At 44.6% G+C, this 71,765-nt stretch overlaps 1 protein-coding gene across 3 annotated transcripts; it reads right to left on the bottom strand.

Annotated features, from left to right (window-relative positions):
* Window positions 1-31,556: 31,556 nt before the first annotated feature.
* Window positions 31,557-58,062, bottom strand: ASRGL1 (asparaginase and isoaspartyl peptidase 1). 3 transcript variants are annotated; one of them, XM_051963851.1, is made up of 8 exons: window positions 56,534-56,641; window positions 53,706-53,819; window positions 51,603-51,797; window positions 41,737-41,879; window positions 40,952-41,109; window positions 36,163-36,281; window positions 34,702-34,812; window positions 31,557-33,527 (listed from the first exon to the last, which is right to left on the bottom strand). In XM_051963851.1, the coding sequence occupies exons 1-8, from the start codon at window positions 56,613-56,615 to the stop codon at window positions 33,295-33,297; spliced, it is 1,155 nt and encodes a 384-aa protein (XP_051819811.1). In that variant the 5' UTR covers window positions 56,616-56,641; the 3' UTR covers window positions 31,557-33,294. The 3 variants fall into 3 exon arrangements, with proteins under 3 accessions (XP_051819811.1, XP_051819812.1, XP_051819813.1); XM_051963852.1 differs by having other exon boundaries at window positions 51,603-51,791; XM_051963853.1 differs by lacking the exon at window positions 56,534-56,641 and adding an exon at window positions 57,867-58,062 and having other exon boundaries at window positions 33,054-33,527.
* Window positions 58,063-71,765: the final 13,703 nt, after the last annotated feature.

Genomic DNA, 71,765 nt, shown 5'->3' with positions numbered 1-71,765 from the left:
TAGCTGTACATATTCTCCCGGGGCCCAGACCTACTCTATGTAGCTGTACTTATTCTCCCGGGGCCCAGACCTACTCTATGTAGCTGTACATGTCCTCCCGGGGCCCAGACCTGCTCTATGTAGCTGTACATGTCCTCCCGGGGCCCAGACCTGCTCTAATGTAGCTGTACATGTCCTCCCGGGGCCCAGACCTACTCTATGTAGCTGTACATGTCCTCCCGGGGCCCAGACCTGCTCTATGTAGCTGTACATGTCCTCCCGGGGCCCAGACCTGCTCTATGTAGCTGTACATGTCCTCCTGGGGCCCAGGTCTACTCTATGTAGCTGTACATATTCTCCCGGGTTGTAGCCTGCTCTAATGTAGCTGTACATGTCCTCCCGGGGCCCAGACCTACTCTATGTAGCTGTACATGTCCTCCTGGGCTGTTGCCTGCTCTAATGTAGCTGTACATGTCCTCCCGGGGCCCAGGTCTACTCTATGTAGCTGTACATGTCCTCCCGGGGCCCAGGTCTACTCTATGTAGCTGTACATATTCTCCCGGGTTGTAGCCTGCTCTAATGTAGCTGTACATGTCCTCCCGGGGCCCAGGTCTACTCTATGTAGCTGTACATGTCCTCCCGGGGCCCAGGTCTACTCTATGTAGCTGTACTTATTCTCCCGGGTTGTAGCCTGCTCTAATGTAGCTGTACATGTCCTCCCGGGGCCCAGACCTACTTTATGTAGCTGTACATGTCCTCCCGGGGCCCAGACCTGCTCTATGTAGCTGTACATGTCCTCCGGGGCCCAGGTCTACTCTATGTAGCTGTACATATCCCCATGGGGCCCAGACCTGCTCTAATGTAGCTCTGTACATGTCCTCATGGGGCCCAGACCCACTCTATGTAGCTGTACATATTCTCCCGGGGCCCAGACCTGCTCTATGTAGCTGTACATGTCCTCCCGGGGCCCAGGTCTACTCTATGTAGCTGTACATATTCTCCCGGGTTGTAGCCTGCTCTAATGTAGCTGTACATATTCTCCGGGGCCCAGGTCTACTCTATGTAGCTGTACTTATTCTCCGGGTTGTAGCCTGCTCTATGTAGCTGTACATGTCCTCCCGGGGCCCAGACCTACTCTATGTAGCTGTACATATTCTCCGGGGCCCAGACCTGCTCTATGTAGCTGTACATGTCCTCCGGGGCCCAGGTCTACTCTATGTAGCTGTACATATTCTCCGGGTTGTAGCCTGCTCTAATGTAGCTGTACTTATTCTCCGGGGCCCAGGTCTACTCTATGTAGCTGTACTTATTCTCCGGGGCCAGGTCTACTCTATGTAGCTGTACATATCCTCCCGGGGCTCAGACCTACTCTATATAGCTGTACATATCCTCATGGGGCCCAGACCTACTCTATGTAGCTGTACATATTCTCCCAGGGCCCAGGTCTATTCTATGTAGCTGTACATATTCTCCCGGGTTGTAGCCTGCTCTAATGTAGCTGTACATATTCTCCGGGGCCCAGGTCTACTCTATGTAGCTGTACTTATTCTCCCGGGTTGTAGCCTGCTCTAATGTAGCTGTACATGTCCTCCCGGGGCCAGACCTACTCTATGTAGCTGTACATATTCTCCGGGGCCCAGACCTGCTCTATGTAGCTGTACATGTCCTCCCGGGGCCCAGGTCTACTCTATGTAGCTGTACATATTCTCCCGGGTTGTAGCCTGCTCTAATGTAGCTGTACTTATTCTCCCGGGGCCCAGGTCTACTCTATGTAGCTGTACATATCCTCATGGGGCCCAGACCTACTCTATGTAGCTGTACATATCCTCATGGGGCCCAGACCTACTCTATGTAGCTGTACATGTCCTCCCGGGGCCCAGACTTACTCTATGTAGCTGTACATGTCCTCTCGGGGGGCCCAGACCTGCTCTAATGTAGCTGTACATATTCTCCCGGGGCACAGGTCTACTCTATGTAGCTGTACATATCCTCCCGGGGCTCAGACCTACTCTATATAGCTGTACATGTCCTCCCGGGGCCCAGGTCTACTCTATGTAGCTGTACATATTCTCCCGGGTTGTAGCCTGCTCTAATGTAGCTGTACTTATTCTCCCGGGGCCCAGACCTGCTCTATGTAGCTGTACATATTCTCCGGGTTGTAGCCTGCTCTAATGTAGCTGTACTTATTTTCCCGGGGCCCAGACCTGCTCTATGTAGCTGTACATATTCTCCCGGGTTGTAGCCTGCTCTAATGTAGCTGTACTTATTCTCCCGGGGCCCAGACCTACTCTATGTAGCTGTACATGTCCTCCCGGGGCCCAGGTCTACTCTATGTAGCTGTACATATCCTCATGGGGCCCAGACCTACTCTATGTAGCTGTACATATCCTCATGGGGCCCAGGTCTACTCTATGTAGCTGTACTTATTCTCCCGGGGCCCAGGTCTACTCTATGTAGCTGTACTTATTCTCCCGGGGCCCAGACCTACTCTATATAGCTGTACATATCCTCATGGGGCCCAGACCTACTCTATGTAGCTGTACATATTCTCCCGGGTTGTAGCCTACTCTATGTAGCTGTACATGTCCTCCCGGGGCCCAGACTTGCTCTATGTAGCTGTACATGTCCTCCTGGGGCCCAGACCTACTCTATGTAGCTGTACATATTCTCCCGGGGCCCAGACCTACTCTATGTAGCTGTACATGTCCTCCCGGGGCCCAGACCTACTCTATGTAGTTGTACATGTCCTCCCGGGGCCCAGGTCTACTCTATGTAGCTGTACTTATTCTCCCGGGTTGTAGCCTGCTCTAATGTAGCTGTACATGTCCTCCCGGGGCCCAGACCTACTCTATGTAGCTGTACATATTCTCCCGGGGCCCAGACCTGCTCTATGTAGCTGTACATGTCCTCCCGGGGCCCAGACCTACTCTATGTAGCTGTACATATTCTCCCGGGGCCCAGACCTACTCTATGTAGCTGTACATGTCCTCCCGGGGCCCAGGTCTATTCTATGTAGCTGTACATATTCTCCCGGGTTGTAGCCTGCTCTAATGTAGCTGTACATATTCTCCCGGGGCCCAGGTCTACTCTATGTAGCTGTACATATTCTCCCGGGGCCCAGGTCTACTCTATGTAGCTGTACTTATTCTCCCGGGGCCCAGGTCTACTCTATGTAGCTGTACATATCCTCCCGGGGCCCAGACCTACTCTATATAGCTGTACATATCCTCATGGGGCCCAGACCTACTCTATGTAGCTGTACATATTCTCCCAGGGCCCAGGTCTATTCTATGTAGCTGTACATATTCTCCCGGGTTGTAGCCTGCTCTAATGTAGCTGTACATATTCTCCCGGGGCCCAGGTCTACTCTATGTAGCTGTACATGTCCTCCCGGGGCCCAGACCTGCTCTATGTAGCTGTACATATTCTCCCGGGTTGTAGCCTGCTCTAATGTAACTGTACTTATTCTCCCGGGGCCCAGGTCTACTCTATGTAGCTGTACATATTCTCCCGGGTTGTAGCCTGCTCTAATGTAACTGTACTTATTCTCCCGGGGCCCAGGTCTACTCTATATAGCTGTACATATCCTCCCGGGGCCCAGGTCTACTCTATGTAGCTGTACTTATTCTCCCGGGGCCCAGACCTACTCTATGTAGCTGTACATATCCTCATGGGGCCCAGACCTACTCTATGTAGCTGTATTTATTCTCCCGGGGCCCAGGTCTACTCTATGTAGCTGTACTTATTCTCCCGGGGCCCAGACCTACTCTATGTAGCTGTACATATCCTCATGGGGCCCAGACCTGCTCTATGTAGCTGTACATGTCCTCCTGGGGCCCAGGTCTACTCTATGTAGCTGTACATATTCTCCCGGGTTGTAGCCTGCTCTAATGTAGCTGTACATGTCCTCCCGGGGCCCAGACCTACTCTATGTAGCTGTACTTATTCTCCCGGGGCCCAGGTCTACTCTATGTAGCTGTACATATCCGCACAGGGCCCAGACCTACTCTATGTAGCTGTACATATTCTCCCGGGGCCCAGGTCTACTCTATATAGCTGTACATATCCTCCCGGGGCCCAGACCTACTCTATGTAGCTGTACATATTCTCCTGGGGCCCAGGTCTACTCTATGTAGCTGTACATATTCTCCCGGGGCCCAGACCTACTCTATGTAGCTGTACATGTCCTCCCGGGGCCCAGACCTACTCTATGTAGCTGTACATATTCTCCCGGGGCCCAGACCTGCTCTATGTAGCTGTACATGTCCTCCCGGGGCCCAGGTCTACTCTATGTAGCTGTACTTATTCTCCCGGGTTGTAGCCTGCTCTAATGTAGCTGTACATGTCCTCCTGGGGCCCAGACCTACTCTATGTAGCTGTACATATTCTCCCGGGGCCCAGACCTGCTCTATGTAGCTGTACATGTCCTCCCGGGGCCCAGACCTACTCTATGTAGCTGTACATATTCTCCCAGGGCCCAGACCTACTCTATGTAGCTGTACATGTCCTCCCGGGGCCCAGGTGTATTCTATGTAGCTGTACATATTCTCCCGGGTTGTAGCCTGCTCTAATGTAGCTGTACATATTCTCCCGGGGCCCAGGTCTACTCTATGTAGCTGTACTTATTCTCCCGGGGCCCAGGTCTACTCTATGTAGCTGTACTTATTCTCCCGGGTTGTAGCCTGCTCTAATGTAGCTGTACATGTCCTCCCGGGGCCCAGACCTACTCTATGTAGCTGTACATATTCTCCCGGGGCCCAGACCTGCTCTATGTAGCTGTACATGTCCTCCCGGGGCCCAGACCTACTCTATGTAGCTGTACATATTCTCCCAGGGCCCAGACCTACTCTATGTAGCTGTACATGTCCTCCCGGGGCCCAGGTCTATTCTATGTAGCTGTACATATTCTCCCGGGGCCCAGGTCTACTCTATGTAGCTGTACATATCCTCCCGGGGCCCAGACCTACTCTATGTAGCTGTACATATTCTCCCGGGGCCCAGACCTACTCTATGTAGCTGTACATATTCTCCCGGGGCCCAGACCTACTCTATGTAGCTGTACATATTCTCCCGGGGCCCAGACCTACTCTATGTAGCTGTACATATTCTCCCGGGGCCCAGGTCTACTCTATGTAGCTGTACATGTCCTCCCGGGGCCCAGGTCTACTCTATGTAGCTGTACATGTCCTCCCGGGGCCCAGACCTGCTCTATGTAGCTGTACATATTCTCCCGGGTTATAGCCTGCTCTAATGTAGCTGTACATATTCTCCTGGGGCCCAGGTCTACTCTATGTAGCTGTACATGTCCTCCCGGGGCCCAGACCTGCTCTATGTAGCTGTACATATTCTCCCGGGTTGTAGCCTGCTCTAATGTAGCTGTACTTATTCTCCCGGGGCCCAGGTCTACTCTATGTAGCTGTACTTATTCTCCTGGGGCCCAGGTCTACTCTATGTAGCTGTACTTATTCTCCTGGGGCCCAGACTTACTCTATGTAGCTGTACATGTCCTCCTGGGGCCCAGGTCTACTCTATGTAGCTGTACTTATTCTCCCGGGGCCCAGACTTACTCTATGTAGCTGTACATATTCTCCTGGGGCCCAGGTCTACTCTATGTAGCTGTACATGTCCTCCCGGGGCCCAGACCTGCTCTATGTAGCTGTACATATCCTCATGGGGCCCAGGTCTACTCTATGTAGCTGTACTTATTCTCCCGGGGCCCAGACTTACTCTATGTAGCTGTACATACCTCCTGGGGTCCAGGTCTACTCTATGTAGCTGTACATGTCCTCCCGGGGCCCAGACCTACTCTATATAGCTGTACATATCCTCATGGGGCCCAGACCTACTCTATGTAGCTGTACATATTCTCCCAGGGCCCAGGTCTATTCTATGTAGCTGTACATATTCTCCCGGGTTGTAGCCTGCTCTAATGTAGCTGTACATATTCTCCCGGGGCCCAGGTCTACTCTATGTAGCTGTACTTATTCTCCCGGGTTGTAGCCTGCTCTAATGTAGCTGTACATGTCCTCCCGGGGCCCAGACCTACTCTATGTAGCTGTACATATTCTCCCGGGGCCCAGACCTGCTCTATGTAGCTGTACATATCCTCATGGGACCCAGACCTACTCTATGTAGCTGTACATATTCTCCCGGGCCCAGGTCTACTCTATGTAGCTGTACATATTCTCCCGGGGCCCAGACCTACTCTATGTAGCTGTACATACCTCCCGGGGCCCAGACTTACTCTATGTAGCTGTACATACCTCCCGGGGCCCAGACCTACTCTATGTAGCTGTACATATTCTCCCGGGGCCCAGACCTACTCTATGTAGCTGTACATATCCTCATGGGGCCCAGACCTACTCTATGTAGCTGTACATATTCTTCCCGGGGCCCAGACCTACTCTATGTAGCTGTACTTATTCTCCCGGGGCCCAGACCTGCTCTATGTAGCTGTACATGTCCTCCCGGGGCCCAGGTCTACTCTACGTAGCTGTACATATCCTCCTGGGGCCCAGGTCTACTCTATGTAGCTGTACATGTCCTCCTGGGGCCCAGGTCTACTCTACGTAGCTGTACATTTCCTCCTGGGGCCCAGGTCTACTCTATGTAGCTGTACATGTCCTCCTGGGACCCAGGTCTACTCTATGTAGCTGTACATATTCTCCCGGGGCCCAGACCTGCTCTATGTAGCTGTACATGTCCTCCTGGGGCCCAGGTCTACTCTATGTAGCTGTACATATCCGCACAGGGCCCAGACCTACTCTATATAGCTGTACATATCCTCCCGGGGCCCAGACCTACTCTATGTAGCTGTACATATTCTCCCGGGGCCCAGACCTGCTCTATGTAGCTGTACATGTCCTCCTGGGGCCCAGGTCTACTCTATGTAGCTGTACATATTCTCCCAGGTTGTAGCCTGCTCTAATGTAGCTGTACATGTCCTCCTGGGGCCCAGGTCTACTCTACGTAGCTGTACATTTCCTCCTGGGGCCCAGGTCTACTCTATGTAGCTGTACATGTCCTCCTGGGGCCCAGGTCTACTCTATGTAGCTGTACATGTCCTCCTGGGACCCAGGTCTACTCTATGTAGCTGTACATATTCTCCCGGGTTGTAGCCTGCTCTAATGTAGCTGTACATGTCCTCCTGGGGCCCAGGTCTACTCTATGTAGCTGTACATGTCCTCCTGGGGCCCAGGTCTACTCTATGTAGCTGTACATATTCTCCCGGGGCCCAGACCTGCTCTATGTAGCTGTACATGTCCTCCTGGGGCCCAGGTCTACTCTATGTAGCTGTACATATCCGCACAGGGCCCAGACCTACTCTATATAGCTGTACATATCCTCCCGGGGCCCAGACCTACTCTATGTAGCTGTACATATTCTCCCGGGGCCCAGACCTGCTCTATGTAGCTGTACATGTCCTCCTGGGGCCCAGGTCTACTCTATGTAGCTGTACATATTCTCCCAGGTTGTAGCCTGCTCTAATGTAGCTGTACATGTCCTCCTGGGGCTCAGGTCTACTCTATGTAGCTGTACATATCCGCACAGGGCCCAGACCTACTCTATGTAGCTGTACATGTCCTCCCGGGGCCCAGACCTACTCTATGTAGCTGTACATATTCTCCTGGGGCCCAGGTCTACTCTATGTAGCTGTACATATTCTCCCGGGGCCCAGACCTACTCTATGTAGCTGTACTTATTCTCCCGGGGCCCAGACCTGCTCTATGTAGCTGTACATACCTCCCGGGGCCCAGACTTACTCTATGTAGCTGTACATGTCCTCCCGGGGCCCAGACCTGCTCTATGTAGCTGTACATATTCTCCCGGGGCCCAGACCTACTCTATATAGCTGTACATATCCCCATGGGGCCCAGACCTGCTCTAATGTACCTGTACATGTCCTCCCGGCGCCCAGACCTGCTCTAATAGAGCTGTACATATGCTCCCGGGTTGTAGCCTGTTCTAATGTAACTATACATGTCTTCCCAGGTTGTTGCCTGCTCTATGTAGCTGTACATGTTCTCCCGCGGCCCAGACCTGCTCTAATGAAGCTGTACATTTCCTCCCAGAGTGTTGCCTTCTCCAATGTTGCTGTATATGTCCTCACCGAGCCGGGCCTATAGCAGCCCATCTTCCCCTACCTCACGGGACTCTTCATGTGTTATAATGGTTACTCATAGGCAGCCGGTGGAGGTTGTTGACGAGGTTATTGTTCAGTTATTTCAGTCTTGTCTGATGCTCCAATGCCCCTTTTGAGGTTCTCTTGACAAATACCTTAGTACTTTGCCATTTCCTCTCCAGTTCTTTTGACAGTTGAGGAAATTGAGGGAGACTGGGGCCAAGTGACTTGCCCAGGTCTCCCGGTTAGGAAGTGTCTGAGATGGATTTGAACTCAGGTTTTCCTTTCTCAAGGTCCCCTGCCCGGCCTCGCAGCCCTTCAGAAAGGCTGTGTCAAGTGCTTTCCAGGGCAGGTCGGATCAGGATGCCACACCCAGCCTTGGAGATCTGGGAGAGGAAGGGACACAAAATTCAGAGTCATTTTGGTTTGCCAAAGGCCTTCTAAATGGGGTCAAGAACATTCCCTTGGCCCTCCGACCCCAAAGAGCCAGGTCAGAGGAACCTCACTTGGAGTCGAGAGGCCTTTTTGCCCAAGCTCCCCAGGTCCTCAGATGGTAAGAGAGCAAGATTCAAACCCAGAGCTCTTTCCACTGAACGGGTCTGAGGAGCACCTTGGAAGCCGTCTCTGCAGGTGTCCCCTTTCCATCATCACTCACTCCTGGCCATGTCTGGGAGGTTTCTTCCCAGTCCTTCTTGGCTCGGTGAGGGGTCTCCTGGGGGATCTAGCTCTCCAGGGTGGGGGAGGGAGGCGGTGGGGCAGAATCCCAGGAATGGGATAGGGTTTCCTCCAGTATTCATTCCTGAGCATCAGCGAGCTACCGCCCCAGCAGCCCCCACAGAGCCCAGAGCCGGGAGGCCGAGGCCCGGGGCTCAAGGCCGGCCTGTGTGCCAATGACTGAGTGGGTGGACACTGACCTGGAGCCACGTGGCTGTCGCCAGACCCCCGGAGTTATTCCATCTAGGTTTAAGAGGGAGGGCATTCTCTAATGGACTGGTGTTTACGTGAAGAGATCTCGGGCCCCTTTCACTCCGACAAGGCCAGAGAAATGAAGGCGCCAGCCCAAAGATCCACAACGGGGAAATCGCCAAGCTGGCGCTGGCAACAAAAAGACAAATGGCGCTGAAACTGATGTGGGAAAGATTCCTCTCTTTGATTCCCAAACCCCTCTAGTGAATGTAATTACCCTTTGACTCACAAATCCTGGTCCCTTTAAATTCCAGTAGAAGATCCGGACCTGTCCCAGACCCACCCGGATCTGAGCCAACTTTGGGGCTACACCCAAAAGCCCCTCGAGCTAAATCTCCCATTATAAAAGGGAGACCCCCTCTTTGCAGAGGTTCCAAACGTGCTAGCCATGTGAGGACCCTCTGTCCACTGGACCCTCTCTCCGGTGCCCTCCTTATCTCTACCTTCACCTTCTCCTTCCTTCCAAACCCAATAATCAACCTCTTTTATCAATCTAGCTCTCAGTCCAATAAATGCATTTATTGGGGACTCGTGCTGCTACCAGAGCTCATTTACCACTTCGGCCGAATCCAAGGGGGTTGCAGGGGAGCTCCGTTTGACTCCCTGTACCCCAAATCTGCCACTAGACCTCAACTAAACTCTAACTTCATTTAGGTACCTCAAATCAGGACCTCAACAAAACAGCCTAGTCCTTCCAGATCAATCCTCCCCATCCTAGAAGCCATGCCCTCGCACCCGAGGAAAAAGTTAAGTGAACCCGGCTCTGGCAGGCTTTGACGCTGCCGTTGAGCACAAATGCAACACTCCTCCCCTGTAGTCCCCCACTTCTCTTGGGAAAGGAAGTCCAGGAGCCTCGTTTCTGGGTCATTCCAGTCACATGACACGGGTCTCTCTGAGCCAAATCCAGAGCTCTGTCCCTGGGCAGGTACTTCACACTCTGGCTGAAGCCCATCTTCCACGCACTTGAGACCAGCCAAGATGGCCCCATCCACACCACTGTCTCCTTCCAGCTTCTGGGTCTCCACAGAGGCTGCTTCTCACAGCCAGAATGTTCTCCCTCCGGCCTCTTGGTGCCTCCAGCTTCCTCTAGGGCTCAGCTGCCAGCGCCAGCCCCTACCCCCCCACTCACTGGCGCCCTGTCCCCCCCGACCATACTGGGCCTATGTGAGGAGTCCCGTGTCCATGGCAGCTGCCCCAGGCCCTAGTTTATATTAATTTAAGCAGATAAACAGCGTCACTCCGTGGTTAGCGATCAGGACCACTGGAAAGGCTGGGGGCCTCTGGGGCTGGGTACATGCCACACCTGCTACAGAAACAACAATTTAACAAGCAAACGTCCCTGCGGTTTTTGGAAGGCCCGAGATCCTTATCTCCCAGCCCCCAAGTCCTGCTCTGATCCCGGAAGTTGGAGCTGAAACTTCCTTATGGAAAGTCCCAGAGAATTCTGTGAAACTTAACCACCAGAATCAAATGTTCATTAAGAGGAGAAGGGCAGGGGCAGCTGGGTGGCGCGGTGGGTAGAGCACCAGCCCTGAAGTCAGGAGGACCTGAATTCAAATCTGGTCTCAGACACTTAACACTTCCTAGTTGTGTGATCCCAGGACAAGTCACTTAACTCCATTCGCCTCAGGAAAAAATAAGGAAAAAAAGGAGAGGAGCAGTAAACTGAGGCTACGTTTGTGAGGTTGTCATAGCCCCGGGTCTTAGTCAGCAGGATGAGCCGAGAACCTCGTGAACCTAAGATTCAGAGCAGATCCAGTGGTTTTGTGAGAATTAGCCCAATTCTAACTCCTCAGGGAGGCACAAAGTTCTCGCCTTCGGCCTTCCTAGTGTGTGCGTGGATACAGTTCCATTCACACAGTGAGCCAGGGGCTTATGGATGTAGAGGCCCAGAGACCTGCATGGGTAATTTTTCAGTGTTGACAATTGCCAAACCTTTTGTTCCGATTTTTCCCCTATTTCCCCCCATCCCTTCACCCAGATGGCAGGTTGACCAATACATGTTAAATATATTAAAGTATAAATTAAATACAAAATAAGTAGACATGTCCAAACCGTTATTTTGCTGTATAAAAACAGTCGGATTCTGAAATAGTGTACAATTAGCCTGTGAAGGAAATCCGAAATGCAGTCAGACAAAAAATAGAGGGACTGGGAATTCTATGGAGTAGTTCATAATCATCTCCCAGAGTTACCCTGGGCGTAGCTGGTTCAGTTCATTACTGCTCTATTGGAACCGATTTAGTTCATCTCATTGCTAAAATTGGCCACGTCCATCAGAATTGATCCTCATATAGTATTGTTGTTGCTGTGTATAATGCTCTCCTGGCCCTGCTCGTTCGTGTCAGTCTCTCCAGACCTTCCTGAAATCATCCTGTTGGTCATTTCTTATTGAACAATAATATTCCAAAATATTCATATATTATAACTTATTCAGCCATTCTTCACTTGATGGGCATCCACGCGGTTTCCAGTTTCTAGCCACTACAAACAGGGCTGCCACAAACATTTTGGCACATACGGGTCCCTTTCCCTTCTTTAGTATCTCTTTGGGGTATAAGCCCAGTAGAAACACTGCTGGGTCAAAGGGGATGCACAATTAGATAACTTTTTGAGCAGAGTTCCAAATCGCTCTCCAGAATGGCTGGATGTGTTCACAATTCCACCAACAGTGTATCAGTGTCCCAGTTTTCCCACATCCCCTCCAATTATTCTGCATTATCTTTCCCTGACATTCTGGCCAGTCTGACAGGTGTGTAGTCGAATGCTGCTTTAGCCACTTACTGGCTCTGTAATCCTGGTGTGATTGTTTTTCTCCCCGAGCCTCAGTTCCCTCATGTGTAAAAAGGCCTTCAAGGGCTGTTGTGAGAACCAAATGATCTAATGCCGGGGGGGTGTCCTGCAAGCGACCCCCATTTTTAAGTTGGGATCCCTACGGCAACATTTTGGAGGCTAATTTCATGTATTATTTATTGCCATATTGTACATATATGACAACAGTTGTATTGCAATATAATTGATTTCCCTTGTAATCTTATATGTTGTATTTTATATGTTTAAAATATTATTCAGAGGGGCAGCTGGGTGGCACAGCAGATAGAGCCCCAGCCCTGAAGTCAGGAGGGCTTGAGTTCAAATCTGACCTCAGACACTTAACACTTCCTGGCCTCAGCAAAATATATATACATATACATATATATATATATATAATATATATTTACATATTATATAATATATATTTTTTACATATTATATATATTATATTTTTTACATATTACATATATATATAATTCAGAGAGGGGTCCCCAGGCTGCTGCAGGCCGCTCTAGGGGTCCCAAGTTATGTAAATCTGAATTCTGGGTGAGGATGATGGAGTCCTGGGAGGACTAGGCAGCCTAGGTCCTCGAGGTGACCCAGGCCTCCGGCCTGCACAGTCCCCCCAGGCTTGGTCTCCTGTCCCACGGAAGGGCAGACTGGGGAAACAGCCCCTGCCGTTAAAAGGCCTCTGGAAGGTCGAGTGGGAAAGAGCCCGTGGGGAAGCCGGGGCAGCTGGGAGGGATGGAACAGGCCCCGGGGATACGGAACCAGAGGCAGATCAGAGACAACGACGAGCTGATTGGGCAACTGGGGCGGGACAGAAAGCCAGGTCAGGAAGTAGGTAGAGCCAAGGTGAGCTCACTGAGGCAGAATGCTCTGCGCAGGCCCGCGGGGGCCTGTGGGCCACCGTGGGCCTCCTGATGAAGCCCCAGCACATCCCAGCTGGTCGGAGGCAGACACCAGTGACTGGGACTCCAGACTATGGGAAAGAGGCAGGATCTGGCTGAGCAGAGCTCTGGGTGCCCTGGGAATTGGCCCTCCCCCTCTCTTCCCCTCCCCTCCCTTCCTTTCCCCTCCCCCTCCCTGTCTTCCTTCTTCTCTTCCCTTCCCTCCTTTTCTTCTCCCTCTCCCCTCCCCCCTCCAAATCCCTCCCATCCCCCTTTTGTCCACCTCCCCCCTGGGAGGGGAAGAACTCCCTCTAGCTTACCCCCCCAGTTGGGCAAAGCTGCATTAGCTCAGCACGTATAGTGTGCTGGGGGCTGGGCTAGCTCCTGGGGACCCTCCGGAGGAGGTCACAGCTCCTGGGGGGGGGGGGAGGGGGCTTGGGAGCTTGGAGCCAGAGCTGAGGGGAGGTCCGTAGTTATCTAGCCCAATCTTCTCATCTCACAAATGAGGAAACTGAGGCACAAAGAGAAAGCACTTGCTCAGGATCTCTCACATCTGAACTCAGGCCCCCGCTCTTCCAAGCTCAGCTCTCTTTTCATGGGAGGACATGGCCTTTCAGTTATTAGCAAACCAGCACAAATCATTTCAGGAGGGAGAAGGCGCTGACCACGGAGGGGACCCAGGCCGGCCTCGTGGAGGCGGCCGCCCTCGAATGGAATTTTGGAGGAAGGGAGGGATTCTAGCAGGTGGTGCTGAGGAGGGCACGTCAGGTGTGGGGTACAGCCTAGCCAAAAGCTGAGAGGCTGGACAGCTCCACATGGGCCAGGTGGCCGTGAGGAGCATGAATTGGAGAGGGAGAAAGAAGGGAGTGTCTCTGTCTCTGACGAGAGGAAATGTGGGGGGAAGGTGAGCGAGGGCCAAGGAGGATGGCCATTTTCTTCGTTTGCAGGGTCAGCCGCTGGGGACGGGGGCAGGGCTGCAGCTCCTGGCATCAGTCCCCCCCCCCCCCAGTTTGCTGTGGGTCTGCATGGCTCCCTTCTCCACTTGTTCTGAATCAATCTCAGCCCCTGGATCCCACTGGCAAACACTCCAGCCACCCTTGACCCGGGCGGGGGCTGGGCGCAGGTGTGGCAAGCCTGCCCCTTCCCAGGCTCCCAGCAGGCCCTGGGAAAAGGTCAAGTTGACTGAAAGGGCAAAACCAGCCCACAAAACAAGGCTTTCTGCGCTCCGGCCGTTCCCAGGCTCCCGTCAGTCATCGCCTACTAGCCCTCCTCAACTCAGTCTGCCAAACCCTGGGATGGAGCCAGAAGAAGGGAGGGGAGGGGAGGGGGAAAGAGGAGGGACCGAAGGGATCAGCAGCTAATTCGACCCCCTCGTCTTACAGATGAGGAAACTGAGGCAAGCAGCCACATGGCTTACCCAGGGTCACACCCCTAGAAAGCTTCTGAGGCTGGGGCTGGCAATGATCCCCTGTGGTGCCCCCCAGCTGCAGAGGCTTTCTTACTCCACTCTTTTCACTACATTAATAGACAGGGAGGAAGTTTCCACACTGGGAATTTCTAACACCCAAAACAAACACCAAACCTCCACAAATCGCTGGGGTCTGGAGCAGAGGAGAAGGAGGCTGATCTCCTCCTTCCACAGAGCCTCAGCGTGGAGGGCCTGCAGCGGGAGCAGCGAATGAACGGATCCTGGCCCTCTCTGGCTGCCACGGGCTCCGGCCCGGCCCGCGCCCCTCTGGACACTGGCCCTCGCCTTGTTTGGGCCGTTCCCTTGCTTCCTGATGCTCGCCCATCATTTTTCCTTCCTGGGTGACTTTTCCATTTCCTGCTGGAGAGAGGAGAGACATCAGGCCTGTCTAGTCTCACCAGTCCTTAGTAACCTTAGCTCACGGGGAGCGGTGGGACGAGAACGCCCTTGTGAGGGCCGGGGAGCAGTGACCTCGAGTTAAACTACAGACACAGACTCAGTTACACAGCAAATAAATGGAGGAGGCGAGACTTGAACCCGGGCCTTTGTGCTCACTGAGCTCTCTCTGAGCAGAAGGCAGGTCCTTGCTCCTTCAACAAACTGCGGATGACTGTTGGGGTTAGCTTAAGTGGGTGTCAGCGTGGTGCATTATGGGAAAGTGCGGCAGATTTGGAGAAGGGAACTTGGGGTTTGAACCTGGCTCTTCTGCTTCCCGTCTGTAGGACCTTGGTAAAGGTGAGTCTTTTGACCTTTGGTCAACTTATCATACTATATCTCTCTTTCTTTTCTTTCCCAGACTCTTTGAAAGAACCATTTACATTCAATATTTATATCCCTCCATCACTCACTTTACAACCTTTTGCAATCTGGCTTCTGACTCTGCCACTTGACTAAAAGTTGATAAAACCCTGTCCCTTTTCTCAGGATTCAGAGTACTTGACTTTTGGGTGACATTTGGATCCTGGCCACCCTTCCTTCCTCTGGGACGCTTCCTCCTCCCCTGGTTCCCACCTTCTCTCTGTGTCTCTCCTTTTTTTCCCCCTCTCCTGTGCTCCTCCTCCTTCCTCCTCCTCTCTCTCTCCTCACAATCTTGCTCTGTTTTTGACTCTTAATCTCTTTCTGTCTCTATCTCTGTCTCTCTGTTTCTCTTTCTCTGTCTCTTTCTCTCTTTTTCTTCTGTCTCTTGATCTTTTTTCTGTTTTGCTTCTCTCTCTTTTTTCTCTGTCTCTGTCTTTCTTCTCCCTCCCTCCATCCCTCCCTCTCCCCCTCTCTGTCTCTCTTTCTTTGTCTCTTTCTCTCTTTTTCTTCTCTGTCTCTGTCTCTGTGTGTGTGTGTGTCTGTCTGTCTGTCTATCTCTGTGTCTTGCTTCTCTCTTTTTTCTCTGTCTCTGTCTCTCTTCTCCCTCCTTCTCCCCTCTCTGTCTCTTTCTCTCTTTTTCTTCTCTCTCTCTGTCTCTCTCTCTCTCTCTCTCTCTCTCTCTCTCTGTCTCTCTCTCTCTCTCTCTCTGTCTCTCTCTCTCTCTCTCTCTCTCTCTCTCTCTGTCTTGCTTCTCTCTCTTTTTTCTCTTTGTCTCTCTTCTTTCTCCCTGTGTCCCTCCCTCTCCCCCTCTCTGTCTCTTGGTCTCTCTTTCTCTGTCTCTGTCTCTTGGTCTATCTTTCTCTGTCTCTTTCTCCTTCCCATCTGGCTACTTCTTTTCCGGTTCCTGTGTGTGTGCACTCCCCACTCTCCCAGTGTCTCTCGTGGGCCCTGTTCTCGCCTCTATCTTTTCTTCCACGGAGAGTCCCTCTGCACCTCAGCTTCAATGACTCTCCCTCCAGCCCTGCTCTTTCTCCCACACGTCACAGTGCCAGCTGTTCTGTTGGCACCCCATACCTGACACGAGCAGAGCAGAGCCATGGCCTCCCTTCCCCTGCCCACTCTGCCCCTCCTTGCATCCTCCCTGTTTCTAGGGGCACTAGATTTGTAAACTGAAAGTCCCTCTGACTCCTCCCCCTTGTCACTTGCAGTCATTTGCCAGTCTTGCCACTACTATTTCTCCATTTGCACTAACTCCCCTTCTCCATACCCCCCAGGCACAGCTCTAGTCCAAATTCCCACCTCTTCCCAGTGGGCTTTGGAATTATCAGCTGGTTTTCTCCTCTCCAGCCCATCCTCCACATGGCTGCCCAAATCACTTTCCTAAGGCACAATTCTGGCTACATCTCTTCCCTCCTCAAAAGCTTTCTGTGGCTCCCTAGTGCCCTAGGGTGAAATACTAGTCATTCCCCAAACTGTGGGAGGAGAGAAGGGTTTAGACCCGAGACATTGTGGAGGGAGAATCCGCAGGCCTTGATGGCTGACTATGGGGAGGGGCGAGGGAGAGGGAAGAGGACTCATAAATCCAGGTGACTGGACAGAACCGGCGCCCCCAGCAGGAATGGGCAAGTTGGGAAGAAGGAGGGTCCATTTGGGACCTTCTGAGGTGGAGCCACTGAGAGGAAGCCCAGGTCGTCTTGTCAATGTGGAGCGAAGGCGTATGGGCAAAATGAAGGCTAGACTCAGGCGCGTCTATCATGGAGTCAAGAGTGAGCTACAGAAGCTGAGAGGAGAGGGTAGGGAGCTCACTGACCATCTCTGATTTTAAAAGGACATTCAGAAGGCAAAGGGGAATGGATATAAGTGTGTGGGTCATGAGCCCACAAGATGGCGCTGTAGCGGAAAGCTAATGGCAAAAAGATTTTTTAAAACTAGGGGGGAAAGGGAGAATCTATTAACCAATAAGCATCGCTCACAAGGCTGTCGTGTTCCAGGTAGGGCACTGGGTGGCGCCGTAGTGAATAGCATGTCGGGCCTGGAGCCGGGTCTCAGATACTTCCTAGCTGGGTGAGTCTGGGCAAGTCTCTTTACCCTGTTTGCCTCAGTTTCCTCATGTGTAAAATGAGCTGGAGAAGGAAATGGCAACTCATTCTGGAGTCTTTGCCAAGAAAGTCCCAAACTGGACCACAAAGAGTTGGACAGGATTGAAACATTGAAATACTGCAGACACTGAGTTAGGTGCTGAGAATGCAGAGAAAAGCAGAACAATTCTTCATCTCAAGGAGCTATACATGTACCGTATATATAGTTCCCATTTTTTTCTCTCTGTCTCTGTCTCTCTTCTCCTTCCCTCCCTCCTTCTCTGTCTCTGTATGTCTGTCTCTCCCTCTCCCTCTCTTTTTCTTCCCTCTCTGTCTCTCTCTGTGTGTCTCTGTCTCTGTCTCTCTCTCTCTTTCTGTCTCTCTGTCTCTGTATGTCTGTCTCTCCCTCTCCCTCACTTTTTCTTCTCTCTCTCTGTCAATTTCTCTGTGTCTCTCTTTCTCTCTGTCTCTCTCTCTCCCTCCCTCACTTTTTCTTCTCTCTCTCTCTGTCTCTCTCCATCTCTCTCTCTTTCTCTCTCATCTGTCCCTCCCTGTCTCTGTCTCTCTGTCTGTCTCTTTTCTCCTTCCCATTTAACTGCTTCTTTTCCGGTTCCTGTGTGTGGCCACCCCCGACCCCCTTCAGTCTTTGTTTTGGGCCCCCTTCTCCCCTGTATCTTTTCTTCCATGGAGAGCCCCCTCTGCACCCACACTCCAATGCGCTTCCCTCTTTTACTTCCTGAATTTCAGTCAAGGATTGGGTCCCTAAAGAAGCGATTCTCCTCAGAGAGAAAACCTTCAAGTTTTAGGGGTAACACTCCTAAAAGTAGGAGTAAGGCCGTGCTTTTATTGTAGTTCAAGAGCCCCTGCCAGTGTGCTCCCTAACAATTATCCAGTAGACTCAACGAGCTCCAGGAAAGACATTTATTCGTCTAGAAGAACAGCAGTCACACAATATTCTCCCATTAAGCTGGGGCCAAGTCTCCCTTCCTGATCCCACGGGGGCTGGCCATCCTGGTTGCCCTAGGGCTGGTTTGTTCAGTTTGGCTTCTTGGCATCTGCCTCTGCTCCCAAGGGTCCCTGAAGCTGCTTCTGCCTCCTCCTGTGACCATCTCCTTGTCTCCACGTCTGTCTAGAGGGCACATTTCTGTTCTGTGCTGGCCACAGTGATTTTCCTCTTGTTCTACCTGAAGGGAGTTTCCTTCTTGGGCAGCTCCTGATCTGCCCTCTTGTCTCAGGAATATTTCCCCAATATTCAAATGGGAAATGGTAGACCGTGCAAAGAGCACTGGCTAAATGGGGGCCCAGAGACCTTGGGGCTGCCCCCAGTTCTGCCTCTCATGTCCTATGTGAGCTTGAGCAAGTCCTTTTTCTGGGACTTTTTTTTTTTTTTTTAAGGCACTGGGGCCCAAGGAGAGGCAAAAACAGGGACATTGCTCAAGGAGCTCACATTTTAATGGGGGAGGTAACACGTACATCAATGGTGACACGTCCGATACATCGAGATTAGCTGGAATATCACTTTATAGATGAAGGCAGTAGCAGAAAGGGGGATTTAAGCTGCCTTGAAGGAAGACAGGAAAGCAAAGAAGTGGAAAAGAGACCGCCGGGCATTCCAGGCATGGAGGAGAGACCTCCTGTGTCCTGTGTCCTGTGACACGATCAACAGGGACGTCCGTGTCACTAAGTCTGAGGAGGGAATACAGTGGAAGAAGGGGATAAAGAGGAGGAGGCACCAGGCCGGAAAGGGCTTTGAACACCAGTCAGAGTGTTGAGGTCTAGCTTTGGGGTACCTAAATGAAATTAGGGTTAAGGTCTAGTGGCAGGTTTGGGGTACAGATTCGACGCAAGGGGGTCTAGTAGCGGCGCGAGTTCCCAATAAAAGCATTTATTGGCCCAGAGAGCTAGATTGATAAAAGAGGTTTATTATTAGATAAGCAAAGGTAAAGTATAGGCGAAGGTAGAGATAAGGAGGGCACTGGACAGAGGGTCCAGTGGACAGAGGGTCCTCACATGGTAGCCATGTTTGGAATCTCTGCAAAGAGGGGTTCCCAGCGTGGCCTTTTTATAATAGGAGACTTAGCTCGAGGGGCTTTCGGGTGTAGCCCCAAAGTTGGCTCATATCCGGGTGGGGCTGGGAACAGGTCAGATCTTCTATTGGAATTCAAAAGGACCAGGATTTTTGAGTTAAAGGGCAATTTACATTATTAAGTAGGAGAGGGTGGGAATCTAGAAAGGAAGCTTTCCCGCATCAAGAGGAGTTTCTATTTGATCCTGGCAATCATCGAATGCTGCTGCAATTTATTGGGTGGAGGGTGACCTGGCCAGGCTTGCGTTTTTGTGAGGATTAGAGTAAGGAGAGACCTGAGGCAGGGGAACTGCTTAGGAGGCTATTGCCATAGACCAGGGTGTGGGCAAGGATGGTCGATCACAATGGGAGGAGAGAGAAGGCAAATCCTGCAGGGCTAGGGACTGGGGATGGGGGGGGAGTATGAGGAAAGTGTTGGGGGGTGCTGGGGCTGTCCACTTTCCTGACTGAGAGGATGGCTGTTCTCAATATTCATAGGAAAGCTGGGAAGGGGAGGAAAGAATGAGTTCTATTTTGGACTTACTGAATTTGAGCCCCGTACAGGATATCCATTGTGGAACATCCAATAGGCAGCTGATATAAACTTGGAGATCAAGAGACACTGGAGCTAATAAAGAGATCTGGGAATCGAAGGCAATAGAAATGACCCTTGAACCCATGAGAGGTCATGTGGACACCAAGCAAAATAGTTAAAACCAAGTAGTTAGAACCGAAAAGAGAGTCCGGAACAAAGCCTCAGCCCGGGGGGTGGGGGAGAGGGGGCGCCTCCATGCTTGGTACACATGGATCCCTTGCCTCTCATGGGACAGCAAGTTAGCCTTAATGAAGCATCCGGAGACACTGAGGAAGAAATCAAGTATGGCAGATGCAAAGCGGGATCAGGTTCCATATTCAAGTCCTCATGATGGACATTTGTTTGAACCCATAAAGATGAACTCTTGTGGCTGTTACCTATGAAAGGTCTTTAAATTTCACTCCTGGTGGAATCCCCTATTTTATAGACTCCTTTAGGAAGTAAATCTCTTGATTCAGGCCAGTTCCAATAGTCTTGTGATGAAGAGAGCCATTTACACCCAGAGAGAGCACTGTGGGAACCGTGCCGATCGCAATGTGGCATTTTCATTCTTTCTGTTGTTGTTTGCTTGCATTTCATTTTCTTTCTCATTTTTTTCGGATTTGATTTGATTTTTATTGTGCAACATGATCATTGCATAACTATGTATGCACATATTGGATTTCACTCTGATCATTTTTTTTTGTTTGTTTGTTTTGTTTTGTTTTCACTGACCTGGTTGGGGGGTTGCCCCCAGGGGCTTCTAGTTCTACCGTGTTTAACATATATTAGATTACCTGCCATCTGGGGGAGGGGGTGGGGAAAGGGAGGAATTAGAACACAAGGTTCTGCAAGAGTTAATGTTCAAGAATTGTCCATATATATGTTTTGAAAAATAAAAAGCTTCAATTAAGGAAAAAAATTTAAAAAAAGAAGTAAATCTCTTTTGGTTTCATTTGACAAATGTGTTCTAGAATCAACTCTTTCCACTTAGAACCAATTGTCTTGTTTTCATTTTGAACATTTATGCCTCAAATCAACAAACACTACAAATCAAAACTGGATTTGTTGTTTTGTCCAGACTCAAGAACGTGATGGGAAAATGTCATTAATGCAGCTTCAGTGGAAAAGTGTGGCATGTTGTCCTTTCCCCCTCCCTGAGACAGTTGTTCAACATTTAACAGAACATCAAGGCAAGTACCTTTTGTCACTTTTGCTCTTCTTCTGGGATGCAGTGTTTGTTTGTTCCAGAAACACTCTTGTCATGGGCTGACCTCTTTATTTTGTGTTCTGAGACAGTCTATCCTTTCTTCCTCCCAACTCTTTTTTTTTTTTTGGTGGTTGTTGGTTGTTGTTATTAATGTCGAGGAATGTTCATCTTTCTATAGCTGTCTGGGGTGATGGGTTTTGTGCTTCACTAATATCATCTCTGGCTACTTTCCAGATGTGTTCCAGTCCACTTCCCAGCTCTTTGAGTGTACATTAAGACTGGCATTGCAGAGTTATTCATTGCTTTGTTGTGGCTGGTATGATTTTAATTTTTAAGGCCTTTCTGCTTCCTTATCTGTGAAATGGGAACACTCCTTATACTACTGACCTACAGGGTTGTTGAGAGGAAAAGGCTCATTAAAAATGGAGGCCTATAGAAACACCAGGGATTACTCAATTTCTCTTTTGGAGTAGTCATACAACTGAAATGTGAAGATGCAGTTCTGCTGCCTTCTTGTGGATAGAAGAGGAAAAACACAGAACATTCAACATCTTCATTTATGATACTGGATTTTGTTTTATTTCCTCTTGAAGATGATGACACAGAACTCTGGGTTGCATGAAATAAGGACCCAATATCCATGAATTCAGCCTCCAGTTGCCTTTGGGAAATACTAAGGCCATTTACTTTCTTTTTTTTCTTTAAAAAATTATGAACTTGACAAATATCAGTCAACATGAACATTTCAACATACAAAGAAGAGAAAAAGAAGATTATATATAAAACCAAACTCTTCTATTTTATAGTTTTTTTAAAGGAAAAGTATATATTAAATTTAACATATTATCAACTTACCTATTTGGTACTCTCTTCTGAACTTCCTTCAGCTTTCTTTTGTGCATTTAAAAAATTTTCATTGATTGTGTTTTGTCTTTCTTCTCTTCTTCTTTCTCCTCCTCATCTTCAAATTCAAATACTGGCTGCCTAAAAACTGTAGGTTATTTCCTGTACCTCTAATTTATCATCTCTTTGCCCAAAGGTGGGAAACAAGCTTCATCATTTATCTTCTGAGGCACCCAGAACTTTCCCTTCACTGGCACTGTCTAATTCAGCTTAAGGAAAGGGAGTTAACTTACTAGGGAGTATTTTCCCATTTTTAATCCTAAAGCTTAGGGAAATATTATATCTAGAATCCTGGTTATTATTTACCCTCAGAACTTCATAACCATGGTCTACAGTACCATTCTGAGCAATAATTGTCCAACTGTTATAAAACAGTTTTCCATTTGTGACAATAAGCCTATTTGAACACATTTGAAACATTCTAGGATTGTTTCTGCAGTGATTAGAAGCCATCATGATCACGTGCACAGTGATTTGGGTGTTTGTAGAGTAATTACATCAAACTCTGATGGTTTCTAACAAAGGTCAACGTGTTCTTGCAGTTTCTCAACTTGTCATCAAATTGTTTCCAAACTATCAGAAGCAAACTGATTCCCAAGGGTCACCAGGATGTATGCACATAATCTCATTTGCATTCTGTACACTGCCAGAGTTGCTCCCTCATTCCTCTCTGTTACCCTGAAATTGCACTTTATCAGCTGTATAATTATATTATCACAAAGCTAAGAGTCCTTGTGTTCTCGCAGAGCAAGCGTTAGACGGTTGGAAGGCCATAATTGCTGGCCCGCTCATTACATACTTTCTCGAAACCATCCTGAAGTAACACAGATGTTCTGCAGAAACAAACACTTTGTTGCCCCTAATTGAAGTATGGAGGCTGATTTCTTTATCGCCTTTATATCTGAACATTCTGTACTAGATTACATGGGTTCACTTTCGTTCTGTTCCTCTTCATGTCTCTGATGCTCGGGGCACAATTTCTGTTGGCGAGGAATAGCCTTAAACTCCATGAGGGACTCTAAGCCCTGTATAGACATGAACGTTACTGGAGCCACACACCCAGGGGATCTTCTTTCTTTTCTCTGCCCTCCCTGCCTTAGTTATCTTCATCTGGGTCACTGAGTCCTGCTAGGACTAGTCACCAGGATCAGGGAGGGGGGGAGGGAGGGGGGGGAAGGAGAGGAGGAAAGGGTGGAGAGAGGGGGGAGGAGTTGCCAACTTCTGTGACTTCAGGACCGAGCCTGTTTTTTCTGCCCTATGCCTTTTCTGATACATATCAAAAAATACACAAGTTTCTGTGACAGTGTAACTGGTATGCTTCCCTTACAAAGGTTAGAATATATGTGAAATCTTGCTGGATAACTTTTTAAAAATTCATGCAGAATGTCCCACATGAAATATCTGTAGTGATTATATAATGAGATTTATATTTTGACTTTTCAAAGTAGAAAAAACATAAGTGGAATAATTATTTGTAAGTAGAATTATAAGTAGAATAAAATTTTGTATTTTATAACTAAAATTATACAATGTTAATTTTAGTTTGGAGATTTTTTTCCCTGAGGCAATTGGGGTTAAGTGACTTGCCCAGAGTCACACAGCTAGGTTAAGTGTCTGAGATCAAATTTGAATTCAGGTCCTCCTGAATTCAGGGCTGATGCTCTATCCACTGCGCCACCTAGCTGTCCCAATTTGAAGATATTTATGGGCAAAAGTTATCATTAGAATTATTGTAAGCATTTAGTGAATAAATCTAGAATAATATTCCGAATCCCCCTGGAGTACACAACATATTTCTTGCTCTTGTTGAAAGTTCTTAGAAAAATCATAGAAAAGATTAGGAACCATCTGTAAAGTGGGCCAGCTTGATAACATTATAAGATATGGGTCATTATTTAAAGTCCACTGATGGGACACAGGGATCTCCTCAATGAATGAGGATCAGTCACTTTCCCTTAAGATCTATTTTTAAAATGGCCCAGTTCTCAGGGACCATTTTAAGGACTCAGCAACTTCTTTCAGAGTAGCTCAAGACATAGGGTTGGGGCTAGTATGGGTTAGGGAAGAACAATTTTACTTAAAAAAAAGAGAAAAGCTCCAGGGTATATTTTCCTTTTAGAGGAGTTGGCTACAGCGGAGAGTGTTGTGTAGGAGGCTGTGGGAAAGGAATGATCAAAAGGGTTTCCCTGAGAACAGCTCCAAGTTCAAGTCCTTTAGGGGCGTTAGGGGAGGCAGGCTGGGAGCTGGTGGTTTGAATATTGAATTTCTCTCTCTCTCTTTCTGGGTTCCAGTGATTCCTTAGTGTGAGATGTGAGAAGAAATATAAAGTAAGAAAAACATTCTGTGAAGACAGCCTTCTATTGTTATAATTTTATAATTACAAAACATTATAAAAATGTTTTACGATACTGTTTGAGGATGTATTCTGATGGAAGTGGATCTCTTCGATAAAGAGAGCTAATTCAGTCTCAAATGATCAAGAATGGACAGAAGCAGCTACACCCAGAGAAAGAACACTGGGAGATGAATAGAAACTGCTTGCATTTTGGTTTTTCTTCCCGGGTTATTTCTACCTTCTGAATCCAATCCTCCCTGTGCAACAAGAGAACAATATGTGTGTGGTTCTGCACACATATATTGTATCTAGGATATACTGTAACCTATTTAACATGTCAAGGACTGCTTGCCATCTGGGGGAGGGGGTGGAGGGAGGGAGGGGAAAAATCGGAACAGAAGTGAGTGCAAGAGATAATGCTGTAAAAAATTACCCTGGCATGGGTTCTGGCAATAAAAAGTTATTTTAAAAAAAGTTTTATAACAGTTGGACTCAATTGCTCAGAATGGTACTGGAGACCATTGTTATGAACTTCTAAAGACAAATAATAAACCAGGATTTTAGATATATTTCTCTAATATATATATATATATATATAATACATATCCCTAATAACACACACACATATATAAATATATATTAATATATTTTGAATTTATAGTTAAAACTAGACTAAACTGACATGAGGACAGGAAAGTAGGGTAAAGTTTGTAGCTTAGCTATAAAATGTCTGCTTCATTGCTTTATGAATATTATTAACTTCTTCTCCCCGGAAGGAACTTAGGCTCATTTTAATGATTATGTAATGTATATGGTACAGGAGGTGGAAGTTATGCCTCGTAGAGTACCCAGCAAATGGGGAAAACAGGTGAGGGATCTTGGGGCCAGAAATAGCCTTATTTGATATTGCTATCGAGCCTCCTTTCTCCTAGTGTGTGCACCTATTCTATAATGGGATAATTGTTTCTGCAGAGGTGTAATAAACAGATTTTTATCTTCACTCCTTTCTGAGTCTAAGACATTTATTTCTCACATAAAGTCCTTGGAAATGCATCTATGTCTTTTTGGTGAGAAGAAATGTAAGCTCAAGTCCAGTAACTAAATTGTACACCGAATGCCTGGGCCAGATTTGGGGACCCTGCTGATGGATCTCAGGGCCAAAGGGATGTGGGTAATGGAGACGCCGGATGTGGTAGGCAGCAAAGCTGGGGTTCGGTCATGTGAAGAGTTCCCAATGGCCATTCTCTTTGGCAAAAGGTAGATTTATTTAGGGAAGAGATTACTGACAAAATGAAGGGATACAATAGGCACTGGGAAGGGTAAATATGAAATAGAGTGGGAGAGCTTAGGAAAGACAAGTTCCTCAGTGGAACTCACAATTACCCAGGAGGAAGGGAGCCCCTCGTGAAGTTGGGGCATGTCCTTAGCTGGCGGGCTAAATCCTGAAAGGGACTCGGGGCCCTAAAAGAGTTAGCTGGAAGGGGGAGAAGTGGGGCTGGGAAGCCAAGTGGAGTTAGAGAGACATGGGGTAGGAGAGGCAAGGAGAAAGATACCACAGAGTCCTTATGGCAGACTGACCCAAAGGAGGGTAGCAGCCATGGGATGGCCCATAAGTAGATTTCATAGAGAAAATTTAACCTCAGGGACATGATTGGGATTTCTGATAGCACGAGGCAAGGTGAGACTGCTCGAGACCTCTACAGAGGCTGGGTCTCTGGGGTTTGACCTTATTTGGATTTTAGACTGGATGACCTCCCCAAAGGGTGGGACCATGGAGCCAAACTGATCTCTCAGTGCCCTCGCCCTGTTCGCCTCAGGGAGCGATTCTTTAGTTTCTCTCTGTCCAGAACCCCATTCAGGACCTCATCATCCGCCATCCACATGTGTGACACACTGGACACAAGCTATGCCTGCGTTTCATTTTGGAGACTTTCTTGGATTAATCCAGTCAATGGGTCAAAGGATGGGAAATGGATCCTTTAAGGTCAAGCGTCCAAGGATGATTTGTATGTACTTATATGTGTCTATTCTCTCTGGTAATATGTAAGCTCCTTAAGGACTAGGATGATTTCATTTTAATATTTATATGCTCAGAATGTGGCCCAGTGAGGGATACTGTAAGGAGACACTAAATAAAAGGGGTGTGGTTTGATTTTTTAGTAACTCTCAACCATTTTTCCTTGGTGGCCAGTCCCAGTGGGGTACTTTAAGACTGAAGAACTGCAGAGATTCTCGGGGAGGTGGGGAGGTGAGGGCCCACCCAGGAGGGAAAGAGATTTCAGTTCTTATGTCTGGGAGCATGAGCCTTTTTATAATGATGATGGGGTGTGGATTTAAGTACAGCCAGCTCTTTAGTCAGTGCATTGTTAGCCTGAGTACCCATATGGGATTTAGGACAATCCTCTCCTCTCAATCCCCTCCTCTTTATAGAAACCCACATGCAAATAAAATTTTGATATCCTCAGAGAAAAGTCTGGATTGGGGGGGGGAGGGGATGTGCACCAAATAAAACGTTTTGAGAAATTAGATCCCATCTCAAATTGTCCCACTCTATGCACTCATACTCCCCCGCCAAACTTGCGGTTCCCCATACCCAGAATTCCATTTTGCATTTTGTGCCTTCCTTCAGATCCGAGCCCCCGGTACTTGATCTTCAAGGCCATTTCTAAAAACTTTAGCTCCCCTTCAAGGAAGCCTTTGATGAACTTCCCCTGGGGAGTGTTCTCCCTCAGTCCAGTGATCTCATCCTTTTTTATCTGCACACATCTGTTCTTTTTCTTACAGTGTAAATACTAGAGGAACAGAGACTGTCTCTGATCTTGCCTTTATCTTCGCGGGACCTAACACACAGTTGGCGATCATTAACATATTTGTGAAATGGACCCAAACCATCCATGTGCTCAGACTGGAATTTCTTTTCACCCCCTGATCCTGAAACAGGACTCAGGGTGGGATAAGACGACAGTATGGGCTGGGTCTGCTCTTGGCAGTGGAGCGTGGTTCTGGGGCAAGGGGAAGGTTGGTGGAAGCTTCACCAGAAACTGATTAAGGGACTCACCCCTGCTCTGAGCTTTGGTTTTTTGGTCAGCAGAGCTCCCTAACATGGGGGGAACATGACCTAACAGTCACACCTTGCTGACACTCAAAAAAAAGCTTTTTTTTTTTTTTTTTTTTGCATAGCTCTCCAGAAAATCCTCCTCTCATGGAAAAGCCTTCCATTCCACAGCCAAGGATGGTGAGTCCTTTCTTCTCAGACTCAATCACAGAGACTCTACGTCCTCTAGGTCTGGAGGGCAAGGCCAGGAATCTCTGCTTCTGAAGTCTGGGTCAGGCTGTGACGACCAGGACGGGATAAACACACGGCCCTTCTTCCAAAATATAATTTTATTGGTAGCAGTTTATAAAGAATGATTTATAAAGAAATTTCCCAGATTAATGTTCTTTCTCGTAAAGAGAATATGAGGAATAATTGATCCTAAAGATGCTACCATCACGCTGAAACATTCAAAAGGTTTGAATTTGGAGGTGGAGTGAAGGGGCCGAACAGAACATGGACTATGTGAGCTTTAAAGAACTCAAGCCATCCTCGTGATCTGTTCGTTAGGCTCCTGGAATATGAAAGTCTACACACTCAGAAAAGCAGCAACAGTGGGCAGGGAGGGGATGCCCAAAGGGCTGGGCCAGTAAAGCTGTTTCAGCTTCATAACAGGCAGGTGTAAGTGGCTGAAATCCTCCCTTTTCTCAACTTGGGGAAGTGGGTCAATAGATGTGCAGTTTTCCAGTTTCCAGAGTGAGTCTCCCTGGATGCTGACTTGGGAGAGCTGAGGTGGGTGTAGCCCTCGCACACACCCATCTCTGGCAGCTGGAACAACGGCTAGAGCTGGGCAATTATCAGTTGAGAGCAGAAATGTCAATGAATGTGTTTTTTCTTCTGCTTCTGTGATATGGCTGAGCTTCCTAGACTCTCCTACCTTTCTAGAAACAGAAACTGCTTAGTCTAGTGGGGTCCCTACTCTCACCTTGAAAGTTGCCGACTCCTTTTCCTACTTGCCTTATCCTGCCTTCTGGATCCTAAAATGCTGGATTTAGAAAAGCATGAGTAACTCTCTTTTGCCTTTATCCACCATGGTGTGAAGTTCCAACTTTTTATTAGTCACCTGATCACAGAAAAATCACAAGACTTATCTCTTTTTATTAGTCAGCTGATCACAGGAATATCACAAGACTATCTCCTCTCACTTCAGTGTCTCCTGACCCTCTTCACTAATAAGGAACAAGATGACTCAATTCCTATATTTTATTTTTTTTTTACTCCTTTTATTATATATTAATTGTGTAGAAACCAAAGTTCTGGTCCTTCCATAGACCAAGAGTCTTAAACTTGATTTGGTTCCATAACAGTCTGCATGGCTAAGTAAATCATCAGAATATAACTACTCAGTGTCTTTATTTCACTGTGACTGTTACGGTGACCATGAAGGGACTAAGACTGCTGATGTGATGCTGAGACCTTAGCCGAAGGAACGCGTTAGGGTTCTGGCTAGGGTTAAGTAGAACTCTGGTAAGAGTTCTACCGGTAGACTTCCATGGTGAAGGATCACTCATGGCAGGATCTCCATGTTCTTCCAAACCATATTGTTAGAGGTGAGTGGTCCTCGATAAAGAAACCATGGCTACTGGCTCAAGTAAACTGACAACTACCTTAGGAAAATTCTTATTGACCTGGGATGAGGGAAAACTTTCCATTCAGAAGGGGATGACAAGAATGGACACATCAAATTTTGTAAAGAGTGATCTAAGATATATAATTATCTTCATGGGTCTCAAATTTGGCTTGAAAAAGGAACTTGCAATTATTGTACATTAAAGGCTTTGAGATTACATTTAGAAAATTATGTGCAAACTTTACCAGCAAGTGCTTCTGTGTGTCTGTCTTGCCATAGGATCTGTGCTGTTTGTCTCAGTAAATCAAAATTACTCCTTGTGGCCTGATCAACTAAAGCGAAAAGCGTAAAGAGTGAAAACTTTTCTGAGAAACCTTCAGAGTCTTCAGATAGTCTCTCTTTGCATTTTTAATCCTCACCAAGTTGGATATCGCAAAGATAAAGATAATTAAGAGGGAAGATAATCTTTTCCTGAAGTTTACAGAAATACCATTGTAAAACTAGCAATTAAGTCTGTGCCTGAAATGTCATTTCCCTATTGTGAATTTCCAAATTTTAGTATGATTTTTTTAAATTTGCAGCATGGAATTATTTGAAGGCCATTCTGACGCTCCCACCTTGAAGGACCGTCATTCCAAGGGCATGTTCTCAATCCTTAGCACCACATGAGCTTGGGGATAGGAGGCAGAAGAGAATGGTAGATGTTTCCAGAAAAGGATAGACCTATATTTTATCTTTAGATATTTGGATGGGTTTGTTTAGAACACAGAGGCCATGGCTTGACTCATTGGGAGATTTTAAAGGCATCAAAAACACTATATAAGTACCAGTAAATATATATTGGTTTTGAATGCAATCAATATTGAATGCCAAGAGTGATAGAATGATTTCTACGTATGATAATTTGGAAATGCATTCAACTGATGTCACCTGACTGATAATTAAGTTTTGTTTCATTTTTTTGCTAAGGCAATTGGGGTTGTGACTTGCCTACGGTCACACAGCTAGAAAGTGTGTATGAGGCCAGATTTAAACTCAGGTCCTCCTGATTTCAGCACTGGTGCTCTATCCACTATGTCACCTAGCTGCCTATTTCATATTTAAAACATGAGATTGTGTGTTACTGTATTTAAAATTTATGTGAAATTTGAGAAATCATTATCTCAGAACTACTGTTAGAATAGTAACTTCTCAATCTGGATACTATTAGATGGATTGAACTAAGAATGTGGAAAAATTGAAAACTAATGGGATTTGCTTTAAAGTGAATAATATATTGTTGGGAGCAAAGTAGCTATCCTTGTTATCCTTATCTGTGAGATTCCTTGAGACTTTCTCCTTGGACAAGGTCATTGGGATCTTATCAACCTTGCTGGCACCTTGCTGATATGTGGTAAAATTCAAAAACACTGAAGTTTGAGAAACTAGGACCACACTTAAAGTGGGGAGACTTACATTGGTTTGCTTATAATTTTGTCCGTTAGATTTAGCTATCACTTATGAAAACATACCCAATAATCTAAGTCACATCTTTAAGCCAATTCAGTAATATACCCTAGATGCAAAGATTTCATTTTGCCTTAGGGCTTTAATGGGCAATACAGATTTTAGACTGTAAAACTAACGACCAAGATTTTTCTGGGAAGTTTTGTGTAAATTCTTCAATATTCAGCATATGTGAAACTCCAGAATGTGATTTTTAATTTATAAATGAAATGTCCTGTTTCTCATTAACTGTTTGCCCATTAATTGTTGTTGCAACATGAGAAAAATAATCTAGCCATAGATTTTACTATTGGGGGAAAACTCTGTGGGCCTGTAATTTGTTATCTTTTGATTTCAGGTAGGATTGTCTGGTGATATGAAGCTAATAGTCTGCCATTCAAGGGGAATGCCATGTGTTATCCAAAAGGAGTGCAGTCTGAGAACTGCTGCAAGAGGATATTTGTCCTTGGGAAAAGTTGAGGGCATGACTCTCGAGTTTCCCCATTGTTATTTCCTTTCTGAATAGGAAGTTTCCCTCCCCTCACCAAGTTTGAAGCTGGCTTTTAATCCCCTGTGAATAATGTGGAATTTTGCTGTGTTATTGGCTGTTAATATGACTTTTGCCTGGAATTAAAGCTAAGGGAGATTTCCTGTTATGGCTTCTATCAGGTCAGTCTGTGCTGACAGGATAGTCTTGACACTATCTAAATGCATTAATACTAAAACATCTCTGAATTACAATAGCATGCAAGTATTAAAGATCTTATTTATCTGAATTTGTGTAATTCCAACTAAGTGTTCCTGCATTTGCTATGTACTTGCTAACATTGATTATAAGATTAAGTCCTTGAAGAAGCTTCTTCTTTTGAGGTGCTATGGGGATAATATTCTCAAAAAGGGTAATAAGACAAAGATATGTTTTCTAATTAACTGAAACAGTAAATTTTTGTTTTCTCTAAGAATAAGTTTGTATTTATATACTCAAGAGAAATACTCTGGAATATGTATACTCATACAAAGTTATTGCTTTACATAAATTTGCATTACGTAAATTGGATTTCTCAGTGATGACCTCGGTTCCAGCTGCTGGCAGGTGACAGGGACAACTGGTATACTTACCAGGGGACCTCCACTACAGATACTGAAATTGCTCTGCTTGCTTTTTTTGGGGGGAGGGGGAACGACAAAAGAATTGAAAAGGGGGCTTAGAGTGGAAAGAAGAGCCATAGGTCTTGAGTTTATTTTAGTAACAAGTTCTCAAAATCACCTTTATAAAGTTAAATTTTCTGCTCTTGCAGTATCAATATTAAAAAGACAACGTACTCATTTTGTATGTCTGGCCTTCATAGATCTTTAGGATTGGTTCTTCAGTCTGTCGATGGCAGTGTTGGGTACAGGGTTTAGGTAAAGACAGAAACAGCAAGTGCTATATCAAAACTGAAATTCTCTCATTTAGCTTCAGGTGAATCATGGCTTCCTAATTTGATGCTCTTGTTAATGGGACCAGAACCCAAAGTCTTGAGCTGGTTTTCACATAAATTACTGGAAAACCAAATTTAGGAAGTTGTGCTAAATTATACTAAGACTTGTTATTGGCAGATTTTAACAAAATTACCTAGCAATTTCTAAAAATGATTTGAAGAAGGAAATCTACCAGGAGTAGTTTCCTTCAGAACTAGTCTGAAAATAAGATTTCAGAATGCCCAAGGGAAAATGTTAGACAAAATGTGATTAAATGGCAATTGGGTCATGAGGAGACTGGATGTTATTTAATACTGATTATCATATTGCTTCAACTTTTTGTTTCATGGAGCTTTAAGTTTTGGGGGGGTTAGTTTGGTGACATGAAAATCTCCATTTTCAAATTAGCCCATGGTGAGTCCTCTAAGTAGTTTGGTCTACAACCTTAGTTTACCTACAGAGTTTAACAAAGTTTGTCTCCTTAAGGGACACGTGAAATGATTGTGCTTATATTCTTTGTGCCTCTTACCCCACCCCTTTAATTTAGCCCCTTTAGATAGACTATCATTTTGTCCAGAAATCCCTGATAAAGCATTTCAATAAGTGATCCTGGGGGTTAAGAACCTCAGGATCAAAGAGGGGAATGTTACATAAAAAACAGCAGAGTAAATTCATTTTGCCTTTATCTGTCATTTTGTAATATAAAGTTCCAACTTTTTGCAATCGTGGGAAAGTCCTACCTCAGTATCTCCCGATCCTCTCTGTCCATAAGGAACAAGGTGGCTCAAAACCCTACATCCTGCTCTTTCTTGCTTTAACTGCATATCAACTGTGCAGAAACCAAGGTTCTGGGTCCTGGCAAGGGACAAAAGCCCGATTTGTTTTGCTTTTTGTGTGTGAGGCAATTGAGGTCACACAGCCAGTATGTGTCGGATTCTGATGCTAGATTAGAACTCTGGTCCTCCCTCCTGCCTCCCCGGAGCTGGCACTTTATCCATTGCGCCACCTACCTGTCTCTTGCTCTCATTTGTTTCTACAACTGCCTGAGTGGCTAAACACGGCATCACGTGGATGTAACTAGTCGGTGTCTCTATTCCACCGTTAACCAAAAATCCCCCCTGTCTTTCTCACAAGTGCCCTCAGAGCCACAGCTTTTGTAAAAGCCCAAAGTCTCTTCTAAGATGGAAGCTTTCATGCTTTCTTTCAGATTCAAGACCCAAAGAATCAGTCGAGAGAATGGCTAATGCTAGCTCCTCTGCCATCTTGAGGCAAGTCTCGCTTTGACCTTTATTTCATAGTGGGCCAAAAATAGAAAATTTTAGAATCTGTTTTGATCAAGGACACAAATCAAGTGTGACAGGGTGCATGATTCCTCCAAATGTACAGCTACGAGAGTAAGGTAAAGCTCTCCTGAATGTTACCGTTGCCTAGGCTGGAGACCAGCCCACTTTATTCATCCTCTTCCTATCCCAGACCTGGCACTCAGATACATGGGTTAGGGGATTTGTTTTTGCCGATGTCAGTGATGTGCACCATCCCGGGGACAATTCCAAACTGAAGCTTGTCGTCCTTGGCCGAGGCCCAGGGCATGGAGACCGAGGTCCACCTTGCGGCCCATTCTCCTGATTTGTCAACCACAATGATGCCGCCTAAACCTTTGACCCTGGTCTTCATGTAACACAAGGCGGCATCAGCAGCCTCTTGCGGCTTCTTTCCTAAAAACAAGAGGCAGTGGTTATGGAGCAATTCCTGGCCATCATGCAGAGAAATACGAGAGGACGTACACAGGCCTGCTGACGAGCAGATTGCCTCCCAAGACTTTTATTTTTCTTGTACAAATGATTTTCATTGAATTGCTCAAACTGGGGTCCAATAAATTCTTCACGTGATTCTGGGCCTCGAGGGCCACCCGAGAAAGGCCAGCAGAGCCCTCTCAGCTCTTCCCTCCAACTTCTCCTCTTTCTAACTCCCAAAGTTCTCTGGGCAAGGGAACCAAATCCCTCGCTTAAAAAAGTATTCTCACTCTAGATCCTTGTAGGGAGGTGGCGGCGGAATAGGGAACACAATCTACAAAGGAGATGCTGCCCGCGGGCTCCCATGGAGTCTCACAAGAGCAGTCAAGGGGCAGCACAGATGGAGGAGGGGGCGGTTTCAGGGCTCAATGATTTCCAACAATGTGCAACGCTCCATCTCCTGCCATAGACCACGGGCCTGCCACAGCTCAGTGGAGGCTCACCAGGAGGCCCCAAGGTGAAAATGTCTGCATCAGCCTGAGGCGAAGCTGGGGCACAGACAGGCTGGGATGACCAGACAATTCATCATTCCCAGCCCCTGTTCTCATTTGGGCCCATAAGAGTTTAGTTCAGTGGTCCCATCTTTGAAAACATCCCCCACTCTAAGGAAGCCACGGGACAAGTACTTGAGGGAGGGACAGTCCCTAAGCCTAGAATCAGAGGGTGGGAGGGTCCTCAGCAGCCTCTAATCCAAGCCCCACTAGAATCCCCTGAGCAGCAGATGTCTGGCCTCTGCCTGAGCCTTTGCAGAGCCCATTCCCCCTTCAGCACTTGGATAGCTCCAGGGGAACTTCCTCAAATGTCCCCAGTTTGTCACTGGGCCCCAACCTGACCATGGTCCTTTAGATGAAGTCTGAGCAAGGCAGAGGTCCTGAGGGGCAGCCTGGGGGCTGGGAACTTGCCGGACTGCCCCATTTTTCTGCTAATTCACCTGGAGCTTGGGGAGCTCGTGTGAAGCCGAAGCTCAGTGCCAAGTGCAAGATTTTACATTTATCCCTAACGAGCGACACCTTATCAGACTCGGCCCCACGAACACACTTCTGGAGTCTGTCCTCTTGAGCTATAGACACAGACTACGAGGATTGCAAATAAGTACCTTGCTGCAGATGGAAGATAGCCAGTCGGGCGAGATTCACCTTTATTATGCTCTCCCCGTGCCCAGTGGTAGAAACTGCCCCGATATCATTGTCGGCATAGCCCCCAGAACCTGTCCGAAAAAGAAGACCAGCGTTCTTATGAGGGGTCAACGAGAGGCCCAAAGGCTATTTATTGCTGCAGCCTGCAGGGAGCTGAGAAAGCTGGTTAATACTCCTCGGCCCCTCATACAGAGGACTGAACTCGATCATCTAAAGGTCCCTTCAAACTGAAAATTTGGACATTTTGTGGTTTTATTGCTGGGGGGTGGTTAGGGGTAGGAAAAATCACTCGAGCCTCAAAAACCCACTCATGAAAAGACCTCCCTCACTTTCAGTGGTTTAGAGGTGGGTTCTGGGGTATATGTATGGATATGTGTCAGTGTGTACATGTATGTGTGTATAGGTACATATGTGTGTATGATTAGTTGGGCTTCTGGGGAGCATGCATTTTGCCACCTGGCTGCAGTCAAATTTCCATGAGGAAAGGGTGCCTCTGGCTCCTTTTCTTCATTCTACCTGGGATATTACTAGGAAACTCCGGGGAAGTCTTGGGTAGCTAAGAAGAGGTAACTATCTCCACGTAGAAGCATACATGTGCATCTCTGTGTGTACATGCAAACATGTATAAGTTTACACACACATCTCAACGTGAGTAAGCACCTGAAACTTCTCAGCTAAAGGAGGAACTTCCTGCTGAGTGTCCTGCTACGTACTCACAGCTGGACTTTTCTCCCCGTGTGGATCACAAGTGGCCTGAGCAGGCTGGACCACCATGGGGGTGCCCTGAAGGCTGACGACTGCTCCAATGGGCACTTTCTGGCCAGAATTTGTCTGGAAAGGAGAAGCTGTGGGCCATAGTTTAAAGCTACATTGGAGATTTTCAGCTCTGAGCTGAGAATGCTTTGGAAAAATGGGAAAACCTCCCTTCTCTTCCAGAATCAAACCCCAAATTTTTGAAGGCCATTTGTGTGTTCCTTCCTGCATTAAGAGTCAGCATTGGGAGGGATTTTGGTTTTATAATAAACTGAATCATAAATGAAGGCCCGGGGAAGGGGATCATGCCCTTCAAAAGTAATCTGTTATTCTTATTCCTACCAAAAAAAAGATCAATATGATTTTTTTGACCCAGAAACCAAAGCCCATTTCACCCCTGGAATTAAGCCCAACATACTTTATATAAATTTAAGGTAACCTAAACCGCAAGTATCACTTATTTGAAATGGTGAATTATTCTGACTTTGATTATATTATATTTTCTTTCTTTCTCCACTTCCGATCTCTGCCCATGGAGCAGATTCTCTAAGACCAAAGTTGTGGGAAATTCTCGGCAAGAATTAAGATGGCCACGCATGAATTTAGTGCTTGGAAGGGAAGAAAGCAGGTGGGTAGGGGTGCAGGGGAAATCATCGGCATAACCTTACCTACACATGGCGAATCCCCTACGCGGCCAACCATTTTATTAATGATTCCTCCGGTGGATGTTGCATAAGCCAGGTTTCCATGTTTGTCAAGGGCCACAGCACCCACCGTACCAGTGTTTCTGAAAAACAGCAGCAGAACAGAGAGCTAGACTGAAGCTTATAATGCAAGCTTTAATAAAGTCCCAGTTCAACAAAACCCAATTGTACCCAGGCCAGAAAATGACGCCAAAAGGAGGTCGCTGGCTGTTTATTCTGCAGAAGCTAGACAGAAGAGGCCATTGATGATGTGTTTTTAACATCCACAAGGACCAACATTGACCAAAGAGATCCCTAACTCTCTTCTCTGTTCCTTAAGTAGGTAAATCTGTGAGCTGGGAAATGAGAAAAGCCTCTTCTGTGTGGACCTCTCCTCTCCCACTTTTTTTTTCTCCCCAGCTTCCTCCATTCATTTTTGTCTTCCTCCTCCCATCTTTTTGCAGTGGGATAGAAAAGATCTCCAGGAACTCATTTTAAGAACTAGGGGGTGACCCATTTAGAAGATCCCGCTAGAAGGAACCAGAAGATCTGATTTTGTCTTGCTTAGGGAACAGAGGCACTTTTGGAGTGCCCTCCTCTTTCCCAGTAGCTGAGAATGACTGGAAATAACAGAATGTGTGAAGTCCATATAGAAATGGCAAAGAGCAGAATTTGGTTTTCTGAAGGCAACAGAACCTCAACAAGCTCTCCTTGAAAGGCTGAAATGACTCATGCTGCCATTAGGAAAGGGTCGGACACTTTGGACTCACAGACCTGATCAAGAAGGCTTTAAGCTGAAAATTAAAGGGAAGGAAAACAGCTCTCATAAAACTGGATGTGAAGCAGGGTTACAGGTAAGATCAAGAAAGAAAACAAGGAAGTGGATGGTGACACAGGAAAAAGCTGACAAATGGATCTAGCAGAAGATGGCCCCAGAAATACCTTGCCAAAACCTGATGGGGAACATCTGGTTCAGGAAAAAAGGACAGAGAAAGATATGTCTTGGAGAGCACGCTAAGGACCGTAAAGCAGGATGTGGCTGCCTGAACATCTGTCAAAAGCAGAATTCTGGAGGAATCCCCCAACAACTTTGCTGAATTTACTGATATTTTTACAACGAGGCCTGACCAGGCCTTCCTTCTTACGAAGGGCCACCACTTCCCTCTGGCCTCTAGGACAAAATACAATTGGCTGTCACTTTAAGCCCTTAAAATCCGGTTGGGGCTGATCTTCCAAGTCTTACTACATATTCATTTACTCAGTGGTCTGGCCAAACTGGCCTGTCTGTTGCATCTCCTCCCTGTGTGCCTTTGCCTAGGCTGCCCCCCCCACCTGCAGTGCCCTCCCTCCTGGCTCTTAGAATCACAAGCTTTCTTCAAAGCCCAATCCAAGTACCTCTTCCCAATCTTCATCCCGCCAGTTGCTAGGGTCCTCTCCCACAAAATTACTCTGTTCCTACTTTTCTGCATCCAAATTATTTTTTCCCCAAGAGGATAAACTCCCCAAGGACAGAAACTGTTTAATTTTTGTCTTTGTTTTTCTGATGCCCAGCACAGTTCTTGAAACAGTATGAGTTGGAAAATGCTTGTTGAGTGAATGAATGAATGAATGAATGACTCTGGAAACAATGATCTGGCTCATACTCAGCAACTTCTAGAATGAGTAATTCAATAAATGTTGGGGAGCATTTAGTCATCCTTACTTTTTATTCCTAATGGAAAGAGACTCACTAAAAACAAAACCATTCCAAATAGATCCCATGTAATAGAGATAATACATTTTTGTACCTACATGAGGAAAACAATTTCAAGACAACCTAATTTTTTTACATCATTACTGGCCTGGAGGACCAGAGGGATGTTGTAGACACAGCCTATCTTGATTTCAGAAACTCCCTAAAAGCTATTAGAAATAATTCATACCTTTAGCAAAGTTGCAGGATATAAAATAAACCCACATAAGTCATCAGCATTCTTATACATCACTAACAAAATCCAACAGCAAGAGATACAAAGAGAAATTCCATTTAAAATAATTATCAAGATCAATTCTGATGGGCGTGGCCTTCTTCAACAATGAGATGAACCAAAGCAGCTCCAATAGAGCAGTCATGAACTGAACCAGCTACACCCAGCGAAAGAACTCTGGGAGATGACTAGGAACCACTACATAGCATTCCCAATCCCTCTATTTTTGCCCGCCTACATTTTTGATTTCCTTCACAGGCTAATAGTACACTATTTCAGAGTCCGATTCTTTTTGTGCAGCAAAATAACTGTTAGGACATGTATACTTATATTGTACTTAATTTATACTTTAACATACTTAACATGTATTGGTCAAACTGCCATCGGTGGGGAGGGCATGCAGGGAAGGAAGGGAAAAATTGGAACAAAAGTTTTGGCAATTGTCAATGTTGTAAAATTACCCATGCATATGACTTCTAAATAAAAAGCTAAAAAATAAATAAATAAAATATAACTATCAATAGGATAAAATATTTGGGAATCTATCTGCCAAAGGAAACTCAGGCACTATATGAGCAAAACTACAAACCACTTTCACACAAATAAAGTCAGATCAGAAACTCACTGGACACATTTTTCACCCTACCTTCATGGATAAAATGACAAAGTATGAACTGAATGAGAGTAAGAAGAGTTGGTAGGGGTGGTTCACAGACAGCTGGATGGATAGCTGTGCCCAAAGACTACTGACAGTGGATCCAGGTGAATCTGACCAGGGGGCACTTTAACGATTGGCCAAGAGGTTGCCTATGTCCTGGTTAATATTTTTTTGGATACTTGGATGAAAATATAAAAGACACACTTATCAGAGAAGGCCCAAAGTTGAGGAAAGTAGACAGTGGGTACGCATTTAAGTGAGGAAATTATAAGCCAAAAAGATCTTCAAAATTATGGGCTGAAATGGGAAAAAACAATTGATTTTTGAAACCTTAACACCCAAAGTCCACTATGAGAGATCTGGAATATCCAAAATCTGGAGAGTGTTGGCAGAAGGATGAGTGGGCAGGGAAGGTACATAAATCATGTCACTTATAAAGGCTTCAAGGAACTTGGGATGTCAAATGAGGGAACAGCTTAGGGGGATCTGAGCACGATCACATTAAAAGGGAGCTATTTTATATGGCTGCAGAAGGCCGAACCAAGGTATAAGCTGATTTGTTGTAAGAGCTTCCTAAGAGCGAAGGAGAGGGATGCAAGCCTCTGTCCTTCCAAATTGGGCAGTAACAGGAGAGCTGCCTCAGGAAGCAGTTGGTGCCAGGGCACCCCAAGTGTCCTGGCAATGGGCTGCCTCACGAGGCGGTTTCTTTGTTCTCCACTCTCAGAGAGGACATGACTTGCAAGTGAATTGGATTTAAGTGAAGGAGGGCTGTGCAACATCACCAAGCTCATTTTCTCTCCAGAGCCACAGGAGTGCAGGGGCAAGATAGAGATAAGACAGCTGAGATGGCTATGGACACAATGGGAGATCTTGGCCTTTTGAAGCCAAGGTCTTTATCAGGTCTCAGTTTGACTGAGGCAACATGCATTCATAGCTGGGTAAGAAATGAGGCAGAGAATGGCCTTTTTCACCTTTTAAAAAAATCAAATCTGGAAGAGGAAGACCTTCAGAGTTTTAGGCCAAAACAACCACAACTCCAAGCCATCAGAGAACAAACAATGACCAAATGAGGCTTGGGCATGAACTTATTGTTGGCCAATCAATGATAGCTAGAATGATTTGGGTTTAATCTAGGCCATTATGGCTTGTGAGATATTTCAATGATCAAAATTTATTTTCCTTTGGGCAGAGGACCTACAGGTAAGGATATATAGAGAGAGGGAAGGAAGGAAGGAAAGAAAGGAGGGAGGGAGGAAGTGAAGGAGGAAGGAAGGAAGGAAAGAAAGGAGGAAGGAAGAAAGGAAAGAAAGAAGGGAGGGAGGAAGGAAGGGAGGGAAAAAGGGAGGGAGAGAGAGAGAGGGAAGGAAAAAAGGAAGGAAGAGAAAGAAGGAAGGGAGAGAAGGAGGGAAGGAGGGAGGGAAGAAATGAGTTGAGAAAAAGAAAGAAGGAAAGAAAGGAAGAAAGAAAGAAGGAAAGAAAGAGAAAGAAAGGAAAGACGAAAGGAGGAATGAAGAGCTGCATTGCCTGTTTTTCATCCTTTGTTCTTGAAGAGGACCAGATGTATGAAGAGGCATTATGTGGGAGGAAAGATTCAAGGATTGTCAAAGTCCTTTCCTCCTTTGTTAGATGGTTATATTGTCTTCACAAGCATCTCAAATTGAAGTCATGACCTACCGTACATTTCAAAGTTTTTTGTTGTATTTAATATGCTTCAAACAAGTGGGCTATTACTCCCTGGACTCTGAAACTCATTACAAAAAAACTTCAAGACTTTGTCAGTTTAAACTGGGTCATAACACAGAATGGTGTAAGGGTCAAGTAGATGAAAAGCCCAGAAGGGAATCTGTAAAGGGCAGGTAAACCCTTCCAGAATATTTGCTGCTCCTGAAAAAGCAGCTCAGGACACACATTCTCCTGCCTTCCCTGGTTCTGATTCCTGGTCGACCTCATCAGAATCACTCTCTGAGAAACTTATGCTAACTGAGTCTGACTTTTTCCTTCCTGGTGGGATTGGTGTTTTCTTATATGAAGGGATGAAATGGAATGGTGTTTGAGGTGTGTCATGTAGGAGACTGAATACTTTTCTAAGTTTTAGGACACTGGGAAAAGTTCTCCAAATCTACAACTCGGAGTCACGGGAAATACTTACTTGTCGGGTTCTGTCATGCAAGCACTTTTTTCAGCTTTTTCTTTTTTTAGACGTTTGACGTTTCGTTCCGTTATTAGTTTTTCGCAAGGAATGATTGGAATCCCCATGCTCTTAGCAAAACATGTTGCACCTCGATCAGTCAAGAATGAGTGATTTGTCTGATTCGGAAAGGGGAGGAAAATCATTAGACCGGAGCTATCCTGAGCGTGTGAAGGCGGGTACACCTTCGGAGCACAAAGGCAAATTCCACTGCTTAGTTTTTTTCTGGCAGGAACTGGAGCTGCTGGGAAAATCGATCTTTCCCGTACAGATACCACTCAATCTGTGGTTGTCGTAAGAAAAGCCATCAGTTGATGGCTAACTTGTTAGTGGTCCAATTGGTGTCTCAATGGGAAGAAAACAGTACGGGGGAAAGCTTAAGGTCCCACATTTGTTCCCAGAGTACCATGGACCAGCATAGACCAGTGATGGACTCTCACATAACATTATTTAGATCCATTTCACCTGTTTTAGAGAACCATGCCAGGAACACAAGCTTTTCGTGGCTGTTACAGCTCTTAAGCCTGAGGCATGTCACTGAGAAATGATGGGAAAAAGATGCTCAGGAGCAGCTAACTAATGGAATGGATAGAGCACCAGGCCAGAAGCCAGGAGGACCTGAGTTCAAATCTGGCCTCAGTCACTTAATACTTCCTGGCGGTGGAACCCTGGGCAAATCACTTAACCCCAATTGCCTCAGCAAAAAGAGAAAGAAAAAGAAAAAGATGCTCCTAGTTTAGCTGTACCTTTTCCATAACAAGGCGGGCGACTTTAATGGGATTTGCGATGCTCTTAATTGAAGACACAGCTCCTGAGTTCAGACTTTTTCCATCCATGATACTAGCATCCATTTCAATTTGGCCATCCTCATTCAAGACAGATCCATGACCTACAAGAAAGAGAGAGAGAACAAGGAAGAATTACTATGTAACCAGTCATTTGCCAGTGTGTGAAGTACTGGGATACAAGTTTTCCCACCTACTGCATTTGTATAGTTTATAAGTCCCAAAAGCTTCTATGCACCTGGGAAAGTGAATGTATAGGTGAGTTGAGGCGGGAGAAAGTATTAACCATTTAGGATAAGAAATGGAGGCATAAGGAGCACATGTTAAGTTCAGACCTGAGCTGAGCCTTGAAGGAAGATAAGAATTCTGAGACACAGAAATGAGAGCAAAAATGACTTGATTCAGATTTGTTGGCTTTTTGAGAACCAGATTTAATTTCAATTTGTTCTTGGCTTGGAATGACTGCCAATTAAAATCCAATTTCATGGGAACACTGGACAAAGAACAAAACAATGTTCTGGTTTCCATGGCATTTGCTGCAGATATACCGCTACCGGTTTAAATTTAAGCAGGCTAAAAGTGTCACCCCCAAATTTGGGAGACTCAGGTCAGTGATATTAAGTGATCCACATAATATAGCACAGGCAAGAAGTTAATTAAGAGTCAGTATTTGAACCCAGTTCCCAACTCCAGATCAAGGGCTATCTCTGCCTGGGCCAAAGCCTCATCTGAACAAAGAGCATGTGAGGGTCATCAAAGGCTCGAGCCTGTGGGTTTTAGCATTAGTCTCATGAAAACAAGCAATCTGCCCAGAAATAGTGAACTACAGTATGGTTCCCACTGGGGTAGCTACTAGAGTGACTGAGAGTGGGTCAGTGAGGGAAATCTAGGGGAAGAGAGTGGGATGGAGGGGGGCAAGAAATGCTTAGGACGAAGCTGTCTTACAAAATAATCCTCCAAATTCAATTAGAAGCATGGGCTCTGTTAAAATCTCATTAGAACGGTTTCTATTTCCTTTCAGTTGTTTCAATTTTGGGGGAAACATCAGTAAAGAATTAAAAAAATTAAGCATTGTAAAGTGGGTAGGGCCAAAGTTAATAAAGGGCCAAACCAAAGTAATAGGTATTTTCTTTTACACATTCAGACACAATCCGTTCTTTCTCCAGGTATGGATAACATTTTTCATTCTAAGTTTAAAGGCCGTAGTTTACATTTGTTTTTAACTTTTGAGTTCCACTGTATGGACATGTATACATATATTGTATTTAATTTATACTTTAACATATTTAACATGTATTGGACTACCTGCCATTTGGGGGAGGGGATGGGGGAAAGGAGGGAAAAAGTTGGAACAAAAGGTTTTGCAATTGTTAATGCTGCAAAATTACCCATGCATATATCTTGTAAATAAAAAGCTATAATAATAAAAATAAATAAATAATTTTTTAAATTAAAAAAACTTTTGAGTTCCAGACTCTCTCCCTCCACTTCCCATTAAGAAAGGCCACCTGAAGTTATACAAAACATTTCCATAAAATCCTAAGAATTTTCTAAAGGCCTAAAAGAGCACTGTGCTTAGTGCTAGGGAAGGCACAGAAAATGGAGTCAGTTTCTCTGAAATGCTTTGAGGAAGACATAAGGATCAAAACAGGCAGGCTCTAAGTAAATGTGAATGTGGAGGTGGAATGGTACAATAGAAAGGATCTCTCGGATCCTCAGGACCTGAGTTAAAATCCTGGCTCTTCCTCAAACTATCTGCTCGGGTGAGTCATTTAGTGTCTCTGGCATCAGTTTCTCTGCTTGCAAATGAAAAAAGACCAGACCAGATGAAACGGGGTATCGAGAGGGTTAGAAAAAGGTATTGTGTTCTTCTGATAGATATGGACAGAACCCACTATTTATCAAATAGGCTGTTCCTTTTTGGGGGTAGAAAGAGAGAGTTTTTATTCCCCTTAATTTCCTTTTCCCTTTTGTTCTCACCCCAGAAGCCACATGTCGCAAAAGATTCCAAGGTTTTCATGGATGACTACTAGAAACCTAAGGCACTCAACAGCCCCTTACACCTTTACACTCATTCCATCCCTGGTACTTTTTAACTCCAAAAGGATAATGTCCTGGTTTGTTTTATCTTAAAAGGGGGAGCAAGGACTACTGGGCTTATACCCCAGAAAGATAGTAAAGAAGGGAAAGGGACCTGTATGTGCCAAAATGTTTGTGGCAACCCTGTTCGTAGTGGCAAGAAAATGGAAAATGAATGGATGCCCATCAATTGGAGAATGGTTGAGTAAACTGTGGTATATGAATGTTATGGAATATTATTGTTCTGTAAGAAATGACCAGCAGGATGAATACAAAGAAGACTGGCGAGACTTACATGAACTGATGCTAAGTGAAATGAGCAGAACCAGGAGATCATTATGTACCTCAACAACGATACTGTATGAGCATGTATTCTGATGGAAATGGATTTCTTCGACAAAGAGATCTAACTCAGTTTCAATTGATCAAGGATGGACAGAAGCAACTACACCCAGAGAAAGAACACTGGGAAATGAATGTAAACTGTTTGCATTTTGGTTTTTTTTTCCCAGGTTATTTATACCTTCTGAATCCAATTCTTCCTGTGCAACAAAAGAACTGTTCGGTTCTGCACACATATATTGTATCTTTTGTGACCTATTTAACATGTATAGGACTGCTTGCCATCTGGGGGAGGGGGTGGAGGGAGGGAGGGGAAAAGTCAGAACAAGGGATAATGTTGTAAAAAAAAAAAAAAAACTACCCAGGCATGGTCTCTGTCAATAAAAAGTTATAATTATTTAAAAAAAGAAAAAGAAAAAGAAAATCAAGAGAGATAGAGGAAAAAGTAGGGAAAGAATTGAGGTGTAAAAGGAAATACTAAAAGCTAATGAGGAAAAGCAAAATTGGCCAATTGGAAAAAGAGGTACAAAAGCTCATTGAGGAAAACAATTCCTTAAAAAAGAGAATTGATCTGATGGACATGGCTCACTTCAACAATGAGATGATTCAAACTAATTCCAGTTGTTCAGTAATGAAGAGAGCCATCTATACCCAGAGAGAGAACTAAGGGAACTGAGTGTGGACCACAACGTAGCATTCTCACTCTTTTTGTTGTTGCTTGCTTGCATTTTATTCTGTTGCTTCTTTTTCTTTCTTTTTTTTTTTTACTGGTTTGATTTGAGTTTTCTTGTGCAGCACAATAACTGTATAAATATGTATGCATATATTGAACTTAACATATAATTTCTACCATGTTTAACTTCTATTGGATTACTTGCCATCTAGGGGAGGGCATGGGGGAAGGAAGGGAAAATTGGAAGACAAGGTTTTGCAAGAGTTAATGTTAAAGAATTGTCCATGCATATGTTTTGAAAAATAAAAAGCCTTAATTTTTTTAAAAAGAGAGAATTGAGCAAATGGAAGCTAATAACTTTATGAGAAAACAAGATAAAATAAAGAAAAGCCCCCCCCCAAAAAAAAAGAAAGAAAAACAGGAAAAATGTGAAATATCTCATTGGAAAAACAACTAATGTGGAAAACAGATCTAAGAGAATTTAAAAATTATTGGTCTATCTGAAAGTCCTGGTCAAAAAAAAAAAAAAGAGCTGGACATAATCTTTCAAGAAATTATCAAGGAAAACTATTCTGATATTCTAGAACCAGAGGATGAAATAGAAATTGAAAGAATCCTCCTGAAAGAAATCCCAAAATGAAAACTCCTGGAAATAATAGCCAAATTCCAGAACTCCCAGGTCAAGGAAAAAATATTGCAAGCAGCCAGAAAAAAACAATTCAAGTATAGTAGAGCCATAGTCAGGATAACAAAAAGACTTAACAGCTTCTAAATTAAAGAACCAGATGGTTTGAAATAGGATATTCCAGAGTGCAATGGAGCTAGAATTGCAAACAAGAATCACTTAACCAGCAAAATTAAGTATAATGTACATAATATATACAGAGATGTACTGGAGCTATCTCATATCAACTCAAAAGAACTAGTTGTTGAGTTTTCAGGATGAATATTTGCAACTTAGAAATTAGCAAACAATAAGACAAGAACTTGATTTATTGTTTGTCTAGATATAATAAAATGAAAATGTTAATGCAAAAAAAAAAAAAAAAAAAAAGAAAAGGTGAGCAAGAGACAGAGATGGGGCAGGGAATGATATCTGTTAATGATTCAAAGGCCAGAGTGCTCGAGCAATTCAAGGGACCTATAGAAGGAATGCTGCCTGCTAGTTGCGTCATCACATGGGATGTGCTACTCTACGGTGGAGTGGGCCATCTATTCAGCAATTGTAGCAAGGGAAAGGATTCTCCAGGTGTCCCCCCAAAAGGCAGGATCTTGTATTTCATGAGTCAGTTTTACCATTTAATGTACAGTAGAATTTTAGCATTTGTGGAAATTGCTATAATTTGAGAGTTATATGTTTTGTGTCAAGAGAGATTTTCAAAGGCAGAATGGATTTCTGGGTCTTTGCATTTTCTCTGTAAGCAATGTTGCTTAGAATTAACCAAGAATCTGACAGATTTGTATGTAAAAGACGGGCTACAGGAGGTATCTGATATTAATGATCAAAGATTGCTGGCTACAGTTATTTTATCACCAACAAGAAATCCCATTGGAATGAGAGTCTGGAAGGTAGCATTTACTTATTAGCGAACCAGGAATGTAAAGGAGGGGAAGATTGGTCCTGATGCTTGCCTAGCCTATTGTCCATACTTTGGGTATCTGCAGACCAGCATCTGAGATTGTGGCTTTTGCTGGTCATGTTCTTGAATTTGGTTTCCTGAAGTTTCTGGACATGTCTAGTGCTCTTCTTCCAACATTGTCGCCAGTCCCTTAGATTAATCTGTCTTCCTTCTCCCCTTTCAGTTTAAAACTCTTCTGATTAGATTTGTAACACATCAGGCAAACAGATATATTCCCCCCTCCCAATTTTTGTAAGCTGTGATCCACTGCTTACTAAAAGCCTCTTATCCCTTGGAGATTTAGCTTGGTATATAGATACGAACAGTTTTCTGTCTTCCTCCTCCCTTTCTACTTTAAAACTCTTCTGATTAAATTTGTAACACATCAGGCAAATAGATTTCCCCCCAATTTTTGTAAGCTGTGATCCACTGCTTGCTAAAAGCCCAGCAGCCCTAGACTTTAAGGCAAATGGTGTTTTGGGACATGATCTCCTTAACCAGCCATTCCTTTCTAAATCTGCCCGTCTTCTGACAGGAGGCACCTAGCTGCAACAGACGATCCGATATTTTTACTTCTGAAGACTCAAATCTTCGTTTTCATCAAGCACCAGATCACTCAAGTTCTCAGTGATATGATTAACCTGGACAAAATGCAGTGATCAGGGCAGCATAATGAACCCAGGGTGGGTTTCCTGGACATATGATAGGTTTGTGAGATGGGCAGGATTCTGTCCCAGGAAAAGAGCCCTCCAAAGGGAGCTTCATTCACGGGTTCCTCATCATTTCTACCTATTACAGTGAGGACCGAGAGCTGCTCACAGCCCAGGAGTGAAGTTCTCACCGATGGCTTAGCTGAGTGGGTTCTCCTGATGGCTAGGCCTTTCCTCTCAGCCCCCATGAGGGGAGCTGCAGTCAGCGGCTTAAAGAAGCATTCTCTTGGTTTCTCCCTTGGGGGTTCTTAACCTGGTTGGGGTCTATGAACTTTTTTTAAAATTCTGGTAATTACTTCAATAATTGGTTTCCTTTGTAATCTTAGATATTTGACTCTGTGCATTTAATAACATTATTCTGCAAAAGGGCCCATGGGTTTCATTCAACTGCCTGTCCAAAGGTTCCCGGGCACAGATAAGCGCCGTGTGCACCATACATTATGCACTCCCTGGCCAGGGAAAACAAATAAGACAACAGATGGTTCGTGGGCCTCTTTTTTTTTTGCAGGAGTTCTTCTGCAAAGCCTCGTTTCTGCTGCTGTCCATAGTGCCCAGTGCACGTGCCCGGCTTTTCTGCATGAGTCTCTGGGGAATCTCACGGGCAGAGCTTACTTTACAGAGCTGGGAAGAGGAAGGAGCGACGAGCATTTCTGGAAGTGGCAGCTAGACTACAGGGCCTCAGGCAGGTTGCGAGAAGTTGGGTGTGAGGTGTGGAAACATTTGTCCTTTTTTCCCTTAAGCGGGTCATGGCACTAGCTAAAACTTGGACCTGTAGGAGATTAACCGCTGAACAGTGGGGAAGTTCTGGGAGCAGTCAGGAGCTGCTCTCCTTTGGAAAATGGGTGTGGGATGAAGGAATCAGGTGCTGTCTGTGAACTGGGAGACTGGGAGGGAAAGGCAGAAAGGGGCTACATCTGCAAAAGGGAAGGTCCTGGGAGGACAAAACCAAAATCTTTAGCCATCTGTGGTTCCCTGGGAAAATGGGCTTTTAGGGTGATATTCTGACTAGGCTATAGAGGGGCATCAATTATAGCAGAGTCTAGCTGGTTAAAGATGGTTCCTACTGCTTTGGGGAGATGAGACCATGATTCAACTTTGGCCACACGTCCTCTGTCCTTCCAGTACTATGGGGACATTCTCTGCTCTGGTGTGTGGGGAGCTCACTGCCTGAAGCCCTTTCAGCCTCTTGTGGCCTCACGGGCTGACGCTGGGCTTCGGCTCTTGACAGAAACAAGGTAAATAACTCTTTAAGGGTGAGGACAGAGGAGGAATCTGGTCCCACCAGTGATGAATATTTCTTAGTCGAGGACCAGGAAGACTTGGACCAAAGAGACTTTTTTCTATAGGAAAATTCAGGAAAAAGAGAGGGCAGGGCCATCTCCTAGTGCAGCAGGGGCATGACTAGAACTTCCCAGGCTCTGGGCACCTCTCTTCTACCTCATCTGAGACTATGTATCTGGATGCTAGCTCAGTGGGTATTGAAGATCCCTGTGAGCGGAGGTAGAAAATACAAAGAGAGAAGAGAGTCGGGTAAAAGGTGGAGTATTATAAGCCCTTAAAGCCAGAAAGCAGCTCAGGGATCATTCAATCTGAACATCTTCATTTTGGGGCCGAAGGACCCAGACCTTGTGCCTCCTTCTCTGAGGTGCTGGTAATCCAGTGACATCAGATGGGAATCAAGATAGGAGAGGAATTAGTTCACTGGACATGTCGCCCTACGCTCTCTCCTGTACCCCAGCAGGAACACTGCCTCTTTCATCTTGATGGTCTATGGCCTAACAACCTCCACCTAGGAAGATTCCTTGTATTTTTATTGGGTGAACTGGAATTCCTTGGTTGATAGTGAACTCTGGGGATCAGACAAGATGGAGTTTCCCTTCTTCGGAAGTGTACCCCAAGCCCATGATAAAGAAGCCTCAAGATCAGCATCATCCCCAACAGCAAGCTGGTCAGCCACAGGCATTCCTGGGATGGGGTGGGCCCTAAGCATGATGGGGAGGGAGGCTTTGGCGCAAGAAGCTTGGGAAGGTGTCCAATGGGCAGAGCAGCATGAACCTGCCCTCTTCCTCTGGGTAATACTTTCAGTCCTGATAATGAAAATTCAAGTCCTGCTCTGTATGTAGTGCTTGCTAATTTCCAAGGTGTAAATCTCACCCTGAAATCTAAACGATTGGCTCCCTGGTGAGGTGGCCCCAGTATGCCCTGCCCTCTCTGGCTGGGAGATGGGCATCTAGTACTCTGTTGGACCAGGATTTTCCCTAACCACCGAAGACCAAAAAAGTAGATGCAGTTTGACTCTGGAGAAGGCCTCCAGCAGGGAGGGCCTCTGAGCTCCAAGCACATACTTGTGGAAAAGTACAGGGATCACTCAATGGGCCAGCTTCTTTGTTGTGGGGACTGGCCCTTCCAGTAGGGAAGGATACCCTAGAGAACAGGCCCTGGTCCATAGTTTGCCAAGCCCTGGTCTATAACTCCCGTCACTGAAGAAGTCCCACAATGGGGGAGCCTGAATGGGACTTGGACAAAGCTGCCTTAATGAAGAAATGAGTTGATCTGTCCCTTTTCAAGACTGAGAATGAGAAACAAATCTGTTTTTACTGGTTTCAGATGCTTAAAAGACTTATGAGGGGCCTTCTGGGAACAACGTCTTGGATCGAATTTGAAAGGGAAAAAAAAAAAGATCTGAGATAAGTTTTTATAAAATGGACATTTTTTCCTTCCTGGAAGATTTCAGAGTTTGCCTCTTTCTTCTCTGAACCATCTGCTTCCCCTACCCTATCTGAACTTCTGACCCGAAATTATTTCCCAACAGTTTTGATTCCAAGCTTGCCTTTGTGGGAACCTAAGTTACCTGGGGGACAGGAGGGGGAAAGAAGGGCGGGGACGGAGTGTGCTTTCCCAGAAGGAGATGGGAAAACAGGAGTTAGTCTCTCAAATATCTTTTCTTTTCAGTCCTCAGCAGACAAAGGTGAATCAGTGCTTGAACGGACTCCCCCGTCTGCTGCTGTTCCGTTCTAAGCTGTTGATTTACATCTGTCCTAACAGGATGGTACCTACCCCACCGAGCAATGAAAGAGAAGTGCTCTGTCAGCTTTCAGACAGACCCGGGTGCCATTATGATGTTTAGCTTGCTACAGACCATACACCCCGTATCAGCGTTAACGGATGGGGAAGAAGTCTTTTGTTTCTTTAGAGAATTATGGAATCTCAGAACAGGAGAGAACCATGGAGGCCACTGAGCCCAATCCATACTGGAATGGACCCTCCCCGCCTTACAGAATCTCTGGCAAGGGCTTATTCACTCATGAGCTGGACCTTTGCATAACAACCCTCAGTGAAAAGGAGCCGAACCTGGGGGAGGGGGTGTTGGAATGGGGCTTTCTAGGATGGGCTGGAAGTTAACACGTAGATGGGGAAGGATAACCTGTTCTTGGGACTGGGAAAGGAAAGCACGGGTTCTATTCGAGGGAGCAAAGAGTAGCTGAATTTAATTTCAGCTAATTTAACTGAAATACATAGTTCAGGAAAGAGAAAATTATAAAATTAAGACTGGAAAGAGATGATGGTCCCCTCTTGTAAGAGGCTCTGAGAAAGTGTGGGCCAAGAACTCCATGAATCAGCAAAACAACGAATGTAATTTTAGGCTATGGCAAGAGCATCCAAAGTTAGGGGAGGGATCATCCTCTGCTTCTCTTCAGAGCACTTTGGACACTTTGCTTTCACTTCTGGGTGCCACATTTTCCAAAGGATGCCGATAAACTTGAGGAGCACCCAGAAGAGGGCCACAAAGGCCAGCCTTCAGATCATGTGGACGGCTGAAAAGGCTTGGGGGTTTCTCTTTCTTCTGGGGGACAAGTGGGGGACACGCCACAAAAGCTGTTTTCAAGTACCAGAAGGGCTGTATCATGTAGATGGACTGGAGGGTCAGAGTAAGAGGCAGCTTTATGTCAGGAAAGCCTGTGAAGGCACGGGTGGGCTATCTTGGGAGGCAAGGGGCTCTCCCTTAAAGAAAGGTCAGATGATCATTGTCAAGCATGCTAGAGATGAGATTCTTATCCAGAGTTCCAAAGACTCTTTCAATTCTGAGGGTAACATGACTACAACTACAGGAGAAAAAAGAGCTTTGGAAAGATGGATCAGAGAGCAAAGGGAGGGGAGAGAACAGAGAAAGTCTGACTGGGAACCCAGTTGAGTGGTCTAGACAGGAGCCAGTCCTAGCGCTGGGGGGGCGGGGGGGGTGAAGAGTTGGCGAGAAAACAAGTGATGAAGGATGGGTGGTGTGGAGCCAGTGATATAAATGAGTGAGGGAAGAATGAAACATAGAGCCAAGATTCTGGCCATGATGAAGGCGTCATTCGCCCGGCATGTACCCTTGTCTTGTTCGCTTCCGCCCCACGAACTTACCTGCATTGAATTCGGGGTCATCCTCTAAAGCCACCACAGCCCCTTCGACAGCGTCAACGGCACTCCCGCCTTCTTTCAGAATGTTGTAGCCCAGCATAGCGGCTTTGGTCACGCCGTGACGCACTCTTTCTGAACGTTCTTTGGAGATGGAGCCCGCTCCTCCGCCATGAACGACAATTACAGGTTGAACTATATCTGACAACCAAGAGTATGAAAACTGAGAGCTTTTCGGGACAATGGCTGGTGATCCCCAGGTGAGATTTTTGTTAAGGATAATTCCGATATAACTATCTGTGGAGAGCCTACTGTGCGCCAGCTTAATGATAAGCACAGATTTCACAAATATTTCATCTGAATCTCCTGATTCAGAATGTCCTAATCCCCATTTTAAAATGAGGAAACTGAGGCAGACAGAGATGTGACCTGCCCAGAGTTGCACTGCTAAGAAGTATCCGAAACTGGATTTGAATCCGAATCTTCCTGACTTCAGGCCTCTCTGCCTCTCCCTAGCTCTACTGACACAGCTACAGCGACAACTCTATACAGCTCTCTTTTTTCTCTCTACTTAATTTGTTCTTTGGTCACATGGGACTTTGTGATCCTGTTTGATGTTTTCTTGGCAGAGATCCTGGAATGTTGCCATTTCCTTCTCCAGTTCATTTTATAGATTAGGAAACTGAGGCAAATAGGCTGAAGTGACCTGTCCAGGATTACACAATATCTGGGGCAGGATTTGAACTTTGGGCTTCCCAACTCCAGGCCCAGAACTCATCCCCTGAGCCACCTCGCTGCCCTCTATCCAATTAAATCAACCTAATTAACAATTTCTCAATATATCAAGGGTAGATGCAAGCAATCTGGATCACCCCTCCTGCTCATTCCTCATCTACAAACTGTTCTCAATTTAGTTTGTCTTTCTGTGCTCATTCTCATGCTAAATCTGAGGAAACTCATTTGCTGGAGGTAGAATGGAGGCAGCAGCAAGTTGGGACGTGAAGACCGGCTTCTCCATTCCCAAACCTGGGCTCTTTCCATTGCACCACCCTGCCTCCTAATAAAGACAGTGACTACAAATCATTTTTCATTAGAAGTGAGGAACTTCTTTCTACCAAGTCAAGTGAAAGCTCCTCTGCCTTGGGTCCTCACAAAGTGTTTCAGCAGCACCTGAACCCACAACCCTCCCTGAGTTTGGCCTGAAAGTATAATTGGAAAAGAAATGAAAACACAAGAAAACAGAGATAGAGCAATGGGGGTGCCCTCCGGCAACCTTATGATGGCTCCGTGGCCCCCATTTTGATTTGAGTTGGACAGCACTGGCCTAGAGTCTGGAGAGATTAAGGGATCAAGTCTCCTGCCCCATCCCTCTACTCTACGAGTCCCCCTGATCCAGCCCATGACTGCTCCCCTAATGTCTCAAGCCAGAAAGCTTGACAGTGCAGTGACAGATAAGGCTGAGGCTGGCTAAACTGGATAAATTTATACAAATAAATATATGTGGAGACACATATCACCAGGCTGGCTTCAGGGGTATGGAGTAGTTTGTATTTTTGACTCCAGTGACTCTCAGAGATTCTCTCCTACAACCAGGTTTCTTAAAACTTTTTCTACTTGCAAACTTGCATCTCCTTTTTTTGGGTGAGGCAATTGGGGTTACGTGAGTTGCCCAGGGTCACACAGCCAGGAACTGTTAAGTGTCTGAGACCAGAGTTGAACTCAGGTCCTCCTGACTTCAGGGCTGGTGCTCTATCCACTGTGCCACTTGACTGCCCCACTTGCAACCCCTTTTTGCCCCAGAATTTATGTGACCTCAGGTATATACAAATCAAACATTTACTGGTGAGAAATCATCATTTTGTGACCGTCACATTCAGTAACGAGACCCCATGTGAAGTCGTGAACTTGAGTTTTAGAAGCTGGATCCCACAACATGGAGAGGTTTCCATCTTTCTGAGAGAAGAACCCCAATGGGAAATTCTTTTTTTGTGGAGTACCGGCAGCACCCTCCACGCCTCTCATGGCATGGAGGCATTTGTGGGCTCTGACTGTCAAGCCAGAACCAACCCTAGTGGTTCCCACCAAATTGGAAAGGCTTTGGGTACTGACCGGCGTACTGGGATGATTTGGAAGAGGAGTAGGAACGGTGATCAGAGTGGCCCGAGTGGGAGGAGCAAGGGACGTCAGTCATCTTGAAGGTGTTTACTGGGCACTTGATTCCATCTGGGCAAAGAATCACACAATGGCAGGTTAGAGGGGGTCCTTGGGAGGTCGCTGAATCCCCCTTCTTCCCCAGCCCTTCAGTCTCCACCTAGGGCCTGATCTTGCAGGCCCTCACTGCCTGGGCACCCTCCTCTGCATTCTGTCCAGTTTATCCACATGCTCCTAAAAGATGGCCCCAGACCTGAAAGGAGGCAGTCCAGAAATAGGCCTTGGGACTCTTCCCTCCCCAGTCCTGCACTCTACAGATCTCTTTACTGCAGTCTGAAATCGAGGACATTTGGCTGCCATCCCATTCTTAATCCACAAGTGCTAGCCTTCCCGAGATTTCTTCAGGTGAACCATTGAAAATAGCTCCACTATTAGGGAAGCAGTATTTTTTTTTAAAAAACCAAGTCTAAGTCTTTACATTTATTCCCACTAAATGTTATCCTATTAAAGGAAATTCTCAAGAGTTGGTTCTCGACTCTGTTGCACACTGGGTTAACTATTCCTCCTGGCTTTAGGCCATGTGAACAAGCATGCCCTTTATTTCTATCTGAGTCGCTGGCAAAAAAAGTGAAATAGCACAGAGCTGAGCTCAGCTCTCTGGGAGGTTTAACATTCAAACAGTTTCAAAGCCTCCCAATTCTACCATTGCTCACATCTCCTCAACTTCTGCTCAAGCAGTTCTGAGAAACTTTGTCCAATGACCATTCTATTCAGATCTTCAAAGGCTAGAAATGAAGCTAATCCGGTATTTCATTTCATAATTTCCTTTTATTTCATCAATCTAGGATATCTTTTGTACTAACCTCTTCCTTTTTTACATAGATATCCCCTAACTGTTGCTTTAGTAATGTGCTCTGGAGTTTGATCAGGAACAAAGTCAAAGTGTAAGGCCTAAAGTGTAAGGAAACCATTTTTCTAGGTTTTGAAAATTAGGACATTTGTTCTTGCTCAGTCCTTTGGGCAAGCGGTTCTTTCATTTAAAAGATGAGGAAACTGAGGCCCTCAGCCAGGAAGTGGACTTACTAATCTAGGAGTCCCTATGGACCACACACTGACTTCGAAAACCACAAATTACCACATTTTGTTATATTTTTATTAACCATTTCCTAATTACATTTTAATCTGATTCAGGCTACACTGGGAGAATTTGGCACTTCTGTACTAATTTCCACTAGATGCGTACTGCAACAAAGCTATCCTTTCATTCCTCCTTAATTTATTTCTTTTCCTACTCTCCAATCCACAAGCATTATTAAGCACCTACTGTACACCAGCAGCTGTTCCAACCATTCTTTTCTCCTTAAATACTCCTTCCCTGACTCTCATAGGAACAGTTACTTGGAAAAGGGGCTTCTTTCTCATCTCACAATCTTTGACAATTGTCCCTATTTTCTCCTTCCTTATTCCTGTACCTGATAGCATTGACCCTCCTCAAAAAGTCAAACCTCTTTATAGGTTCTCTTTTATAGAGTCTATCTCTTCCCCCCATCTTCAATGTTCCCCTTTCAGCTGGCTTCTTCCATTCTGCCTGAAAACATGCTCAAACTCCACTAACTCCAGCCAAAAACCCTCTGGGGAGGGGGAGCAAAGCACTATCTGCTCCTTTTCTCAACCAAACTTCGAGATCAAGTCATGATTCCTTCACTTCTCCTCTCCTATATCACCTTTCCAAAATTCTCCCTAAATTCAGACTGCCCTTGCCAATGGACTGACTGTCTCTGTCTCTGTGTCTCTGTGTCTCTGTCTCTCTCTCTCTCTCTCTCTCTCTCTCTCTCTCTCTCTCTCTCTCAAACATCTCTTCCTGTGCCCCATGCTGTCCTCTGAGAGCCCACCAGCTTAGTCTCTCTGCATTACAACTAATTCTCCTCATTTGTTCTCCCCATTCTCTCCCTACTTCAAGCACCCTGTGAAAGCTGCTAAAGTGACTAGTAAAAGTGGAGGGCTGGACTCGGACATCCTCCTCTCTTGGCCTCTAAGGCCTCTGGCCTTGAGAATCCTGGAAGAGTCCTTCTCCTGCTGGCCCCAGCTTCCTTTGGATTTCCCTTTCTGCCCATCAAGGTCCAGCCAAATTGTAATTCTTCCAACTCCACTATATCCCGCTTCTGTGCCTATGCCTCTGCTGTGCCCCATGTGGGGAATGGCTCCCTTTGAGGCCCAGCACTACCTCTACACAAAGCTTTTCCTGAGCCCCAAAGCAGCAGGTGCCCCCCTTTTCCTCTGATCTCGATTTTGTTTGAATGTTTTTGTTTTTATTTTCATTCCAAACCCTCTCCCTTCTTCTGCTCCCTTTCCTGACCTATAAAGGTAGTGTGAAATACAATTCTATTTGGTATTTTATCTATATCTGTGATCAATCAATAAATATTTATTAAGCACTTACTGTGTGTCAGGAATTGTGCTTAACACTGAGGAACAATGAGAGGCAAAAGACAGGCTCTTCAGGGAGCTCTCCTTCACACAGCAAGGGCCAAACAAGATCTAGGTCTGATAAACTGGACATGATCCAGTTCACCAGGAAGGAGGTAGAACTGCAGAAGGGAAGCTTCTTCTGTTTTACCCTCCCCCTGCAATGCCATGGGCTCCTGAGGGGCAGGGCTGTTTTACTTCTATCTCTATATTTCTAGAGCCTCCCCACCAATACTTGGCACACAGCAGGCACTTAAAACATGCTTTAAGACTGATCACATAGGAAGTATCAAAAACAAGTTCTGGACTTTGCCCCTCACCTGGAAATACAAAAAAGACAAAAATAGGGTCTGTACCCTCCAGGAGTTTACTTTCCAATGGAGAAGATAAGTCAGTTCCCATCAGTTGGTCAATAAGCACTTATTAAGCCCTTATGATATGCTAGTCATTGTACTGTACATTCTGGAAATAAAGGAAAAACAAACAAAATATGCCAATAGTAACTACAGAGAAACTTTGTACTGTATGCTCTGAAAATACAAGGAAAAAAACAAGCAAAATATACAACTAGTAACATTGTTTTCTACATTCTGGAAATGCAAGAAAAGCTAGTAAAATACACAAATAGTCACTACAGAGTAACATTGTACTCTACCCTCTGGAAATACAAGAAAAACAGACAAAATATTCAGAGTAACCTTGTTCTGAATACTCTGGAAATGCAAGAGAAACAAACAAAATATACAAATGGTAACTACCAAGTAACATTGTACTCTACGCTCTGGAAATACAAGAAAAACAAACAAACTATACAGAGTAACATTGTTCTGAATACTCTGGAAATGCAAGAGAAACAAACAAAATATACAAATGGTAACTACTGAGTACCATTGTACTCTACCCTCTGGAAATGCAAGAGAAACAAACAAAATGTACAAATGGTTACTACCCAATTACATTGTACTCTACCCTCTGGAAATACAAGAAAAACAAAATAAACAAACAGAGTAACATTGTTCTATATACTCTGGAAATACAAAAAAAACAAACAAAATATACCAATAGCAAATAACTACAGAGTAACATTGGGAGGACACAGAGTAGACTCATTAAAACTAGAGGGGTGCAGCCTGGGAGGTAACAAGAGAGCCGTGCAGTGGGGAGAGCCCTAAAGCAGGGAGGCCACTCAGGAGGCTGGGGTGCCAGGGAGGGGGTGCTGGAGGCCTGAGATGGAAGGGGAGAGGAAAGGAGGAGGGGATGGGAGAAGGGGGAAAGGAGAAGAGCTGAGATGGGAGAGGGGGAGACATGGGAGGGGGGATTAGGGGGGACTGACTTGGAGGAGAGGGGATGAAAGGCAAGACCTGGATGGGGGAGGGGGGGAGGAGGAAGAGCGGAATGGGCTGGCGGGTGTTAGAGGGGCAGGAGGGCTTTCTTCGCATCAGTAACAGCTTGTCAATCACTCGGGGCGGGGGGGTCCCTTCCTCTGCCTCATTGGGGTCTGCGCCTCGTTCCTCCCCCCATTCTAGGGCTGGGGGCGGCACCTCCCCGTGGACCCCCCAGGCCCTCAGCCCGGGCCCTAGACAACTCCCCCCGCCCGTCCCCGGGCCGGGGCCTTCCCCAACGGCTCCCGGAGCCCCGTCCGCATCCTCTCACCTCAAGCTTCCCACCCGAATGCGAACGCCCGAGGCTTCCGCGGACTGAAAACGGTTCCTGCGCCTGCGCACGAGCGCCGGCGGGAATCATTACGGTAGGGGGAGGCGCCCGCACGGAGTCCTTACGGGGCGGCCCGAGGGCAGTCGGGACACCGGCGCCGGCCCCCTGCGCCCGGGGCAGCGCTGCGGCGCCCCGGCGGAGTCCTTACGGTAGAGGCTCCTGGGCTTCCGCGCGCTGTCATTACGGTAGTGGCTCGCGGGCGCCCCCCGCAGTCGTTACGGTACAGGCTCTCTTTCCTCCCTAGAACGCCGGGAAGGCACGGAAGCCTAGGGGTGTCATTACGTTAAACCCTCTGGCAGCGCCCGGGGGGGAGTAATTACGGTACTGGCCCCGCCCGGAGCTCACGGCTTGACCTGTCTCATTCTACTCTACTTGAGGGTGGAGTGGAGGCTTGGGAGCCCCCAGTGGATTCATTACGGTAAAGACGTCCCTCCCTTGGGCTGGGGTAAGAAGTGGCTTTAGGCGCTCCCGAGGTAATTACGGTAAGTTTTACGGAAGCCCCTGAGGAGGGATTTCGGTCTTTGCCGGGGGAGGGCTCTCTAGCGGCTCTCCACAAAGTCTTCTCCCTCCCTCGCGCAGGGTGATAATTACGGCAAAGTCTCCCTTGGCCGAGGCAAGGCCGGGAGCTCCGCGAGGAACGTCCAAACTCCAGTGGTGTGCCTGGGGAAACTGAGGCCCAGGGAGAAGACCTGAGTTCCAATTCAGCTTCTGACGCTTACTGCCTATGTGACTCCGCCAAAGCACTTACAGCCGTCGGTCTATACCTGCGTCAATTTTCTGTCAAGATTTTTGTGATGAAATATAGTGCTTTGCCAACTCCAAATGTTAGTTATTATCATCACTGTTAAAGGTTTAGACTTGTCCTGTCATATTTCCCTCCCTACTATGTGCAAGGCACTGTGCTGAGGACTGGGGAGGCAGAGAAAGAAAGAAGAGAGTCCTCCAGGAGCTCACGGGGAAACAATGTTAAGCTATAAACAAAGAAAACAGAATAAATCGGAAATCATTTCAGAGGAAAGGCACCAAGATGAAGGAGAATGGGAAAAGCTGTTTTTAGAAGGTGAGATTTTAGTTGAAACTAGAAAGAAACTGGGGAACCCGGGAGGTGGAGAGCTCCACAAGGGGACCTGAGGACAAAAGGATTATTTTCAGCGAGTGGTTTGGGGAAGGTTTCATGGAGGAAGTGACCCTGAAATTGGGTCACTTGCAAGGTGAAGGATTTTAGTGGATAGAGAGGAAAGAGTTCGTTCTAGGGCTCAGGAAAGTCCAAGAATTAGTTGGTGGTAGGATGAGATCAGGAAGCCAGTTTGACTGAAGAGAAATAGTGTCAAATGAACCTAGATGGAGCGAGGAAGCAAATATTAAGCACCTACTGTGTGCTCACCATTGTGCAATATTGCTGTACAAATATCAATATTACAAATTTAATTTTTTTCAAATATTAAGATTGAGATGGAGTATGATCAAATGAAGGAGTTCATCTTTTCATTGCTTATTCCAGGTCCTGACTCACAGTAGGTGCTTATTAAATGCTTTCTAAGGGATTGACCTTTAGACAACACTGACCTTTCTTCAATAGGTCACATCTGTGACATGGTCACACTTGTGCTTTCTCTACATTTAGAGAGGACATATATTTATCATCTGTTTTGTTCTATCTCTAAGCCAAAACCTGGGGTTGTTAGCATCCTATATTAATGGAATTAGTTCTTTGGAACATGGTTTTGAATCAGAAGTTTGATTTGGTTTAGAGATATTTGGGGCCAATTAGTAATGGGGCCAGTGGGAAGAGGGTGACCTGGGATACATTTTGCAAAACTTTCAATAAGTACATTAATAGAGTCCCACTTTGTTATTTTTGTGCTATTTTGGAAACTAAACTTCCCATATTTCTAGCTCTGCAAACAGTTTTCACCATTTACAGAGGTAGACTCAATAGAGAAGATGTTAAGAACTTTTGGAAACCTTCATGGGAACAAAATGCTGCATTTAATCAGAGAATACCCTAGTTCTAAATTATTATTCTCCATTAACTGAAATCTTTATAAGAATCTTCAAGACAGACTTTCACGAGTTTAGGGGATATTTCCTTATCAGCATATTACGGAGAAGACTTCTTTATCAGATCAAATATTGTAATTTACAGCAAGATGGGCACCTTAGAAAAGGTGTAAAACAAAGGATAATTTTTATGGAGTCAAATAAAAAAATAAATACCATATCCTCTGCCTCCAAATATCATGCAAGGTCAGCCCTTGGTAGGCTGTTGTCTTTTGAATAAAAAGTCATAGTTATAGCTTATCTATAAAGAAATAGCCACTTGCTCCCATAGGAAGATGGAGAAGTCTGGCCATTTGCCTTAAAGATCTTGTAAAGACTTTAGGAAATAGATAATAATAATAATCTGTAGCAAGAACACATTCAGCTTATAAATGGTATCTGTGCCTAATGAGATTTCAACACGTACATTCTATTTCCTCTATTGGCCATTATCCCTAATGTCAATTTGCTAATTTAGGATATACATGAAATTCAGCTCTTCAAATCTAGGCTCTTTCCCAGACAGTGGAGGGACATAGTGATGTTGGACCTCCTTTTACAGCCTAATTAACATAGTTCCAGAACCCGTCCCCAACATGTGTCTGAGACATCTTCTCCAATTAGGGGAAACAAAATTCTCTTGACCCCTTAGTACTGTTAGCACATGAATGGAAGTTCTCCAAGACTGAACCAAGGGATTCTGATTTAAAACCATGTATCAAAGATTTAATACCATGAATAGAAAATGACAGTCTTGTAGATCTCATTTTTCATGGGTTTTGATATGGATGTCTTCACCTGAGCATTCCCTCCATCTGTCTGGCTTGAAACAAATCATCTTCTCCAATATATGGTTTAGCCATGTCACTCCTCTCTGCTTAAGAAAAACCAATGGCTCCCTATTGACCACGGGACTTAATGCAAATTCTTAGTCATTGAAATCTGGCTACCAGGAAGTGATCATTCTGGTCATTCCGTGTTCCATATTGACAATCACTTTTGCTAGCCACACCATTCCCAAAGTCTAGAATGCACTTTCTTCTCATCTCTCACTATTCAAGACACAATTTGGCTGTCACCTCCTCTATGAAGTAGTCTTTGATGTTCCCATTTGAAAGTTATAGCTCCTTCTTAGATTTTTCCCAGAGCACACCTCTGTTTCCCCATCGCATGGCAATGTGAAAAGCTTCTCTCTGAATGTCATATTCTTCCTCAAATATTGTAAGCCCCTTGAGGGCAGGGATTATGCTGTTAATCATCTCCTTAGATGCAGCATCTGACATGTAGCATGTGCTTAGTAAATGGTTGTTCAATGGAACTGAGTAAATTCATTCCTGAAGAGCCACACTTGAATCTGAGGAGCTGCTTTGTAAGAACTTTGGAGACAATCTATAGTGGAATGTTTTCTCTTGTAAATGGAAGTGAGCAGAACAGGAAAAAAAATTTGAAGGAGCTAGTAATAATTCACATCTCTTAGAAAAAATTGAGAATGATGGTTCCAGCACATGTAATTAAGTAAGGGCAGAGGGAAGATATAGCAATTCATCAAGAAATTGTCAACATAAGGAAATATGTATTAAAAAATTAATGTACATGTATAACCAGAAAAATAAAACAATTAATTAAATTAAAAGAAATTATCAAGCATCCTGCTGAAGTAGGGGGTTTACTTTGGCAAATATGCCAGGATTTTCTACTGGGTCTAATGAAAGGGGGTCCTTCTACTTTTGGACTCCCAAACCTTGAAGGGGAAACTTAGGTGGAGGGCATTTGAGTTGATCTTAAAAAGTAACTTAGGAATCCAACATACTAAATGGGAAAAGGAATTAAACAATTGATTAACCTGCATTTATTAAGTACCTACTATGTACTGGGTACTCACAAATAAAACAGTTACTTCCCTTAAAGAACTTCTGTAATGAGGGGATACAATGTGCCCATATATCAATACATACAGAATACAGAGAAATAGGATTTCATAATCAGGGTGGACTTCGGTGCCATCTTGTCCAAGCAAGCCTCCCTTTAACATAGCTGATAAATGGTCAAAGGAATACTCGTAAAGTCATTTCTGGCAGTGGGAGGGCAAAGGGAGGATCACTAGCAGCTGGTAGAATCAGAAATGTCTTCATGAAGATGGCATTTGAGTTGAATATTGAAGGATATAAGGGGTTGAATGAGGTGGAGGTGAGGAGGGAGACACTTCTGGATGTAGGGCACACCCAGTAAAAAGCTCAGAGATGGGATGTGGAGCATTCTGTGTCAGCTGCAAGAAGTTCCATTTGTCTTTACCACCAAGGTAAAATAGTCCACATATAAAGAACAACATGGACCAAGTCAGTGACGTGAAAGTGCAAGGGATTTTCTGAAGCTTGAGTGGAGGGCACATTTTCAGGAGAAGAGATTAAATGGTAATTAAAAACATGAGAATGTACCGGAAATACAAAATGGAGCCAGAACATACAGAGCTCTGTTCATCAATCAAGTCAGAAAGTAATGAACAAATGTTTCTTATGGTCAGACCTGTCCTACATGCAGGGATGTAAAGAAAGACAAAAAGAGTCCTTGTTTATTTAATGGAATCCCTGATGCTTTCTGAGGCAATTATAGATAAAACCAGTTCATTGCTTAGTTAAGAAGTTTGGCAGAAATGTTATAGGAGCAGAGTGAAGGCCAAAAAGAGGTTAGAAGTTTAATTGATGAAGGAGAGTGTGGAGGGAAAAAGAGCTCATAGGAGGTGACTGTAATGATCTAAGTGAGTGGTACTGAGAGTTTGTACCAGACTGATAGTGATGGGGACAGAGAGATGGGAACCAAGGCAAGACATATTGGGCACAGAGAATCCATGGAAATTGGCAACTCATCACCTCTGAAAGGGGAGGATGAAGCACTACATAGATAGCTCGAGAGGAATTAAAGCATGAGAGTAAATTTGTATTGCTTCCATAGACAGAGAACTAGGAGAAAATCAGATTGTGTTGGAGGAGCCAGTAAGCCAATCAAAATAGAGGTGTTCTGCACAAAACTTCAACAACATCCCTTTAGTCCTTGCCCTCCAACACAATAAATCCTTCCTGCCTCCCTCCAGCTGCCTTTAGTGCTACATCTTTAAGTTAGCATCTCCTTATTTGCATTTCCTAAATGTTAACTCTCTTCCTGTCATAAACTCCAGCTTCTGTCCACATCATCTATTGTCAATTTTTCCTGACTGTTGACATGAATTCTTTTCCTCCATATCATCCCTACCCACACTAAGATCACCCTTTGCCTATTTACCATTTTAAACATTTGCCTTACTTCAGCCATCCAATCATTTCCAGAGCACCCAGGATAGTATCATAGTGGAATTGGTTAAATGGGAAATGACAGGAAGCCTGGACTCCAATCTTTATTCCATCACTTACCAGTACTTTGACCTTTGGAAAATCACTTTTCTTCTCATCAGTGCTTCAATTTCCACCTCAGATTTCTGATTCAGCATTCCTCTTCCTGCTACACCTTCTTACCCCCTTTCTGCCCAAACTTGGATACAATCAGAAATTCTAAAACCATCCCTGAGGCTGATCTTTGGAATGATCAGGGGAGCTTCAGACAGAAGCCATGTCAGCGATGTGCCTTAGAAAGTCTCAAAATGGTCTTTTCATCACAGAATGATGGTTGAGCGCCTGACAATTATGCTCAAGCACAGCCAAAATCCTTAGAGATTTTCGAGAAAAAAGGAAATATAGACCAAAATACCCATTCATTTTTCAGTGTTTTGAGGAAACACAAAGGGACATGAGCACGTTGGGAAAAACTCCTAGAGACCCTGACAGAAGAATTACTGTGGCTCACAGCTGAGGGACTCAAAGTGCAGCAGAACTGCTATGAGGCCATACCAGTTCCAAGCTAAACTTGGGTAAAGTCCATTTTTTCCCCCTTCAGATACTCACTCCATGGCAGTCCCTTAACTCTAAGTGCTTGTACAATATCTCTACCAGAGATACCCACGAGTACTGTGGGATTGTGGCAACTAAGTGACATGGTGGATAGAGTGCCAACATGGAGTTGGAAAGATTCATCTTCCCGAGTTCAGATCTGGCCTCAGAGATTTAATACCTGTATGATCCTGGGCAAATCACTTCCCTTATTTGCCTTAATTTCCTCATCTGTAAAATGAACTGGAGCAGATGGCCTTCTGGTACCTTTGCCAAGGACATCCCAAATGGGGTCACAAAGAGTTGGACAGGAATGAAAAACAATGGAACAGTGGCAGGCTTCCTGCTGTCTCTCTCCATGGTGCTGATATCTCAACACAACTACTTTCACAAAGTAACCTTTGGGAAGTACTTATAGCGCTTCCATGTGGCTCTGCAGGTTTTGCAGTAAATGTGTAAATCCTTGAGGTTGGACTCTTAAGCATTTAGTTCTAAGACCTGATGTTCTAGCTAGAGACAAGTCTCACCTTCAAAAGATGTTTCGTTTGTATTCTTTCCTTTTGTGGAGGGAGGTGGGAGGAGAGGTTTGGGAAAGGTGACTGCTAATTTCTGCATGAAAATTTTCCTATCTCCTCCAATGGCCAGTCTCTCTACAGCTGCCTCCCTTCTTTCTCCCTCACCAAATTACCTCCGGTGTGGTCAAACATGCTTATATGTGCACACATTATCCTTGCAGATACAGTGTAAGCCCCTGGAAGGCACACACTCTCATTATTACATCCTGGGACATGATAAGTCTTTGATAACTATCTGGTGTTTGCTTGCTTACCTGAAAGAGTTTTATTTTTTACTGAATTATGGTCCTATTTTGCTTATGTACAGAGCAATAACAAAAATTCTTGGGTAATATTTCAGGTGTAATTTTGTTCAGAAGGATTCAATTCCACTGGGTTCTTGTAGATATCATACTTTATTTCATTATTCTTGGGTGCTGAGTTATGGAACCCTGCCGAGAGGGAGTACCGAGGCCACCTTGACCTTAGATGCTCAATGAGTTTTCTTTTCTTTTTCTTTTTTTGAGGCAGTTGGGGTTCTCTGCTAGCTGTTTGTTTCTCTTCTTCTTTTTGCTTTTTTTTTTTTTTTTTTTTTTTTTTTTTTTGCACAATGAGTTTTCTTTCCCGCTGCAGAAACCCCTTGTTGAACAAAGAGCAATGATTTGTGCTAATTTGCTGCTAATTTGCTGGATCAGCTCTCCTCCCATTGGCATATGCAAAACCCATGAGCTGCTTCTGTTCAAGCGCTGATCACGCTTGCAAAAATGTATATCAACAAGGCTACATAGCATAATAAACTGGAGCTCTTTTCACACTCTGTGAGTCTCCCTCTTCATTCATCTCCCCTATGAGATCAAAGGGCTCATATGCTTTGAGCTCTTAAAAGACAGCCACAAGACTTGGGTATGACAAATAATCCTGTGTTTTCAGAAGGTAGAAAAGAGGGAACTATTGACAGGTTGAGACTCCAAATCTGGTTACCTGACATGCAGAGCACATGAATAAATTGTTGCTTGATTGATTGTTTTATCTCAAGTGTTTTCAGAAGGTAGAAAAGAGGGAACTATTATCAGGTTGAGACTCCTTAGAAAGGCAGGTAACCAAATCTGATTACCTGACATGCAGAGCAGATGAATAAATTGTTGCTTGATCGATTGTTTTATCTCAAGTCGGTATACCGAAATAGCTTTATCCTTATGTCTCTGTCTCTTCTTCTGTCATTCCCTTCTTTTTCCTTTTCTATCAGCTTCCCTTTCCTCACCTTTCTACCCCATTTTCTCTGTCTTACTTTCCTTTAGTTTTTATCTTTTCTACTCCCATTTTCTCTCTCCCTATGATCATCTATTTTTCTCTCAATGAAAAAATACCTGCTTTATATTAATATTTTTAAATTTAATATATTTTAAAAGAATCTAATGTTATAATAATATTTGGAGAGACAAATCTGGCCTGTGATTTAACTAACATGGGGAACTCTTGTGAAAATTCCCTTCCCCAACAGAACATGTAATTGTAGCCTTATTGAGTTGCCTGATGGACACCTAAACTCTCCAGCTTAACTTCCTGGCTCCTACTTCTTCCTTTTCCCAACTTCCCTATGCTCTTCCAATAATGAGCTCATGTTTTTGAATGGAGATATTAAAACTTGTACCCCAGACACACATAACTCAGGATTTCAGCGTGGCTCAGTGAAACTCAAGATTCATCATATTTTTTGAGTCAAAAAAATTGGGACACAAGGAATGAAAAAATGGTCCCTTTGATTTCCAAGTTTACTTTTATAAAATGCTCTTTTCAAGTAGGAAAATTAAGCCCCTCTTTTTGCTGAACTTCCTCTTCAAAATACTGCTCTAGTGCTATGTTTTGATGTGGAGATAGTTCTGAGTTTTAAAAGATAGTGCTAAAGACCTCAACTGGAAAGGCTTTGGATATAGGCTCGAGTGTTGGACTAAACATGTATTATTCAAGAGCCAGATTCTCTTTCTAGAATTGTAATTCAGGGACTTCCGGCCAAGGTGGCGGAGAGGAGGTACACAATTGTGTAAGCTCCGCATTTTTCTCTCAGAATCCATTCCATTACAAGCCTCTGAATTAATGCTTGACTGAAAAAAAAAAAACCTACAAATAGTTACCAAGAGAAGACATCGAGATTCGCCGGGAAAGGTCTGTTTTTGCTCGAGGGTGGGGATGGTTTTAGATCGGGCACAGGCTAAGGGCAGGAAGCAGCAGCGAGAGCACGGGAGGCAGCTCATAGCCGAGCAGACCGGAGAGGGGGTGGGGTGTGATCGCAGCTGTCTCTGCGGGGAGAGCTTGGCTACAGGATTAGATACTTTGCTCCGGCAGCAAGTCAGTAGCACAGCAGAGAAGCTAAAAACACCGGGGGTGAAGAATACAACCCCAAACAGCTGGAGTCTCTCGGGACCTGGCCACCCCTCCCCCACAGTGTCTCAGCACGCTCTCGGATCTCAGAGCGCAGGCGCAGCACAATCCTGCTAGTGCCTCGCTGCTGCCCCTGCAGTCTGTAGAGGAAGCTCGGTAACACCACCCAGCCCCTCCCCCCAAAAAAACAGACTCCATTTAGGAGGAGTCTTTTTTTTCTTATTGGTAGTTTGTCTTTGATTCTTCTCTGACAAAATAAGCAAAAAATTGAAGAGGACTTTAACCCTTGACAGCTTCTATACAGATAGAGAGCAGACTCTAAACCCTGAGGAGACTAAAAACTGTCCCCAGGTGAATCCCCAAAGGAGGACATCATCTGTTCCTCAGCACAGATGAGTCTCATAGAAGAAATTAAAAAGGCTCTCACAAGGGAGCTAGAAGAAAAATGGGAAAAGGAGAGGGAGGCTTTGCAAAAGGAGAGGGAGACTTGGGAAAAGGAGAGAGAGGCTTGTCAAAAGAGCCTGGAGAAGTCAGTTAAAGAGAGAGTGGATAAAGAAATAAAATCCTTGAAAAATAGGATTGGTGAACTGGAAAACGAAATTGGCGAAATGGAAAAAAATTCCACAGAACAAAAGAACTCAATGGGACAATTAGAAAAAGATTTTAAAAGAGTGAGTGAAGAAAACACTTCATTGAAAATCAGGGTCGAACAAATGGAATTGAATGACTCGAGGAGACAAGAAGAATCAGTCAAGCAAAACCAAAAAATCAAACAATGGAAAAGAATGTGAAATACCTTCTGGGGAAAACAACAGACCTGGAAAACAGATCCAGGAGAGACAATCTGAGAATCATTGGACTCCCAGAAAAGCATGATGAAAAAAGAGCCTGGACACTATTTTCCAGGAAATTATCAAAGAGAATTACCCAGAAGTCATAGAAACAGAAGGTAAAATAGACATTGAAAGAATTCATCGATCCCCTACTGAAAGGGATTCTAAAATCAAAACATCAAGAAATATTGTGGCCAAATGCCAGAACCCTCAGATGAAGGAAAAAATACTGCAAGCAGCTAGAAAAACCCAATTCAAGTATCGAGGAGCTACAATAAGGATCACCCAGGATCTAGCAGCATCCACATTAAAGGATCGAAGGGCCTGGAAAATGATATTCCAAAAGGCTAAGGAACTTGGTATGCAACCAAAAATAACTTACCCAGCTAGAATGAGCATCTTTTTCCAGGGAAGAAGATGGACATTCAACGAAGTAAGCGAATTTCACCTATTTTTGATGAAAAAGCCAGAACTTAACAAAAAGTTTGATCTACAAATATAGAACTCAAGAGAAATCTAAAAAAGGTAAAGATTAATCTTGGGAATTATATTTCTGCTCTAAAGATGTATAAAGAATACATGTATACCTTGTTCTAGAAACTAGATGTGGAAAGGACATTGTACCAGAAAAAGGGTAAAGTGGGGGTACTACATCTCATGAAGAGGCAAAATATCTATTATATCTGGGAGAAAGAATGGAGGGGGATGAATATAGTGGGTATCTTACTGCCTTCAGAATTGGCTTTAAGAGAAAAATTTTAGACATATTCAATTTATGGTGAAACTTCTCCCACCTCATTGAAAAGTGAGAAGAGAAAAGTGAAAAGGGAAGGAATAAGCTAAGCGGGAAGGGAATACGAAAACTGGGAGGGAAGGGGGTAAGATAGGGGGAGGAACTCTAAGGCTGGGGGAGAGATACTAAAAAAGGGAGGGCTGTGAGAAGCAAGTGGTGCTCACAAGCTTAATACTGGGAAGGGGGGAAGGGGGAAAGAAGGGAGAAAAGCATAAACAGGGGTTAACAAGATGGCAAGTAATACAGAATTGGTCATTTTAACCATAAATGTGAACGGGGTAAACTCCCCCATAAAGAGGAAGTGGTTAGCTGAATGGATTAAAAGCCAGAATCCTACAATATGTTGTTTACAGGAAACACATCTGAAGTGGGGAGATATATACAGGTTAAAGGTAAAAGGTTGGAGCAAAATCTATGTTTCAGGTGAAGTCAAAAAAGCAGGGGTAGCCATCCTGATCTCAGATCAAGCTAAAGCAAAAATTGATCTAATTAAAAGAGATAAGGAAAGGCACTATATCTTGCTAAAGGGTAGCATGGATAATGAAGCAATATCAATATTAAACATATATGCACCAAGTGGTGTAGCATCTAAATTCTTAAAAGAGAAATTAAGAGAGCTGCAAGAAGAAATAGACAGCAAAACTATAATAGTGGGAGATGTCAACCTTGCACTCTCAGAATTAGATAAATCAAACCACAAAATAAATAAGAAAGAAGTCAAAGAGGTAAATAGAATACTAGAAAAATTAAATATGATAGATCTCTGTAGAAAATGTAATGAAGACAGAAAGGAGTACTCTTTCTTTTCATCAGTTCATGGAACCTATACAAAAATTGACCATATATTAGGACATAAAAACCTCAAACTCAAATGCAGTAAGGCAGAAATAGTAAATGCATCCTTTTCAGACCACGATGCAATGAAAATTACATTCAACAAAAAACCAGGGGAAAGTAGACCAAAAAATAATTGAAAACTAAATAATCTCATACTAAAGAATGATTGGGTGAAACAGCAAATCATAGACATAATTAATAACTTCACCCAAGAAAACGATAATAATGAGACATCATACCAAAATATATGGGATACAGCCAAAACAGTAATAAGAGGAAATTTCATATCTCTAGAGGCCTATTTGTATAAAATAGAGAAAAAGAAGGTCAATGAATTGGGCTTGCAACTAAAAATGCTAGAAAAGGAACAAATTAAAAACCCCCAGTCAAACACTAAACTTGAAATTCTAAAAATAAAAGGAGAGATCAATTGAAAGTAAAAAAAAAACTATTGAATTAATTAATAAAACTAAGAGTTGGTTCTATGAAAAAACCAACAAAATAGACAAACCTTTAGTAAATCTGATTTAAAAAAGGAAAGAGGAAAATCAAATTGTTAGTCTTAAAAATGAAAAGGGAGAACTCGCCACTAATGAAGAGGAAATTAGAGCAATAATTAGGAGTTACTTTGCCCAACTTGATGCCAACAAATTCGACAACTTAAATGAAATAGAAGAATACCTCCAAAAATATAGCTTGCCCAAACTAACGGAGGAAGAAGTAAATATCCTAAACAGTCCCATCACAGAAAAAGAAATAGAACACACTATCAACCAACTGCCTAAGAAAAAATCCTCAGGACCAGATGGATTTACATGTGAATTCTATCAAACATTTAAAGAACAATTAACTCCAATGCTAAATAAATTATTTGAAAAAATAGGGATTGAAGGAGTCCTACCAAACCCCTTTTATGACACAGACATGGTACTGATCCCTAAACCAGGTAGGTTGAAAACAGAGAAAGAAAATTATAGACCAATCTCCCTAATGAATATTGATGCTAAAATCTTAAATAAAATATTAGCAAAAAGATTACAGAAAATCATCCCCAGGATAATACACTATGACCAAGTAGGATTTATACCAGGAATGCAGGGCTGGTTCAGTATTAGGAAAACTATTAGCATAAATGACGATATCAATAACCAAACAAACAAAAACCATATGATCATCTCAATAGATGCAGAAAAAGCATTTGATAAAATCCAACATCCATTCCTAATAAAAACACTTGAGAGCATAGGAATAAAAGGACTTTTCCTTAAAATAGTCAGGAGCATATATTTAAAACCTTCAGTAAGCATCATATGCAATGGGGGAAAAACTGGAACCTTTCCCAGTAAGATCTGGAGTGGAGTAAGGTTGCCCACTATCACCATTATTATTCAATATTGTATTAGAAACACTAGCCTCTGCAATAAGAGTCGAGAAAGAGATTAAAGGAATTAGAGTAGGCAATGAGGAAACCAAACTATCACTCTTTGCAGATGATATGATGGTATGCCTAGAAAACCCCAGAGATTCTACTAAAAAGCTATTAGAAATAATTCACAATTTTAGCAAAGTAGCAGGATATGAAATAAATCCCCATAAATCCTCAGCATTTTTATACATCACCAACAAAATCCAACAGCAAGAGATACAAGGAGAAATTCCATTCAAAATAACTGTTGATAGCATAAAATATTTGGGAATCTATCTACCAAAGGAAAGTCAGGAATTTTATGAGCAAAATTACAAAAAAGTCTCCACACAAATAAAGTCAGACTTAAATAATTGGAAAAATATTAAGTGTTCTTGGATAGGCTGAGCGAATATAATAAAGATGACAATACTCCCTAAACTAATCTATTTAGTGCTATAGCAATCAGACTTCCAAGAAAATATTTTAATCTAGAAAAAATAACAACAAAATTCATATGGAACAATAAAAAGTCGAGAATCTCAAGGGAATTAATGAAAAAAAAAAATCAAATGAAGGTGGCTTAGCTGTACCTGATCTAAAATTATATTATAAAGCAGCAGTCACCAAAACCATTTGGTATTAGCTAAGAAATAGATTAGTTGATCAGTGGAAAAGGTTAGGTTCACAAGACAGAATAGTCAACTATAGTAATCTAGTGTTTGACAAACCCAAAGATCCTAACTTTTGGGATAAGAATTCATTATTTGATAAAAACTGCTGGGATAACTGGAAATTAGTATGGCAGAAATTAGGCATGGACCAACACTTAACACTATATACCAAGATAAGATCAAAATGGGTCCATGACCTAGGCAAAGAACGAGATTATAAATAAATTAGAGGAATATAGGATAGTTTATCTCTCAGACTTGTGGAGGAGAAAGAAATTTGTGACCAGATGAACTAGAGACCATTACTGATCACAAAATAGAAAATTTTGATTATATCAAATTAAAAAGCCTTTGTACAAACAAAACTAATGCAAACAAGATTAGAAGGGAAGCAACAAACTGGGAAA

The sequence above is a fragment of the Antechinus flavipes genome, chromosome 6 (assembly GCF_016432865.1).
Source record: "Antechinus flavipes isolate AdamAnt ecotype Samford, QLD, Australia chromosome 6, AdamAnt_v2, whole genome shotgun sequence".
NCBI classification, from domain to species: Eukaryota; Metazoa; Chordata; class Mammalia; order Dasyuromorphia; family Dasyuridae; genus Antechinus; species Antechinus flavipes.
The sequence above is the reverse complement of the archived record's forward strand: the minus strand, read 5'-3'. Positions and strand labels throughout refer to the sequence as shown.

What these genes read in the sequence shown, in the direction of transcription:
- ASRGL1 (XM_051963851.1), bottom strand. Translation starts at nt 56,615, where the DNA reads ATGGGAACTGACTTATCTTCTCCATTGGAAAGTAAACTCCTGGAGGGT. An exon ending in CCCGCCTTGTTATGGAAAAG is followed by an intron (nt 41,110 to 41,736) that starts GTACAGCTAAAC and finishes TTTCCGAATCAG; the next exon opens with ACAAATCACTCATTCTTGAC. An exon ending in TATCTTCCATCTGCAGCAAG is followed by an intron (nt 33,528 to 34,701) that starts GTACTTATTTGC and finishes TCTTGTTTTTAG; the next exon opens with GAAAGAAGCCGCAAGAGGCT.